Source organism: Zootoca vivipara, chromosome 12, assembly GCF_965207765.1.
Source record: "Zootoca vivipara chromosome 12, rZooViv2.hap1.1, whole genome shotgun sequence".
NCBI classification, from domain to species: Eukaryota; Metazoa; Chordata; class Lepidosauria; order Squamata; family Lacertidae; genus Zootoca; species Zootoca vivipara.
In genome coordinates, this window is record NC_142595.1 from 29,285,113 (window position 1) to 29,356,466 (window position 71,354).

General features: G+C 44.9%; 7 protein-coding genes and 1 pseudogene across 7 annotated transcripts; 5 read left to right on the forward strand and 3 right to left on the reverse strand.

The window, feature by feature from the left end:
* Positions 1 to 13,928: 13,928 nt before the first annotated feature.
* Positions 13,929 to 14,908, reverse strand: LOC148683881 (olfactory receptor 14A16-like). The gene has a single exon (XM_088656295.1). The coding sequence runs from the start codon at positions 14,906 to 14,908 to the stop codon at positions 13,973 to 13,975; it is 936 nt and encodes a 311-aa protein (XP_088512421.1). The 3' UTR covers positions 13,929 to 13,972.
* Positions 14,909 to 22,891: 7,983 nt separating this feature from the next.
* Positions 22,892 to 23,884, reverse strand: LOC118077883 (olfactory receptor 14I1-like). Its single transcript, XM_060281150.2, has one exon. The coding sequence runs from the start codon at positions 23,882 to 23,884 to the stop codon at positions 22,892 to 22,894; it is 993 nt and encodes a 330-aa protein (XP_060137133.2).
* Positions 23,885 to 26,594: 2,710 nt separating this feature from the next.
* On the reverse strand, positions 26,595 to 29,307 carry LOC118077886 (olfactory receptor 6X1-like). The gene is made up of 2 exons (XM_088656291.1): positions 29,044 to 29,307; positions 26,595 to 28,388 (listed from the first exon to the last, which is right to left on the reverse strand). The coding sequence occupies exon 2, from the start codon at positions 28,308 to 28,310 to the stop codon at positions 27,309 to 27,311; it is 1,002 nt and encodes a 333-aa protein (XP_088512417.1). The 5' UTR covers positions 28,311 to 28,388; positions 29,044 to 29,307; the 3' UTR covers positions 26,595 to 27,308.
* A 2,010-nt stretch (positions 29,308 to 31,317) lies between these two features.
* LOC132592917 (olfactory receptor 14I1-like) lies at positions 31,318 to 33,236 on the forward strand. Its single transcript, XM_088656292.1, has one exon. The coding sequence runs from the start codon at positions 31,871 to 31,873 to the stop codon at positions 32,861 to 32,863; it is 993 nt and encodes a 330-aa protein (XP_088512418.1). The 5' UTR covers positions 31,318 to 31,870; the 3' UTR covers positions 32,864 to 33,236.
* Positions 33,237 to 36,149: 2,913 nt separating this feature from the next.
* LOC118077882 (olfactory receptor 14A16-like) lies at positions 36,150 to 37,171 on the forward strand. The gene has a single exon (XM_035101607.3). It carries the CDS (start codon positions 36,236 to 36,238, stop codon positions 37,169 to 37,171), a length of 936 nt encoding a protein of 311 aa, XP_034957498.3. The 5' UTR covers positions 36,150 to 36,235.
* Positions 37,172 to 45,750: 8,579 nt separating this feature from the next.
* On the forward strand, positions 45,751 to 46,686 carry LOC118077888 (olfactory receptor 14A16-like). Its single transcript, XM_035101612.3, has one exon. The coding sequence runs from the start codon at positions 45,751 to 45,753 to the stop codon at positions 46,684 to 46,686; it is 936 nt and encodes a 311-aa protein (XP_034957503.3).
* An 11,529-nt stretch (positions 46,687 to 58,215) lies between these two features.
* On the forward strand, positions 58,216 to 59,166 carry LOC118077889 (olfactory receptor 14A16-like). Its single transcript, XM_060281153.1, has one exon. It carries the CDS (start codon positions 58,216 to 58,218, stop codon positions 59,164 to 59,166), a length of 951 nt encoding a protein of 316 aa, XP_060137136.1.
* Positions 59,167 to 59,986: 820 nt separating this feature from the next.
* LOC132592918 (olfactory receptor 6E1-like) lies at positions 59,987 to 60,809 on the forward strand (annotated as a pseudogene).
* Positions 60,810 to 71,354: the final 10,545 nt, after the last annotated feature.

Sequence of the window (71,354 nt, forward strand, 5' to 3'; positions counted from 1 at the left end):
ACATTGACAATATTTTTATTATCTGGACACATGGACAACAGACCCTGGATATCTTCCACCAGACATTCAATGACTTTCACCCCACCATCAACCTAACAATGAACCAATCTATACAAGAAATACATTTTTTGGACACTACTATAAAAATACAGGATGGACGTATAGACACCACCTTATACAGAAAACCAACTGACTGACAAACATATCTACATGCTTCTAGCTACCATCCCAAACATACCAAACAATCCATCATATACAGCCAGGCCCTACGTTACAACCGCATCTGTTCCAACTCTACAGACAGAGAAACTCACCTAAGAGATCTACAGCAAACCTTTTCAGAACTAAAATATCCACCTGGTGAAGTTAAAAAACAGATCAACAGAGCCAGACTGATACCTAGAGAGAACCTGCTGCAAGACAGTCCCAAAAAAGAAAATAACAGAACACCACTAGTCATCACATACAGCTCCCAAGTTAATACAGTACAACGCATCATCAGAGATCTACAGCCTCTCCTGGACAATGACAGCTCCCTTTCTCAAGCTCTGGGAGGAAGACATTTCATTGCCTACAGACAGCCACCCAATCTTAAACAACTCCTCACCCACAATAATACAACCACCAGACTTAACATGGACACTGGTACCAGAGCCTGCAATAAACCCAGATGCCAACTTTGCGGCCACATATACCCGGACAACATCATTACTGGCCCCAACAACATCCAACATACAATCTCAGGACTCTTTAATTGCTCATCTTCTAACATTGTGTATGCCATCAAATGCCAACAGTGCCCTTCAGCTCTCTATATTGGACAAACAGGCCAAACCCTACGCCAAAGGATAAATGGACATAAATCTGACATCAGGAACCACAAGACAGAGAAACCAGTAGGAGAACACTTCAATCTCCCAGGACATTCTATACAAGATCTCAAAGCAGCTGTTTTTTTGCAGAAAAATTTCAGGAACAGACTGGAAAGAGAAGTTCCTGAATTGGAACTCATTAGCAAGCTTAAAACCATGGAGCCACCTGGGATGAACAAAGACATTGGATTCTTATCTCATTATGCATGATCAAGCTTTCTTTAGCACCTCAGCCCTTGCTTTTCCCCCGCAGGACCAATTGCAGTCATCAGCAGTTGTTAACAGCCATCTACAGGTTTACCACTCTCATTAGCCCATCACCCATTCCCACCCACCACCCTCTGTATATACATAAGGGACTGACTTCTGTTTCAAGTGTATCTGAAGAAGTGTGCATGCACATGAAAGCTCATAACAAAATAAAAACTTAGTTGGTCTTTAAGGTGCTAACTTATTACAGTTCTAAGCACCATCTATACATTATTTTCATATAACATGAACTAAATTTCAGATATACTTTCCAAAGTCTCTCCCATGTGGTCATTGCTCACTAGGTTTTATTTTATACCACAGCAAGAAAACATGTCTATAAACTCCCCATTGAGGATGCGCTCACATATCTTTGTGTGCAAGCGGATCACAGGGGGCTGATGCGTATGTTTAAAATTAGACACTAATGTGCCTCCCTGGAGTCTAAGCCCTCCTCACCGCAAGGGGCTATGAAAACCATTGCCACGCCTGTGCCTCTTTTTTCTACTCTTCCAGACCCATTTTGGGAGACCAGGCAATTTAGTCATTGTGATCCAGGACCCTTGATCTGGTCCTCATACTCCATGTTCAAGTAGTCAGACCTACGTGAGGAATCCGATGAGTCCTGTCTGGACTTACGTCCTCTTCTCTTGGTTCTGTGGGGTCTTTCTCTCTTGCTCTGAGGCCTATGCAGTTCAGGGCTCAAAGAATTGTCATATAGGTTAGAGGTGGAAGGAGACCTACAACTGCGCCGAGCCATCCGTGAACGGCAGTAGAGAGACCATGATCTCACTGTGCGTGCCTTGACCCGCTCTTGACTCTTTCTCAGGTGGGCAATAGTTCTGTCCCTACTGTTCCTAGAGACTGAGTGGGTGGAATATTCACTTGAATCAGAGTTATGTTCGAAGCCATGTGGAGGCCTGCTGTGATGCCATGCACCACTCTGGGGAAGAAATGCAGCAGGAGTATATAGCCACCTGGAGAAGCCCAGAAAAGGCCCAATGGCTTGGCTTGGAATTAATAGTACACTAATTAAACATTCACCATCTAACTAATTAACGATGCTCTTTAAATAATTTATTAATGAGCCATATACCCATAGCCACATTGGTTCAACTCAGTACTAAACCAATAGGCACAAATGACTTTTTAAATACAGTACCATAATCAACTCATCCGATGTCAGCCCACCTTCCTCCTTGAGTGGGCCCTTTCCCTCCCCACCCATGCAGCGCTTTTTTGCTCGATTCTAAGGTACCCACATTCCGCGTGGAGGGTGCCTCTGACCATACACAGAGTGCCTTCTCCGCAGAGTGCCTTGTCTTTAACACACAAGGCATGTGTGTTAAAACCAAAACCACACCCTACATTCAAAATACCTACTCCAAAATTAGAAAATCCAGATAACCAAAAAACCCCACCACAAAACACACAGCAACACCCAAATCATACAATACCCACCAAAGTAAATGACAACCCAAAAAATGAAATTAAACAATAATAATTTCTGCTTATATAAAAAATGTTCAGGATGCGTGCGCAGGGGACAATGTATGGAGATACAGGAAGGAGGGAACAACACTCCCCAGGGACAACAGAGGGCTCAGACAAAAGTGCATGCTGGGAAATAGAACCCAGAAGCTGACAGTTCCTTCTCCAAGGGTGGGGGCCAAGATATGGAGATACAGGGGGAGGGGCCAACACTCCCCAGGGACAACAGAGGGAAGGGTATCCTACCAAAACACAGGGATGAGTTGGGGTAGAGGGAGGAGGGGAGGGATATGTCATGGATTGGGACAGGGTGGGGGGAATCAAAGGGATGACCCACAGCAACACGTGGCCGGGCCAGCTAGTGAAAAAAAAATCCTCCCTGGGGTTTGGTTACATAAAGGAACTTAACTATGTTGTGTTTTATGAACCATACTGCTTTTACTTTATTTTTTAAAATGCAGATCTTACGCCACCTAGCATTTATGAAATATCATGTGGCTTTTATGAGAGCTCATGGTTTACCGGTAAGTCTAATCACAAGAATTTTGAAACATCACATTAATATCTTCTGTTACCTATAAATGTTATCTATTTTTATAACATAATAATAATGTCTGCATTAATCTTACTGCTTTATAAAAATTTTGAGGTCTTTTCAGAACTGAAATATGAGTACATTCCAAGTCCTAGTCTCCTCTGAGGATGAACAAATGGGATTCCACTCACCTCTATTTTAGTCTGGAAGAAGAAGGACCAAAATTCTGGAGTGCAGTCTTTAGTTGAATATACAGTGGTACCTTGCTAGACGAATGCCCTGCTAGACGAATTTTTCGCTAGACGAATGGGTTTTGCGATCAGAGGTTTTCTCGCAAGACGAATTCGTTTTCTGAAAAATTCATGTAGCGAATTGCGGTTTCCCATAGGAATGCACTGAAATTCAATTAATGTGTTCCTTTGGGCAAAAAAAATATATCAATGCATTCCTATGGGATTCGCAAGACGAATTTTTCGCAAATCAAAATGACTCGAAGAACGAATTAAATTCGTCTTGCGAGGCACCACTGTATATACTTTATGACAAGAAGGAAAAAATTGAAAATCTGTAGTGTTTCAGAGAGTCACTCCTTGGAGAACCTCACCATAATGATTTGCAGGTCCTAATTTAAACTGCAAGTGATGCAATAGTCTATATAATAAACTATTGTATATATTGTAGTGGTTACAGTGTTGGACTTGGACTAGGGAATCCAGGTTCAAACCCCTACTCAGAGGTCAAGCACCAGTTTTATCAGCCTAAGCTACTTTACAGAGCTGTCATGAGGTTAAAATTGGGAAAGATGAACTGTGAATGCCACTCTCTGTTCCTTGGAGGAAAGATGGGATATAACTGAAATAACATACATACCCGTACATACGTATGGGGAGCAAATAATTTGGAACAGGTCTTTGATTTTAATCAGAAGCAACTGATTTGGTTAAAAAAACTTGGGAAGGATCCAAAGCAAAATGATATGCTATGCAATAGGATGTGGGTGTGTTAGGTGTTCACACCTTGGCTAGAGATGAATTAGGAATGGCTGAAGGACTCTAGCTGGAGTTCAGGTGGTTTGAGAAACAATACTGTTATGGGTTTGGAGAGGGGACTGTATACCTGGGCCCCCTTCTAAACCCTGGATCCAGGAAGTGTTAAAATCTAAGCAAGGATTCACATTGCATGGACAGGCGGAGTCCCCCAAACCCCCAGGCGACTCCCTGAGCGGAATAAAGACGCAGGGCAACATGCTATAGGATTCAAATTGGCCACAACTTTATTAAGATTCAGATGTAAGGAGACCTTGGCTCAGGCATTGGACGTTATCCTTCCCAGTCCCCAGCCGGGGTTCTGGGAGGCATTGGGGTCCTCCACATGTATGGGGGTTGAGGCTGGCTCTGGAGAACATATGTTCAAGCAGAGAGAGCCCATCCCCTGTTCACCGCCGCTGGATGGGGGAAGTGATGACGCCTATTGGAATGGTCAAGGCTTCCTCCAATACCCCGATCATTTTGCTGCAAAGGGAGTGAGGTCTCTGCCTCACACCCCTCCCTCTGGGAAAATCGCCAAAGAATTCCGCCCAAGGCCTGACACTGCCAAAGTTGTGACGTATTGCTACAGGAAAGGCGAAACCTGCCAATGCAGGAAAATTCCTTTCCAACTCTTCAACAGCGGCCTTGACATAGCAGCACCTGTGAACCTGTAGAGAAAAGGTTAACCTGCAAAAGAACTTGAATGAGGGTGTGGAGGGTGGGCTAAGCTCTGGAACCAGCTGGTGCTTGGAGGTAAGATTCAAATTCTATTGTGTGAGCCAGACAGTCCCTCCCCTTACCTGGCCACCCCCTGGCAACACCTCCCCAGGCAGGATTGGATGCTAGGCTTGAGTAGGCCGAGACCCGAGACCTGGGAGTCACCCTCTGGGATCAGGGGGCTGTGTGCGACCATGCAAAAGTCCCCCCCCCATTGATGTGTGGAGCAGTCATTCCTAAAATAGCCCGGCTAGCTTCCTGGTACGGGAATTGGCCATTAAGGTAACAAAAAAGGAGAGGCTCTCTGCCAGGCAGCAAATGGGTGGGGCCCCTCCTTCAACTTCCTGATAATTAGAAATACAATGGCAAGAGTTGAGGGTGGGATAATGGGAGCTAGAAACTGGAAGAAGCAGGCTGGGAAGCTGGAAATACAGAAAGATGCTTGATTTCTGTTTATATTCAAAGCTGCAGCTATGAGAGAAGCAAGACCCTCTTGGGGTGATAATGCTGTGAACCCTGCAATGTAGACTCAGGTTGTATATATGTTTAAATAAACCATATAGCCTATAGACCACACAGTCTCTACTACACCTCATTCCAAGGGAAACACAAACCCTGGAACCTTTGAGATCTTGCACGGCTCAGAGATTTGGGGTGGCATGAAGCAATACATTAAACAGCCATATGTTATTTCAAAGGTACAGATATGCGTTTTGGATAGCATTATAAGAACCTGAATTAAAAAAACCAACAAAGGAAACACAGTCAGTGCACAGTAAATGGGAGTCTCAACACATTTAAAGGCATAGTGGCCAATCATCTGAATTTCACCAAGTTTTGAACTATTTTGCTTCTGAAAAGGAATTCAAGATGCAAACTAAAATTGAATATCTACTTTCCCACTCTTCAAAAACAGCTTAGCTGATTTTCCTAAATTGTATTAGCTCTTGTTTTTGTATTTGTGGAGAGCCATCGTGTTTTCTGCTGCCTGTAACTTAAATGTTTTCCACCTAATTGACAAATTCAGGAGTATTCTCTCTCAGGGCAGCATAGTTGCTAAATTCTAGATAGATTGCATATAAATGGAGGTGAAAATGAAAGCAAATATGAAACTTGTGAAAAATCTCTACATTTGGTTGAGTATTATTACTTTACCTTTAAATGAGTGAGGGTGCAGTCCTTTCATTTTTCTTTATTTGAAATAAATGCACATAATCAGTAATAGGTCAATTCCATCCTCTTTTTGTGCTGATCTTTTTTTCCTATTTTAAATGAACAAAATCTCTGCATTTAAATTGCATCCATTTTGTACACTTTCTGTACACACCGCTCTGGTAAAATGCACATTTTTCAGTTCTTTGTCATGACTCCCCCCCCCCCCATTACTGTCCCTGCCTCTCACCACCTGGCCTAGGGCGGGGCCTGGCAGGCCTCAAATAGGTCTGCTGCTTCCACTGCTGCTGCTGCCCAGGAGGACTCCCCTGTCGTGAGTGCATGCAGGTCCTGTCCCTGCCTCTCACCACCTGGCCTAAGGCGGGGCCTGGCAGGCCTGCTGGGGACTGTTGCCCCCAGCGCTGTTGCTGTCCAGGAGGACTCTGAACTGTGCAGAGTTCTTTTAAAAATGTTTTAAATTCTTTTTTTATCATTTTAAACACATTATGTTGGGGGGTTGGTTATTTACTTGGGTTTGGGAATTTTTTAAATTTTGTTACTTCTGTGATTTTTGTTTCTTGGTTTTAGTATTGTCTTATTGTGTTTTTTGTGTGGTGGGTGCTGCCCAGGACTCTTTCCTGCTGTGAGTGCCCACAGGCCCTGTCCCTGCCTCCTTCCACCTGGTCTAGGGCGGGGCCTGGAGGGCCTCATAAGGACTGCCGCCGCTGCTCTGTTGCTGGTGCTGCCCAGGGGAACTTAAAACAGCACAGAGTTCTTTTTAAAATGCTTTTAAAGAATTTTTATGTTTTTATTTTCTTGGGGTGGTAGGTGGGAGGGTATTTTCTTTGGGGTGGTAGGTGGGAGGGATTTTTAATGGGGTGTGGGAATCTGTTAAATTTTGGTGTATTGTAATTTTTATTGTTTTTGGTTTTATTGTTTTATTGTGTTTTTTTTGTGTTTTTCTTTTGTTCCGTTCTTGCTGTTTTTTACAGAGGTTTTATTTTGTTTTTAAGGGGAAGGGTCAGGGCTGCCTGGGAGGGGGTCCCAGCAAGCAAAATGGCTGGGGCAGATTCCACAGGGGGTGATGCACTGGGACAACCGATCTCAGTGGTCACGGGTAGGAGGAGGAGTTACGCTAAGACCAGACCATGTCATTTCCGAGGAGGCAGACTTAGTCGTTGTCTGAGGACTATCCCTGCCTCCGGGTCTGGTCCTGACCGGACGGATATTGGAATCAGCAAGGGATACCCACATGACCTGAAGGTGCTGCTGTGCAATGCCAGGTCGATGATGAATAAGACCACTGCCATTCACGACCTGATTGTGGATGGAGGATTTGACCTGGCATGTGTGACAGAGACCTGGTTGGATGAAGCCGATGGGCCCGTTCTTGGCGCTGCTTGCCCAACAGGTTTCTCTTATGCACAGCAACCCAGGCCATCTGGGCGGGGAGGGGGGTTGCAGTGATTTTTAGGAAGTCATTAGTTTGCACCAGGCGTCCTATTGGTAAGACTGAGTTTTCTGAGTGCATGTTCTGGAAGTTGGGCAATAGGGGCAGTACAGGATTCGTTTTGGTGTACCGACCTCCCCGCTGCACCAAGGATTCCCTGCCCGAGCTGCTTCAGGTCGTGTCAGATGTGCTCCTGGAGACACCTAGCTTGGTTGTCTTAGGGGATTTTAACATCCATGCCGACACGACCTTACAAGGAGCCGCTCGGGACTTCGTGGAAAGCATGGCCACCATGGGGCTGTCCCTGAATAAGTCTGGCCCAACTCATAGCCGCAGACATGCCTTGGACTTGGTGTTTACCTCTATGGATGTTGGTGATCTGACATTAAGTAAAAGCAAAACAAAAGAAGTGCCATGGTCAGATCACTTTCTGGTGCAACTGGACTTCTCCGCAACCCTTCCCCTCTGCAGGGAGGTGGGACCGATTCGGATGGTCCGCCCCCGCTACTTAATGGATCCAATTGGCTTCCAGAGAGTGGTAGGGGATGTTTTATCCCATGTCGATGGCCTTTCAGTTGATTCCCTGGTGGCCCACTGGAATGCGGAGTTAACCAGCGCTATTGACTGTCTGGCTCCGAAGCGCCCTCTCAGATTGCATGGAGCCCGGACAGCCCCGTGGTTTTCCCCGGCGCTGAGGGTGATGAAACAGTCATTGAGACGGCTAGAGCGCCGGTGGCGGAAAACTCATTTTGAATCAGACCGGACACGGGCTAGAGCTCAACTTCGAGCCTACCAAGTGGCAATGGCGACGGCGAAGAGGACCTTCTTCACCGTCTCCATCGCATCTGCAGAAAACAGCAGCAGGAGACTCTTCCAGGTGGTTCGCAATTTAGCGGAACCACCTGCTCCATCCGGGCCCAGTACGGGCCACATGATCTCCTGCAATGATTTTGCAAAGTTTTTTGCAGATAAAGTCGCTCAGATTCGGGAAGAGGTAGACTCCACTGTGGGAGCAGGGCCGGGGCGGGGGAGTGCTAGAGTCCTGTCTAGTCAAGTTTTGTGGGATCAATTTCAATCTGTTACCTCCGAGGATGTGGACAGGCTGCTTGGACGAGTGAAACCAACCACCTGTCTCCTTGATCCTTGCCCATCCTGGCTTATAAAAGCTAGCCGGGAAGGGCTGGGCGATGGGCTTCGCGGGCTGGTAAATGCTTCTCTCCATGAGGGAGCCTTCCCAGACCCGCTGAAAGAGGCGGTTATTAAACCGCTTCTTAAAAAACCATCTTTAGATCCGGCCAATATGGCCAACTATCGCCCAGTCTCAAATCTTCCATTCTTGGGCAAGGTGATTGAGCGAGTGGTTGCTGAACAACTCCAGGCACGCCTGGAAGAAGCGGACCATTTGGATCCCTTCCAGTCAGGATTCAGGCCTCATCATGGGACTGAAACTGCCTTGGTCGCACTGGTCGATGATCTCCGGCGGGCTAGGGACAAAGGTAAAAGCTGTTTCCTTGTTCTGCTGGATCTCTCAGCGGCTTTTGACACCATCGACCATAACATCCTTCTGGACCATCTAGAGGGCTTGGGAGCTGGGGGCACTGTCATGCAGTGGTTCCGCGCCTTCCTCCTGGGCCGTGTTCAGAAAGTGGTGGTGGGGGATGAGTGTTCAGACCCCTGGGCTCTCACTTGTGGGGTGCCTCAGGGTTCTGTCCTCTCCCCCATGCTTTTTAACATCTATATGCAGCCACTGGGAGAGATCATCAGGGGGTTTGGGCTGGGTGTCCATCAGTATGCTGATGATACCCAGCTCTACCTCTCTTTTAAATCAGAACCAGTGAAGGCGGTGAAGGTCCTGTGTGAGTGCTTGGAGGCGGTTGGAGGATGGATGGCGGCTAACAGATTGAGATTGAATCCTGACAATACAGAAGTACTGTTTGTGGGGGACAGGAGGCGGGCGGGTGTGGAGGACTCCCTGGTCCTGAATGGGGTAACTGTGCCCCTGAAAGACCAGGTGCACAGCCTGGGAGTCATTTTAGTCTCACAGCTGTCCATGGAGGCACAGGTCAATTCTGTGTCCAAGGCAGCTGTTTATCAGCTCCATCTGGTACGCAGGCTGAGTCCCTATCTGCCCGCTGACTGTCTCTCCAGAGTGGTGCATGCTCTAGTTATCTCCCGCTTGGACTACTGCAATGCGCTCTACGTGGGGCTACCTTTGAAGGTGACCCGGAAACTACAACTAATCCAGAATGCGGCAGCTAGACTGGTGACTGGGAGCGGCCGCCGAGACCACATAACACCGGTCCTGAAAGACCTACATTGGCTCCCAGTACGTTTCCGAGCACAATTCAAAGTGTTGGTGTTGACCTTTAAAGCCCTAAACGGCCTCGGTCCGGTATACCTGAAGGAGCGTCTCCACCCCCATCGTTCTGCCCGGACACTGAGGTCCAGCTCCGAGGGCCTTCTGGCGGTTCCCTCACTACGAGAAGCCAAGTTACAGGGAACCAGGCAGAGGGCCTTCTCGGTAGTGGCACCCACCCTGTGGAATGCCCTCCCACTAGAGGTCAAAGAGAACAACAACTACCAGACCTTTAGAAGGCATCTCAAGGCAGCCCTATTTAGGGAAGCTTTTAATGTTTGATGGATCTCTGTATTTTAATGTTTGATGGATTTCTGTATTTTAGAATTTCTGTTTTGTTGGAAGCCGCCCAGAGTGGCTGGGGGAACCCGGCCAGATGGGCGGGGTATAAATAATAAATTATTATTATTATTATTATTATTATTATTATTATTATTATTATTACTTTTGTACATAAAAATGTTTTGTGAGCACTTCTTGCATTTGGGAACTTCATTTCTGAAGCCACGGGAGGTACATAATATGAGCAAGAGCTTCATTCTAATCTATCTATCTATATATTTTAAGATGAATTTTTAGTCCACACTCAACATGTTCCGGGACGCAGGTGGCTCTGTGAGTTAAACTACTGTGCCTAGGGCTTGCCCATCAGAAGGTCGGTGGTTCGAATCCCTGTGACAGGGTGAGCTCCTGTTGCTTGGTCCCAGCTCCTGCCAACCTAGCAGTTTGAAAGCACATCAAAGTGCAAGTAAGGTAAACAGTGTTTCTGTGTGCTGCTCTGGTTCGCCAGAAACGGCTTAGTCATGCTGGCCATATGACCTGGAAGCTGCATGCCGGCTCCCTCGGCCAATAACACGAGATGAGTGCCGAAACCCCAGAGTCAGTCATGACTGGACCTAATGGTCAGGGGTACCTTTACCTATGCACATTTTAACAATGTGTAAGCTATAAAACAGGACAAAGGCCAGAATTAAGGGACATCACACAAAGGTTGGCGCTAGAAACCTTTGTAATAACCTGGAATAAGTGTGAGACACAGCTTACACAAACATAATTGAAGACCTTTTTCGGTATTTACAGCACTGCCTCTTGGATGTTCTTGTTTCTGAAGCTATAGATAATCATGGGATTCAGTAATGGTGGCAAAACAGTACACAATACAGAAGGGAGCAAATCTGTAGAGGAAAGCACTTTAGTTTTTGTGTATGAAAACACAGCTCTGCCAATAAATAAAGAAAATAGTCAGGTGGGGGTACAGGTAGAGAATGCTTTATACAGTCGTACCTTGGGGTACGAACCGCTCGGGTTGCGAACAGTTCGGGTTACGAACTCCGCACCCCCGGAAGTGTTTTCATTGTGCGGGTGTTCCGCGCATGCGCAGAAGCGGCGTGTGTGCTTTGCACATGCGCAAAGCGCGAAAATCACAAAAAAACACGCTTTGCGCATGCACAAAATGGCGCTCGGTTTGCGACCTTTTCGGGTTACGAACTGCGACCCGGAACTGATCGAGTTCGTAACCCGAGGTACGACTGTATCTACCTTGAACAGATGGGATTCCCAGCACAGCAGAGAACATGTAGCCATAGGAAACAAAGATGGACCCTCCACAAAATGAATCTATTCAGGAATACTGCACCAAGAATCTTAGGTAAAAAACCCATCAAAATTTGCACCTAATCCTCAAGCCAACATAAAGCAACCAAAGTGAACATGTATGTGTGTGTTTGTGTATTATACGGACTCCAAACAGCTAGTACTAATAAACACATTAAGTATTCCGAAACTCATTGAACTGAACTGATATTGTTCTTGTTGTTTAGTCGTGTCCGACTCTTCATGACCCCATGGACCATAGAATGACAGGCACTCCTGTCTTGCACTGCCTCCTGCAGTTTGGTCAAACTCATGTTCGTTGCTTCGAGAACACTGTCCGACCATCTCATCCTCTGTCGTCCCCTTCTCCTAGTGCCCTCAATCTTTCCCAACATCAGGGTCTTTTCCAAGGATTCTTCTCTTCTCATGAGGTGGCCAAAGTATTGGAGCCTCAGCTTCACGATCTGTCCTTCCAGGGAGCACTCAGGGCTGATTTCCTTAAGAATGGATAGGTTTGATCTTCCTGCAGACCATGGGACTCTCAAGAGTCTCCTCCAGCACCATAATTCAAAAGCATCAATTCTTCGGCGATCAGCCTTCTTTATGGTCCAGCTCTCACTTCCATACATCACTACTGGGAAAACCATAGCTTTAACTATACGGACCTTTGTCGGCAAGGTGATGTCTCTGCTTTTTAAGATGCTGTCTAGGTTTGTCATTGCTTTTCTCCCAAGAATCAGGCGTCTTTTAATTTCATGACTGCTGTCACCATCTGCAGTGATCAAGGAGCCCAAGAAAGTAAAATATCTCACTGCCTCCATTTCTTCCCCTTCTATTTGCCAGGAGGTGATGGGACCAGTGGCCATGATCTTGGTTTTTTTTTATGATGAGCTTATACTGGAAATAAATTCCTAAATATTTCAATTTATGTACTTGTTCGATTTTCGTACCCTCCAGTTTCCATGAATAAAGTTTTTGACTCCTTGAAAATATCAGTACTTTGGACTTGGTGTGGTTGATAGACAGATGATTAAGAGAGCAATAAGTTGCAAAAATCTTTAGTGCCCTCCTTAAACCCACTCTGGAGTAAGAGACTAGCACCGCATAATCTGCGTAGAGAAGTAATGGACAACAATAATCTGCTATTTGAGGGTCATGGATAAATTTTTGTGAGTCGGCTAATGGGTTCCTCATATCACTGATAAATAAGTTAAAAAGAAGTGGTGCTAAGATACAACCCTGGCGTACTCCCTTATTTACTGGCACTGAGTTAATTAGGTCGCCAGCAGGGGTTAATCTCACCCTGGCCACCGACCTGGCATGAAGTTGGGAGATAAGCCACAGAAGTCTTCTATCTATACCCCAATGGGCAAGTTTATCCCATAGTAATTTCCTCGGGATACTATCAAACGCAGCTTTCAAATCTATGAAAGCTGTGCAAAGCTGGCCCCGTCAAGGTGTCGAGTATTTACGGGCTAAGTGATAAAGAATAATTGCCTGATCTGTTGTGGATCGGTTTAATCTAAATCCAGCTTGCTTGTGCTTAATCAGGTCAGCCTCGACCGACCACTTCATCAACCTTGCGAGCAAAAAAAGGGCATATATTTTCCCAATGGATGATAGCAGACTAATATTCCAGTAGTTCCCTGGGTCACCGGGGCGGCCTTTTTTGTAGATAGGAATTATAATGGCCTCCTTCCATGTTCCTGGTATTGAGCCCATGGCATTTATTGCGTCGAAGGTTTTAGCTAAAATCCCTGCCCACCATGCAGAGTGTAGCTTTATAGCCTCAACAGGGACCAAATCCGACCTGGGAGCCTTACCAGTCTTCAGCTCAGCTATCAATTCTAGGATTTCAGCAGGGTCGGTGTTGGGCCAGACAGGAAGGGGATTAGAAGAAGGTCTTCAGTGAGTGGCCGGAGCTTCTGCTACTGAGAAAAATTTTCTCAGGAACTGCTCCCACATAGGTGCCAAAATTCATCATGCACCCTGACATGCATTACCTAGTAAGTATGGTGCTAGAATAACACACCTCTAAAACAGTGAAGGAGGAGGGGCCACAGTTATGTGAGAAACTCAGGACAGAGTATTGGATTCAAATGTGGTCCAGAGACCTCATCACTTGTGCAAAGACTTATTCTACCCTTCCACCCACCTAACACCCCCACTCAAAAAGAAACCCAATTTAGCAGGCTGGGAGTAGAAAGTTTGAATGTGTCAATTTCATTTTCTTTTAGTTTCTTAGCATTCGATCCAGTTCCTCACATTTCCACATTGTCATACTGTGTGTGTGTGTGTGTGTGTGTGTGTGTGTGTGTGTGTGTGTGTGTAATGTCCTAATGAAAACTCATCAGGCTTTTTGTGTGAAATGTTCCTAATATAAACATTTTAAATGCAAATCTGCCCAATACACTTCTATTTGCAACACACAATTACATTAAAAAATGCATTTTAAGGTATTTTCACTGACATTTGCATTTTTATGCAATGCACAGGACTTGTGATGTGTATGAGACAACGTGCAAGAAATCATGCTAGGAGATTTCTAATTCTTTTCGGTATTTTCAACACTGCCTCTTGGATGTCTTTGTTCCGAAAGCTATAAATAATGGGATTCAGTAGTGGTGGCAAAACATTATACAATACAGCAGAGAGCAAATCCATCATTGTAGAAGAAAGCTCTTTAGGTCTCATGTATGAAAACACAGCTGTGCTCATAAATAAAGAAAAGACAGTCAGGTGAGGAATGCAGGTAGAGAAAGCTTTATATCTGCCTTGAACAGATGGGATTCTCAGCACAGCAGAGAAGATGTAGCCATAGGAAACAAAGATGAACCCTCCACAAAATAAATGTAGTGTAATCCCAAAGGCAAAAATCAAAATTTGGTTAAGCTTTGTGTCAGTACAAGAAATCTTTAGCAACTGAGGGATATCACAGAAATACTGCCCAATAATATTGGACCCACAGAAATGTAGCCTGAAAGTGATAATGGTATGTAATGATGAATGAATTAGGTTGCTTATCCAGGAAGCAGCTGCCATTTGAATGCAGGCATTCCAGGTCATGATTAGCTCATACTGCAGAGGATGGCAGATTGCAACATAGCGATCATAAGCCATGATTGTGAGCAAGGCAAGCTCAGAACCTCCAAAAGTGAAAACTAAGAAAACCTGTGCAACACAGCCAGCAAAGGAAATCCTTTTGTCATCTGACAAAGAAGCAGCTATGGATTTGGGGATTGTGGTTGAGATGTAGCAAATGTCTGATAATGATAGGTTGACCAGAAAGAAGTACATAGGAGTGTGCAGTTTGTGGTTCAGAGCAACAGCAATGATGAGGAGGAAATTTCCCACTAAGGCTATTAAATAAATGGAAAGAAATATCACAAGGTACAACAGTTCTTCTTCTCGGTCACTAGAAAACCCCATCAGAAGAAATTCTGTCACTGTAGACTGGTTGACCATCTTAATTCTTTAATATTTCATCGAACAATTTCTTGAAGAGTAGCTCTGTTATTGTGTTTTAGCAGCACCAGCAGAGGTGTTTGTAACACCTAAAATTAGAAAGGAGTTAATGAAAGTCTATTGGTTGAGGGAATATGCAGGCAATTGTATGTGGGGTTTGCCCCTTTCTCAATATGAGGTAATGAGTGATGCCAGCAGTAGACATTCAACTGACATCATTCATTCTCCCCAGTACAGTACAAATAGAATTTTAGAGTTGGCAGGGAGCATGGGGATCATATCAGCAAAGACACATCTTGGTTTCATGTTGAATCAAGAATGAGAAAGTAGAATCAAATCCTAACTATAGCTCATAGCCTTGCTATTAGATGTAAATAAGCAAATTCTCATTGGTGTGGTTGCATAAAGGACCTTATCTATGATGTTTTGTTTTTGCGAACCATAATGCTTCTACTTTATTTTTAAAAAGCAAATCACACACCACCTAGCATCAATGAAAAATCATTTGGCTTTGGTAAGAGCTCAGAACTTTTGATGAGATTCCCAGAATTTTGAAACACCACTTTATTATCTCTTACCTATAAATACTACCTATTTTCATAGAATAACCATGTTTTCATTAATCCCAACGCTGTATTAAACCTTTTTTCAGTCTTTTCAGAACTGAAATATGTGCCCTAGTCTGCACTCAGGATGAGCTAATAGGATTCTACTCACCTCTGTCTTTGTCTGGAAGACGAAAGTGTCAAAATATTGAAGTGTGGTCTTTAGTAGATGATTTATAGTTTGTGACAAAGAGGGATCAATTGAGCCTCCCTGCTTTCTGTAGTGTTTCAGAGAGTCCCTCCTTGGAGAACATCACCATGAGGATTTGCAAATCCTGATTTACAAAACAAGTGATGCAATTGGCTATATTTCCTACCATTATTTCCCCTCTGTCTTTAAACCCCTGACCCTTAACTTCAGTCTTATGTAATTGATGCTTAAGAGTCAAGTGTTGATGAATGGGAAACTGATTTCAAAACCTACATGGTTGTTATATCTTTTTTATTGTCCAAGATGTCAAGCTGCAACTCCAATTAAGTACTGAATCTGATTAACATAAATAAATTATTCTGACTATTCTGAGCCAGTACAGTGTAGCGCTTAGAGTGTTGGACTAAGACTAGGGAACCCAGGTTCAAATCTCTGCTCAGCCATTAAGATAACTGGGTGACTTTTCACCAATTTTCTCAGGCTAAACTATCTTACAGAGCTATCTGGAGGTTAGACTTGGGAAGGATGCCCTTCAGTTCCGTGGAGGAAAGGTGGAATATAACGACAATAAGTAAATATTGGGAGCACACCATCTGAAACAGGTCCATGATTATAAACTGGAGCAACAGATTTGGTAAAAGAAACTTGGGAAGGATCAAAGCAAAATTGTATGCTATGAAATAGGATATGGGTGTGTTAGGTGTTAACACCTTGGCTGGAGATGAATTAGGAAAGGCTGAAGGACTCTAGCTGAAGTGTAGCTGGTTTGAGAAACAAAACTGCTATGGGTTTCATCTTTATTCCTAGATCCATTTCTAATCCCTGGATCTGGCAAGTGTTAAAATCTAAGCAATGATTTTCATACCTGGAATAGCCTCTGCTGTACCTCATTCCAAAGGAAACACAAGCCCTGTTCATTTTGAAACAATGAGCAATCTCTGCATTTAAACTGCACCCACTTTTTACAGTTTCTGAACACACTTCTGTAAAATACACATTTTTCAATTCTTTTCAATTCTTTACATTTTCAATTCTTTACAATTAATTTCCCTATTAAATGTCCATTTTGTACATAAATACGTTTTGTGAGCACTTCTTGCCTTTGGAAACCTTATTGCAAATGCCAGTGTTGGACACAACAATGGATTGGTGTTAAATATTGAGTCACATTGTTGAAGTTATCAATGGGCTTGTCACTACTTTTTCCAGTCCTCACTACTTTGCCAATTGCTTCCATGATCTTTTGATGTGAACTACCAATACAGCAATTTTATTTTATTTTATTTCATTCACCAACAGCTAAGGAGTCTCTTTTCTGTTTGAAGCATTAATGGATTCTGTTTGAATCTGGCATGGAAAACTATACTTTGACTTTCGTTGCTGGAATGGGAAGTGCAACCCATTCATATTTTTAAAGCAAAACTTGCTGTTACTAACCCAACATAGTAATGGTCAATGAATTCAAGTAACAATGACTCTGATGAATGAATCAGAATAGTTATAAAAAATTAGTTGCCAAAGGCTTTTATTTGCACTATAGTTTTTTTTAATAAAATAAGAATAATTCTGACTTTCTATCCACAGTCATAACCTTCAAGATAACTGAATTTATAGCAAATATAATGAAATAAAGGTTAAAAAAAACTGTACTAGGAAGAAGTCAATAGAAATTGTATCTCTTTATCTCTTTTCATACACCGCACAGCCTCAGCAGCAATAACCAGGGAAAAACATAAAAAAGAGCCCAGAGCATCCCTGTGGTATCCATTTCTGTTATGTACTGAGCTGAATCCTAGAACAATAGGATTCAGAATCAGCGGGAGCTACCCAATCCAACTCCAGGTGGAAGTGAATCCGCAACCTGATTGGCCTGTAGGAGCAGCCAATCAGGCTGCAGGCAGAAGTCAATCCACAATATAATTGGCCCACAGGTGTAGCCCTGAAGTAGCCAATCACGCAAGGCCCATTGTGTAAATAATGTATATAAGCAGATGGTTTTGGGAAAAGAGCCATTCGTCTTCTCTTCTTCTCCTTGATGAATATGAGCTGAATAAAGAGCATGAAATCCACTCTCGACTCCGAGTATATTTCACTGGCGACGAAGGTGGGATCCTGCTGAGCTGACCGCCACCACGCACTGCACCGCAGCACCGCCACCTGCTGCACCGCTGCATCGCACCGTGCATCCAGGCTTCAGCTCCAGGACCCAAGGAACCCAGAATGGCAACCGACAGCAGCTTCTTGCCATTCAAACCAGCATCAGGAGACTGGGAAGGGTACGCCGCCCGTTTCAACTTCCTCCTGCAAGCGAAAGAAGTCACCAACGATGCCATGAAGAGGGCGACATTCTTCAGCGTCTGTGGAGAGGAGACGTTTGAAATCGCCCGGGCTCTCCTTGCACCTAGAGATGTCGCTACCGTCTCTTACAAAACAATAATGGAACGGCTGAAGGAGCACTTTTCACCACAGCCCTCGGTGGTAGCTTGCCGAAATGCCTTCTACGCAAAGCGGCAAGCCCCGGGGGAAACCATAACTGGGTTTGTGACCTCCCTCCGCCAAGCCGCCCGGTTATGCAACTTCTCAGAGTTGGAGAACATGCTTCGTGACCGCCTCGTCGGTGGCCTGAGGGACGAGATGTTGCAACGACGCCTCTACGCCAAAAAAGACCTCACGTTCCAGATTGCTCTGGAGGAAGCCCTGGCAACCGAAGCCGCCGAGAGATCAACGCAAGAGGCACGACCGGCCCCGCCATCCCAACCGAGGGTCTACCACGAAGACCTCACCGACGAATCCGAATCTGACAGGGAGGAAGTACACCGAGTACAGCGGCGCACTCAAGCAGCACACACACCACAGCAGCCTCGACGAGAAGGAGGGAACTGTGCAAGCTGCGGGGAGAACCACGAGAGGAGGACCTGTCGTTTCCGCAACGCAGAGTGCAGGCAGTGCAGAAAATTGGGACACATCGCCCGGGTGTGTCGGGCTCGACTCACCCGTCGACAAGCATCAGATGACCGACCCAGGAGCCCCAGGTCACACGGCACCATGCACCAAGGCAACTCGACGGAGATCACGGACTACCAGGTATTCCAGTTGCCCCATCCCAGCACAGAGAAAATTTATATAGAGGTACAGATAGAGGGAGCCCCATGCCGCATGGAGCTGGACACGGGTTCAACTCTATCCATAATCTCGGCCCGAACATTAAGGGAACTGTGCCCTAATGGGGGTCCCAAACTAAGGCCGGCCCCATTCACCCTCCGGGACTTCCAGAAACGTAAGGTCCCTACAATGGGGGTGGGGACCTTCAGGGTGCAATATCGAGGGCGAAAGCAACAATTGGACTTGCTGGTAGTTAAGGGCCCCTACGTTAGCTTACTGGGACTGGCATGGTTTGGACCTCTGGGGCTAGCCGTTACCGGGGTGAACCGCACTAGCTTACAAGTGGACGTGGACGCCATATGCAAAGAGTTTCCAGGGGTTTTCGATGGGGCATTGGGACGATATACAGGACCCCCCATTGCCCTACAGCTAGACCCCGCTGTACGACCCATCAGGCACAAGGCCCGCCGGGTCCCGTTCGCCCTGAAACCCCGCATAGACGAGGAATTGGACCGGCTCGTGGAGCAAGGAGTGCTGGAGCCGGTGCCCAACGCCCCCTGGGAAACTCCAATTGTCACACCTGTCAAGCCTAACGGTTCGGTCCGCATCTGTGCAGACTACAAATGCACCATAAACAAGGCTCTCACGGCCCATGCATACCCAGTGCCAGTGGTCAGCCATGTCCTCGCCACCCTGGCTGGGTCAAAAAATCTTTGGCAAACTGGACTTGGCCCAAGCGTATCAACAGTTGCCTGTGGACGAAGCCACAGCAGAGGCTCAGACGATTGTGACGCACAGAGGGGCATTCAGAGTAAAGCGGCTGCAATTTGGCGTTAGCGTGGCACCAGGCATATTCCAGAATCTAATGGACTCTCTCCTTAAAGGGATTCCTGGCGTCACCCCCTTCTTCGATGATGTACTGATCGCCGGGCCCACACCAGAGGAATTTGAGGACCGCCTCCGCTCCGTCCTGCACCGTTTCCAGACGGCGGGCCTCAAGGTGAAGCGGGAAAAGTGTTTACTGGGAGTGCCGCAGGTGGACTTTCTGGGATTTAAGGTGGACGCAGAAGGGGTCCATCCAACCGGTGACAAGGTACGGGCCATTTGTGAGGCCCCAGCGCCCAAGAGCAAGCCCGAACTTCAGTCATTCTTGGGACTATTGAACTTTTACCATGCCTTCCTTCCCCATAAGGCAGCGGTAGCGGAGCCCCTACACAGACTCCTAGATAAAAGGGCCCCTTGGGTGTGGGGCCAGCGACAAAGGGCCGCATTCCAGGCAGTCAAGGACTTGCTCGTCTCGAACTCGGTCTTGGCACACTTCGACGAGAGGCTGCCAGTGGTGCTGGCATGCGACGCCTCTCCCTATGGCATCGGCGCTGTCCTGGGACACCAACTCCCGGATGGAAGAGAGGTGCCGGTGGCATACTTCTCCCAGACGCTTGCTGCAGCCGAACGAAACTACTCACAGATTGACAAGGAGGGTCTGGCAATCGTGAAGGGCGTAAAAAAATTCCATGATTTCTTGTACGGGCGGCCCTTTACCATAGTGACTGACCACAAGCCGTTGCTTGGCCTGTTTGCCCCCGAGAAGCAGACCCCCCAAGTGTTGTCTCCACGTGTCCTCAGGTGGTCAATTTTCCTTGCCGGCTACCAGTATGCACTAATCCACCGCCCTGGGAAGGCGATGGGCCACGCAGACGCACTCAGCAGGCTACCACTACCAGAAACAGGCCCCGACCCAGCGCCTGCGCAAGAGGTTATGACCCTGGAGCTGCTTCCCGACCGACCCATTCAGGCACAAGAAGTTGCGCACCATTCCACAAAAGATAGGGTCATCTCCCGGGTCCTGGACTGGGTGTGGCGAGGATGGCCCAGCAGCAGCCCCGGGCCAGAATTCGCTGGCTACACAAACCGCAAACATGAACTGTCGGCCCACAAGGGGTGCCTGTTATGGGGAAGCAGGGTTGTTGTTCCCCAGCCCCTCCGCAAAAGGGTCCTCACAGCCCTACACGAGACACACCCAGGGGTAGTGAGGATGAAGGCCCTTGCCAGGAGTTATGTGTGGTGGCCGGGGATTGACAGAGAGATAGAGGCCTGGGTCCAACACTGCCAGACCTGCCAAGAATCCCGCCCGGATCCCCCAAGGGCCCCAGTCCAGCCCTGGGAGTCCGCCCGACATCCATGGTCACGCTTGCACGTGGACTTCGCTGGCCCCTTCCAGGGAAAAACATTCTTCATAGTGGTGGATTCCTACACCAAATGGCTGGAGGTCGCACTGGTACCGTCCACTTCTACGGCGGCAGCCATCCGGGTACTACGTAAGCTGTTTGCAACCCACGGGCTCCCTGACACCCTCGTCTCGGACAATGGAACCGCATTCACGTCAGAGGAGTTCCAGACCTTCACAGCGCAGAACGCCATCCGCCACATCCGCTCAGCACCATTCCACCCTGCCACCAATGGCCAAGCGGAGCGCATGGTGCGGACCACCAAGGACAGCCTCCGCCGCATAACACAAGGGGACTGGGAATACCGCCTTGCCGCATTTCTTCTAGCACAGCACAGCACCCCAAGCACAACGACGGGCCGGAGCCCAGCTGAACTACTCATGGGCCGGCGCCTTGCAACTAGACTGGACCGACTTCACCCCGACAGAGCTCAGGATGAGGTAGTGGTGGGGAAAGGCAGGAACCCCCGGACATTTGTGGCCCAGGACCCAGTGTATGCAAAGAATTTCGGGGCAGGCCCAGCATGGGTACCCGCCACAGTGACCAAGGTGACCGGTCCCGTGTCGTACGAGGTACTAACGGAAGGGGGGCAATGTTGGCGCCGCCACTGCGACCAGCTACGGCGACGATTCCCAGGAGGAACCCGGGAGGAGAGCGGGACAGAGGGGTCCCAAGGGGACAGCAGGGCAGTGGGGCCTGTAGAGCGAGAGGGGTGGGCAGGGGAAGCAGAAGCAGTAGGCACAGAGGGGCGCCCCGAGGCTGGAAGGACACCGGAACCAGAGTCACAACCTAGTGGTTCAGTGGCGCCAGACCAGACAGCCCCGGCACAGCCAGCAGCCTCGGAACACGAGCCAGAACCAGAACCCCTGACCAAGGAACACCCCAGGCCACAACGCACACGGAGGCGGCCAGCAGACCTTGGGGACTACGAATGCAACTTCCCGGGCAGGACTGGAACTTAGAGGGGAGGGGTGTTATGTACTGAGCTGAATCCTAGAACAATAGGATTCAGAATCAGCGGGAGCTACCCAATCCAACTCCAGGTGGAAGTGAATCCGCAACCTGATTGGCCTGCTGGAGCAGCCAATCAGGCGGCTGGCAGAAGTGAATCTGCTACCTGATTGGCCTGTAGGAGCAGCCAATCAGGCTGCAGGCAGAAGTCAATCCACAATATAATTGGCCCACAGGTGTAGCCCTGAAGTAGCCAATCACGCAAGGCCCATTGTGTAAATAATGTATATAAGCAGATGGTTTTGGGAAAAGAGCCATTCGTCTTCTCTTCTTCTCCTTGATGAATATGAGCTGAATAAAGAGCATGAAATTCACTCTCGACTCCGAGTATATTTCAATTTCATATGCATGCTGAAATGGCATTACGGTATCTTAGCCTTACATCTAAAGTCAAGCAGAGATGAAGCCAAAAGAACCTACCAGTAACACCATTATCTAGTCTAGTTTAGTCACCAGTACACAATCTTATGTGTCTGAACACTATATATATATATATATATATATATATATATATATATATATATAGCAATGGGACACAGAACAGGGGTAGGTAGGCTTCAAATCAGGGGCGCCGACTTGCCCCCCCCCCACATGGAGGGAGCCCGCTCACATGATTCATCACATGATGGTGCTAGGTGGAGGCAGGATGCATGGAGGGTGATCTCTGCCCTTTGTTCATCCCAGCACCCACCTGTCTCCCAGGTGATGGTGGGAGCACACAGAGGGCACCCATGGTGGAGGATGGTCATCCCCTCAATATTGCGGGGCTCAGCCCCCTGCCTACCAATATTGAGGGGGGCAAAGCCCCCTCTGGTCCCTATAGTTAGCACCCCTGTTTCAAATCATATTGTATATTATGTGCCAGACAAAGATATCCATATCTGACTCAGGGAGTAGAGGTTTCTGTTTGCATGTTATCCCACAGATCTACACAGCCACATTTTCTTTTGGTATGCTTTTTCCAGGATCTGCCATAGATTTTCCACAACACTGCTTTGATCTCCTTGTTTCTCATGCTATAAATTATTGGATTCATCAGTGGGGGAAGAACACAGTAAGCCATGGCAACTGAACTGTCCAGACCCACCAGGGAGTTGGAAGTTGGTTTTAGGTTGGCAAAGATGCCAGTGAAAAGAAATAAGGAGACAACGCTGAGATGCGGAATGCAAGTAGAGAAGGCTTCGTCTCTACTCTGTGCAGAGGGAATTCTGAAGACTGTTTTGAAGATCTCCACATAAGACACAACTATGAAACTGAAGCAGCCGAGTCCTAGACATGCACTGAAGCCCAGAGCCACAGCTTCAATAAGGTACAAGTCAGAACAGGAGAGCTTGAGCAGTTGAGGTATCTCACAGAAGAACTGATTGATGATGTTGGAACAGAAAGGAACAGCAAAGGTGGCTCCAGTGTGTAATGTTGCGTAAAGGAGACCACTGATCCATGTACTAGTCACCATTTGGATGCAGGCTTCCTTATTCACTACTGTCTCGTAATGCAATGGGTCACAAATGGCAACATACCGGTCATATGCCATGACTTTGAGGAGGAAAAAGTCTGATGCCATGAAGAAAAAGAGAAAGAAGACTTGAGCGACGCACTCAGAATAAGATATCAACCTGGTGTTCATGAGACAGTTAGCCATGGCTTTTAGTATTGTGACTGAGATGTACCCAAGGTCCATAACAGACAAATTTGCCAGGAAGAAGTACATGGGATTGTGAAGATGGGGATCTGTGACCACAGCCACAAGGATGAGGATGTTCCCCAGCAATGCTGCCATATAAATCAGTAGAAAGATCACAAAATATACAAGCTGTATCTCCCGAATTTCAGAGAAACCCAAGAGGAGGAATTCCGTAATTATGCTTTCATTGGACATTTTGTCCTTAATACATTTCGCCCAACAAAAAACACAGGCAGCATAACCAAAGTTAGTAAGGCAGAATTCTCATTTTCTTACTCATATGCCCCCCCCCCCTTAAAAAGGCTACTTTTGGTCTGGGGAAAAGAAAATGTCATAATTTTGGCATGGGTGATGCCCCACATTCCCTATTTCCTCCCCATTAACATTAATTGAATGCATTTAAAGTTTTAAGGGGTGGGGGAGAGAAAAGTTTCATCATCTCTTAACACCAGAGAACAGCATAGAGCTGCCCCTCTCTCCCCAAAACCAAGCTTATCCAATATGCCCTTCTTTCAAATCATTAGAACTAGAATAGAATTTAAATTCTTTGAATCTCATGGCACATACATAGTGCTCAGTGAAGAGCAGTTTATCATGCTGTGGTAGTATGGATTGGGGATGGACGCATTAGATGAGAAAGTCCTAATTATCCTTCCCCAGACACAGATAATTGCTATTAATTCTGATCACATATTTGGAGTAGGAGTCTAGGAACTGTGTGAATCAAATGGTAACATTCATCCTGTACTAAATTTTCAGTGCCCCACCCCCACCCCTCTATTTTAATAGAAATGGAAAGAAATGTCAAGAAAAATACATGAACTATTTTGACTGTGAGAGCGAAAGGCACTGATTGGTTAAGTGCAGACAGGAACAAGGAAGGCAAGAATTATGAACTGCTTAATTTTTACCTTTCAGTTGGATGACATGAGGTTGCAATATAGGAATAGGTACTGAACAGGTTGAGGGAACATTCAGGTTAACCCTAATGAAATGTCACGTGATCAATTTGCCCTGCTGCAATCCTCAGAAGCTCACTTCTCCCTCAACACAGCCTTTTAATAAATGCATTGCAGTCTAGAGATGACATCATACATTGTATCTGTGGTCCCAAGAGTGCACAAGATATTGGGAAAGAGACTACCAAACTTATTCTCAGTAGAACTGGAGGCTCTTGGGTAGTCTTTAAAGCTCATCAGGAGGGAATACATGAACTATTGTGTGTGTTTCAAAAGGATCAGAAACTTGAAAGTAATAGTTAATGCAGATTCAGGTTGTGAAGTCAAAATTTCAGAAATTAATTCGTCTCATTTACTTGGCTGTATATTTATTTCTATTAAAACATGTGCATACTGCACAAAATACTAGAACATCACCACCCCCTGCATCAGGATGTCAGCATGCCCTCTCTATATGACCCCAGTTCAACTTTAAGAAAATGTGTGATGAAACAGCCATATCATAATGGTACAGTGGTACCTCGGGTTAAGAACTTAATTCATTCTGGAAGTCTGTTCTTAAACTGAAACTGTTCTTAACCTGAGGTACCACTTTAGCTAATGGGGCCTCCTGCTGCCGCCGTGGCGCTGGAGCACAATTTCTGTTCTCACCCTGAAGCGTCTGTAACCCAAAGTACTACTGTACGTGACATTCTCTAGTTGTGTGAAAACTTACATATCCCAAATAGTACCAACCAGGCACAGTAGGAAGATATAGTACTTTATATTATAAAATATAGAGCGTGTTGTGGAAGGGCTGGGAAGAAATCCTTTGTGGTTTGGGCTGGGGCCTAGGCCTTGTCAGGAGCTGAGTAATGGGGGGGGGCATGGTTATTTAGATGGGCTTAATTTGATTGGCAGAAGGGACACTTCTTAAGCTAAGTTTCTTTCGCCTTTGGGCCACTCTTGCCCTGGTGTTTGAATCTCCCCACCCCCACCCGCCGCTTTTTCTTACAGGTTTTAGCCTGACCTTGCTTTACCTGTCATAGGGTTGCCTGTTGAAGGGGCCCAGTAGGAATTTTGCCATTTGGCTGATTGGCTTTGCCACTTGGTTTTTGCCTACTGCTTAGCAAATCGTCACAACATGTTAGGTTGGTGGTTAAGCTTTTGGTTATGGAATTTGGTTGAAGGAGGGGTGTGGCATCCAGATGCCTCCCCCCCTTCTTAATGTTGCTCCACATAGAAGTATTTTGTTAAAGGAATCCTGGGGCTTTCACTCTAGTCCTTGCATCCCCGCCATAGGCGGGGATGGGGGGGGGCAATTACAGAGTACAAGCCTTGGGGAACATTCTTGGTCGAGAGGGGTGAATATTTGGGCACAGCTACCTCCTCTCGCCATGTGTGTTTACTTGACTTCCCTATACCCTTGGGGAAGTCGGAGCTGGTACTGTCCCAAGTGGACAGATTGTGAGCCCTGTCACAAAATGGACAGATGATCTGAGTCCTGTCCCAAGCGGACAGATGATTTGAGTCCTGTCCCAAGGGGACAGATACTGTGAGTCCTGTCCCATGCGGGGCAGATGAATATGGTCCTTCCTAGAGAAGGACAAATGGTTAATCAAAAGCCTAAGCCAACACTCAAACTTTAATGTATTTAAATAAAGTTGTGGCCAAAATAATGCCAAAAACCCAAACCTAAAATACTGTGTCTGTTCTGAGTTATTAGGGGGGATTTCTATCAGCATCATCACACAACTGCATCCTTGGGTTTGTAGTGTGTGTGAGAGAGTGTGAGTTTTGCAAAAGATACAGGGAGGGAGAGAAATTGATACCAAATGCTGCCTGACTGTTGGAGGAAGAGTGGAAAACCAGAACACTGGAAGGGATGGAATGGATATTCTGGAACAGGGCAAAGGCATGACTTGCTGGAACCCTAAATAGAAGCATTACACACAGACACACACAGAGAGAGACACACAGGCACACACACACTGTGTGTGTGTGTATCCCATTTATTTGTTACTGATGGTAATCTCTCTACAACAGAGAATTGTGTAACCACCAAAAACTGAATTGTTGCTTAAGTTTTCAAACGTAACAATTAAAGTTGATCACAAATAGCTTCAGGAAATTCACAGCTGGATACAGTGTGTTAAAAATGTTTGTTCGGAAATTATAGTTGACGAACAAATTTAAATCTTGAAATTGATGTCTCTCAGAAATGCAACTGCATAATTGTCATTAACCAAGTAAAACATTTTATCTTGAGGTTTCATTTTCTTCATCTGAGACTCACGCAGTAGAGTTTTCAGATCATTCTCAGCCTCATCATTATCACAATTAGTAAGAACAGCTATACGCCCCTTTTCACAGGAACTCAAAAAGTCAAAAAAGTGGATTATAGTGTTACTGTTTTCAAACCAACTCTCTGAGGTAGCTGAGGCTGTAAGACAGTAGCTGTTCAAAGACTGTCCTGTGAGATTCATCACTGAGTAAATTTTTAAATGAATATCTCCTCACTGAAAGCCAGAAGCTCCACCATGCCACATGTGTTAGAGATTTCAAACAGTAACAAAGATTACATGTTCCCCAGGAAAATGATCTCACATCTAGTATATTCAGCTGAACCATTGTTCCAGTCTTGATGTGTGTACACCTTCCCATCAACCTCCCCACCTTTATCAACTTCCATTATTCAATACTACACAGTGCATAGACCCCTTTTCCTGATTCAGAAATCTGAGCTTAATTAAAGGGGAAGTCTTTCTCCTGGCAAGATGTTTCAGGGCCTCCTTGACTTTCTTGTTTCTCAGACTATAAATGAAAGGGTTCAGCAATGGAGTTATGACTGTGTTCAGTATGCTGACTACCTTGTTCAGGTCCAAAGAGTGATTTTTTTGTGGCTGTACATACATGAAAATGCAACTCCCATAGTAGAGTGTCACCACAATTAGGTGAGAGGCACACGTAGAGAATGCTTTCTGTCGTCCTTTGGCTGCAGGGATCCTCAGCACTGTTCCAATGATGAAGATGTAAGACACACTTGTCACCAGTAATGAACCCAGAAGGAGCAAGGCTGCACTTACAAAATTAATCATTTCAATTTTCCTTACATCAAAGCAGGCCAGCTTGAGTAAGGGGTCAACATCACAAAAGAAATGTTTAATGGCATTGGGTCCACAAAATGGCAGCTGGCCTACCAGGATTGTCGGTGGTAGGACTGCAAAGAAGCCCCACATCCAGGAGGCAGCAATAAGCTGGAGACAAAGGCGCATGGTCATGATGGCTGCATATCTCAGTGGGTTACAAATGGCAAGATAGCGGTCAAACGACATGACAGCCAAAAGGAAGAACTCACTGGAACCTGCTGAGAAAAAAATGTAGGCTTGCAAGATACAGCTATGGAAGGAGATGGATTTTCTCTGACTCATGAAGTTGACTAGCATTTTGGGGATAACTGTGGTGGTGTAGAGAGCCTCCAAAATAGACAAGTTGGCAATAAACATGTACATCGGGCTGTGAAGGCTGTTTTCACAGCACACCAAGGTAATAATGATAAAGTTGCCTACCATAGCAACAGTGTAGGTGATGAAGAATAAAGTGAAGAGCACTGGTTCATCCCCCTTAGTCTCAGAGAAACCTAAGAGAATGAATTCTGTTACAATCCTTGTCTGGTTCCTCATTGTGGTGTGCTACTGAAACAGTCACTTGCAGAAATGGAGAGATGGGTAGCAGCTGGGCAGACAAATTCTTTTTCCACTCTGAAATTTTTAGATAAGATAAGACAGGAATGAAAAATGTTAGAGAAGTTAGAGAAGCATGGAAGATTCCATATGGCATTCCCTGTCAGACCATGCATGGAGAAACATCAGTTATGCTTGCTTAAACCAAGGGAAAGAAGGGAAGAGGGAAGTATTGAAAGAACCAAGACTGGAATACTACAGTATTTTTCATGAATACAAAACATTTGCCCTTTATTAAATTCCACAAGAGAATTGTGCAATAAGGCCAACATTTCATTTTTAAACATAAATAAATAAATAAAATAAAACACTTTAGAGAGTGTTAAGCATGTTTATCACCCATTCATTTCAAATGCAAGACATGTGAGTGATTTCCTAAATGTTCCAGTTTAAAATCAATGGTACTGAAAAGCACTCATTGATAACCTGAGTCTTACTATTTAATTCATCCAACATGTCCCAGCTACTGTTTTAAACTCTTACTGTTTGAATATTTTAATAAAATAAATATACATATTGTTATCTCCGTTCGTTTTATTTCTTCTACCAGGAGTGACACTGCTGGCATGAATTTTAGGACAGAACAAAGAGAATGAGCAAGCAGAGAAAAATGTGGATGCCACATGAGCAGTGATGGCAAGAGAAGCAGAAGAGAAAATAGAACCATTCTCACCTCTCTCAGGTCTTCAGCAATAAGCCTTCATCTCTTTTTCTCTACAGATGTAACTTGCACCCATAGGGTGCCAATGAAACCCCAATCTTCATTATCGGTTTTCCCTTCTTATTTTCATTGATCTGTTTGTCAAAATAAAAGGTAATTCATCAAGGATAGTCTAATCAAGCTACATTTTTTTTCTGCCTTGCCTCTTTCAGTGAGCTGCAGGGATAAAACCCCAAACAAACATATATTTCAAAATTGTCAGAAGTAAGCAATGGGTCCATCTTTGGCCATATTAATGCTTTTTCAAGCTTCTTTCATGTTTTCATTGTCTTAGATTCTTCCCATCTTCACAGAGAGAACTGGTTGAATATAGGTGAGAGAGAGTGAGGGAGAGGGCGAGGGAGAGAGAGGGGGGAGGGAGAGGGAGAGGGAGAGAGAGAGAGCACTTAATACTGTTTAAAAAGTTTCAGTGTTAATATTAGGTGAATGAAGAAGGCAACAGTCTAGAACAATAATGGTCCATTATCCTTTTTTCATGATAGAAACTAAATGAACAGTGTTGTTTACTACAAGTTATGTGGAAAAAGTTATTCATCAAAGGATAGGTATGTATCCCCAAGGAACAAATTATATCAGGCCTACCAATATATCCCTGAACCAGTTCCAAAGCACTTATTTGCAGAAATTTAAAATACAGAATGTATAATGAAATATTTTGTTTCACTGATTTTTCCACTGCTACAATAGGTGTATTAACACACTGAATTCAATGAGTTTAGAATCTGTGTATATAACAGGTGAGCTATACACCTGTACAATTATTCACATGTAATGTTTAATGAGTGTTGAGTCTATATACATATTTACAAAAAACACTGTAGGGAGACAACTTGTGCCTTGGTTCAGTGTAATGTGCGAACAAGCTTATTGTCATATGGCATGTTTCATTGGATTAGCTTAACCACCAACCTAACATGTTGTGACGATTTGCTAAGCAGTAGGCAAAAACCAAGTGGCAAAGCCAATCAGCCAAATGGCAAAATTCCTACTGGGCCCCTTCAACAGGCAACCCTATGACAGGTAAAGCAAGGTCAGGCTAAAACCTGTAAGAAAAAGCAGCGGGTGGGAGGGAGATTCAAACGCCAAGGCAAGAGTGGCCCAAAGGCGAAAGAAACTTAGCTTAAGAAGTGTCCCTTCTGCCAATCAAATTAAGCCCATCTAAATAACCACGCCCCCCATTACTCAGCTCCTGACAAGGCCTAGGCCCCAGCCCAAACCACAAAGGATTTCTTCCCAGCCCTTCCACAACACGCTCTATATTTTATAATATAAAGTACTATATCTTCCTACTGTGCCTGGTTGGTACTATTTGGGATATGTAAGTTTTCACACAACTAGAGAATGTCACGTACAGTAGTACTTTGGGTTACAGACGCTTCAGGGTGAGAACAGAAATTGTGCTCCAGCGCCACGGCGGCAGCAGAAGGCCCCATTAGCTAAAGTGGTACCTCAGGTTAAGAACAGTTTCAGTTTAAGAACAGACTTCCAGAATGAATTAAGTTCTTAACCCGAGGTACCACTGTACCATTATGATATGGCTGTTTCATCACACCTTTTCTTGAAGTTGAACTGGGGTCATATAGAGAGGGCATGCTGACATCCTGATGCAGGGGGTGGTGATGTTCTAGTATTTTGTTCAGTATGCACATGTTTTAATAGAAATAAATATATAGCCAAGTATATGAGACGAATTAATTTCTGAAATTCTGACTTCACAACCTGATTCTGCATTAACTATTACTTTCAAGTTTCTGATCCTTTTGAAACACACACAATAGTTCATGTATTCCCTCCTGATGAGCTTTAAAGACTACCCAAGAGCCTCCAGTTCTACTGAGAATAAGTTTGGTAGTCTCTTTCCCAATATCTTGTGCACTCTTGGGACCACAGATACAATGTATGATGTCATCTCTAGACTGCAATGCATTTATTAAAAGGCTGTGTTGAGGGAGAAGTGAGCTTCTGAGGATTGCAGCAGGGCAAATTGAACACGTGACATTTCATTAGGGTTAACCTGAATGTTCCCTCAACCTGTTCAGTTGCAACCTCATGTCATCCAACTGAAAGGTAAAAATTAAGCAGTTCATAATTCTTGCCTTCCTTGTTCCTGTCTGCACTTAACCAATCAGTGCCTTTCGCTCTCACAGTCAAAATAGTTCATGTATTTTTCTTGACATTTCTTTCCATTTCTATTAAAATAGAGGGGGGGTGGGGCACTGAAAATTTAGTACAGGATGAATGTTGCCATTTGATTCACATAGTTCCTAAACTCCTACTCCAAATATGTGATCAGAATTGATAGCAATTATCTGTGTCTGGGGAAGAAAAAGTAGGACCTTCTAATCTAATGTGTCCATCCCCCAATCCATACTACCACAGCATGATAAACTGCTCTTCACTGAGCACTATGTATGTGCCATGAGATTCAAAGAATTTAAATTCTATTCTAGTTCTAATGATTTGAGAGAAGGGCATATTGGATAAGCTTGGTATGGGGAGAGAGGGGCAGCTCTATGCTGTTCTCTGGTGTTAAGAGATGATGAAACTTTTCTCTCCCCCACCCCTTAAAACTTTAAATCCATTCAGTTAATGTTAATGGGAAGGAAATAGGGAATGGGGGGGGGCATTACCCATGCCAAAATTATGACATTTTCTTTTCCCCAGACCAAAAGTAGCCTTTTTAAGGGGGGGCATATGAGTAAGAAAAAGAGAATTCTGCCTTACTAACTTTGGTTATGCTGCCTGTGTTTTTTGTAGGGCGAAATGTATTAAGGACAAAATGTCCAATGAAAGCACCATTACGGAATTCCTCCTCTTGGGTTTCTCTGAAATTCGGGAGATACAGCTTGTATATTTTGTGATCTTTCTAATGATCTATATGGCAGCATTGCTGGGGAACATCCTCATCCTTGTGGCTGTGGTCACAGATCCCCATCTTCACAATCCCATGTACTTCTTCCTGGCAAATTTGTCTGTTATGGACCTTGGGTACATCTCAGTCACAATACTAAAAGCCATGGCTAACTGTCTCATGAACACCAGGTTGATATCTTATTCTGAGTGCGTCGCTCAAGTCTTCTTTCTCTTTTTCTTCATGGCATCAGACTTTTTCCTCCTCACAGTCATGGCATATGACCGGTATGTTGCCATTTGTGACCCATTGCATTACGAGACAGTAGTGAATAAGGAAGCCTGCATCCAAATGGTGACTAGTACATGGATCAGTGGTCTCCTTTACGCAACATTACACACTGGAGCCACCTTTGCTGTTCCTTTCTGTTCCAACATCATCAATCAGTTCTTCTGTGAGATACCTCAACTGCTCAAGCTCTCCTGTTCTGACTTGTACCTTATTGAAGCTGTGGCTCTGGGCTTCAGTGCATGTCTAGGACTCGGCTGCTTCAGTTTCATAGTTGTGTCTTATGTGGAGATCTTCAAAACAGTCTTCAGAATTCCCTCTGCACAGAGTAGAGACAAAGCCTTCTCTACTTGCATTCCGCATCTCAGCGTTGTCTCCTTATTTCTTTTCACTGGCATCTTTGCCAACCTAAAACCAACTTCCAACTCCCTGGCGGGTCTGGACAGTTCAGTTGCCATGGCTTACTGTGTTCTTCCCCCACTGATGAATCCAATAATTTATAGCATGAGAAACAAGGAGATCAAAGCAGTGTTGTGGAAAATCTATGGCAGATCCTGGAAAAAGCATACCAAAAGAAAATGTGGCTGTGTAGGTCTGTGGGATAACATGCAAACAGAAAGGTCTACTCCCTGAGTCAGATATGGATGTCTTTGTCTGGCACGTAATATACAATATGATTTGAAGCAGGGGCGCCAACTATAGGGACCAGAGGGGGCTTTGCCCCCCTCAATATTGGTAGGCAGGGGGCTGAGCCCCACAATATTGAGGGGGTGACCATCCTCCACCATGGGTGCCCTCTGTGTGCTCCCACCATCACCTGGGAGACAGGTGGGTGCTGGGATGAACAAAGGGCAGAGATCACCCTCCATGCATCCTGCCTCCACCTAGCACCATCATGTGATGAATCATGTGAGCGGGCTCCCTCCATGTGGGGGGGGGCAAGTTGGCGCCCCTGATTTGAAGCCTACCTACCCCTGTTCTGTGTCCCATTGCTACTTATATATATATATATATATATATAAAGTGTTCAGACATATGATTGTGTACTGGTGACTAAACTAGACTAGATAATGGTGTTACTGGTAGGTTCTTTTGGCTTCATCTCTGCTTGACTTTAGATGTAAGGCTAAGATACCGTAATGCCATTTCAGCATGCATATGAAATGGATACCACAGGGATGCTCTGGGCTCTTTTTATGTTTTTTCCTGGTTATTGCTGCTGAGGCTGTGTGTGGTGTTTGAAAAGAGATAAAGAGATACAATTTCTATTGACTTTTTCCTAGTACAGGTTTTTTAAACTTTATTTACTATTATTTACTATAAATTCAGTTGTCTTGAATGTTATGACTGTGCATAGAAAGTCAGAATTATTCTTATTTTATTAAAAAAAACCCTATAGTGCAAATAAAAGCCTTTGGCAACTAATTTTTGATAACTATTCTGATTCATTCATCAGAGTCATTGTTACTTGAATTCATTGACCATTACTATGTTGGGTTAGTAACAGCAAGTTTTGCTTTAAAAATATGAATGGGTTGCACTTCCCAGTCCAGCAACGAAAGTCAAAGTATAGTTTTCCATGCCAGATTCAAACAGAATCCATTAATGCTTCAAACAGAAAAGAAACTCCTTAGCTGTTGGTGAATGAAATAAAAGCTGATGTGAAATGCTCTTTCAAAACCTCCTATGCTGTTTGTGGGTGCTTATTGGTATCATAAATAACCTGTGATGGGAGGGAAAGAAGGGGCTGAAATTATCCAACACACTTCTCAGAAAACTATCATATGTGAAATTTCTGCTCACTTAATGTTGAATATAATTGCTGTATTGGTAGTTCACATCAAAAGATCATGGAAGCAATTGGCAAAGTAGTGAGGACTGGAAAAAGTAGCGACAAGCCCATTGATAACTTCAACAACGTGACTCAATATTTAACGCCAATCCACGGTTGTGTCCAACACTGGCATTTGCAATAAGGTTTCCAAAGGCAAGAGGTGCTCACAAAATGTATTTATGTATAAAATGGACATTTAATAGGGAAATTAATTGTAAAGAATAGAAAATGTAAAGAATTGAAAAGAACTGAAAAATGTGTATTTTACAGAAGTGTGTTCAGAAAGTGTAAAAAGTGGGTGCAGTTTAAATGCAGAGATTGCCCATTGTTTCAAAATGAACAGGGCTTGTGTTTCCTTTGGAATGAGGTACAGCAGAGGCTATTCCAGGTATGGAAATCATTGCTTAGATTTTAACACTTGCCAGATCCAGGGATTAGAAATGGATCTAGGAATAAAGATGAAACCCATAGCAGTATTGTTTCTCAAACCAGCTACACTTCAACTAGAGTCCTTCAGCCTTTCCTAATTCATCCCCAGCCAAGGTGTGAACACCTAACACACCCATATCCTATTTCATAGCATAAAATTTTGCTTTGGATCCTTCCCAAGTTTCTTTTACCAAATCTATTGCTAGAGTTTATAATCCTGGACCTGTTTCAGATGGTGTGCTCCCAATATTTACTTATTGTCGTTATATTCCACCTTTCCTCCACAGAGCTGAAGGGCATCCTTCCCAAGTCTAACCTCCAGATAGCTCTGTAAGATAGTTTAGTCTGAGAAAATTGGTGAAAAGTCACCCAGTTATCTTAATGGCTGAGCAGAGATTTGAACCTGGGTTCCCTAGTCCTAGTCCAACACTCTAAGCGCTACACTGTAGTGGCTCAGAATAGTCAGAATAATTTATTCAGTTAATCAGATTCAATGCTTAATTTGAGTTGCAGCTTGACATCTTGGACAATAAAAAAGATATAACAACCATGTAGGTTTTGAAATCAGTTTCCCATTCATCAACACTTCACTCTTGAGCATCCCTTACATACGACTGAAGTTAAGGGTCAGGGGTTTAAAGATAGAGGGAAAATAATGGTAGGAAATATAGACAATTGCATCACTTGTTTTGTAAATCAGGATTTGCAAATCCTCATGGTCATGTTCTCCAAGGAGGGACTCTCTGAAACACTACAGAAAGCACTGAGGTGCAATTGATCCTTCTTTGTCACAAACTATAAATCATCTACTAAAGACCGCACTTCAACATTTTGACACTTTCGTCTTCCAGACAAAGACAGAGGTGAGTAGAATCCTATTAGCTCATCCTCAGTGCAGACTAGGGCACATATTTCAGTTCTGAAAGACTGAAAAAAGGTTTAATACAGCGGTGGGATTAATGAAGACATGGTTATTCTATGAAAAAATAGGTAGCATTCATAGGTAAGAGATAGTAAAGTTGTGTTTCAAAATTCTGGGAATCTCATAAAAAATCTGAGCTCTCACCAAAGCCAAATGATTTTTCATTGATGCTAGATGGTGTGTATTTTGCTTTTCATAAATAAAGTAGAAGCATTATGGATCACAAAAAGAAAACATCATAGATAAGGTCCTTTATGCAACCACACCAATGAGAATTTGCTTGTTGTTGTTGTTTGTTTAGTCGTTTAGTCGTGTCCGACTCTTCGTGACCCCATGGACCATATCACGCCAGTAATTTGCTTATCTATATCTAATATTTGCTTATTTATATCTAATATTTGCTTATTTATACCTAATATTCATATCTAAGAATTTGCTTATTTATATCTAATAGCAAGGTTGCCCTTATGAGCTATAGTTAGGATTTGATTCTGCTTTCTCATTCTTGATTCAACAAGAAACCAAGATGTGTCTTTGCTGAGATGCTCCCCATGCTCCCTGCCAACTCTAAAATTCTATGAGTACTGTACTGGGGAGAATGAATGATGTCAGTTGAATGTCTACTGCTGGCATCACTCATTTCCTCATATTGAGAAAGGGGGCAAACCCCACATACAGTTGCCTGCATATTCCCTCAACCAACAGATTTCATTCTCATTTCTAATTTTAGGTGTTACAAACACCTCTTCTGGTGCTGCTAAAACACAATAAAAAAAGCTACTCTTCAAGAAACTGTTTGTGGAAATATTAAAGAATTAATATGGCCAACCAGTCTACAGTGACAGAATTTCTTCTGATGGGGTTTTCCAGTGACCGAGAAGAAGAACTGTTTTACCTTGTGATATTTCTCTCCATTTACTTAATAGCCTTAGTGGGAAATTTCCTCATCATCATTGCTGTTGCTCTGAACCACAAACTGCACAATCCTATGTACTTCTTTCTGGTCAACCTATCATTATCAGACATTTGCTGCATCTCAACCACAATCCCCAAATCCATAGCTGCTTCTTTGTCAGATGACAAAAGGATTTCCTTTGCTGGCTGTGTTGCACAGGTTTTCTTAGTTTTGACTTTTACAGGTTCTGAGCTTGCCTTGCTCACGATCATGGCTTATGATCGCTATGTTGCAATCTGCCATCCTCTGCAGTATGAGCTAATCATGAACTGGGATGCCTGCATCCAAATGGCAGCTGCTTCCTGGATAAGCACCCCAATACATTCATCGTTACATACCATTATCACTTTCAGGCTTCATTTCTGTGGGTCCAATATTATTGGGCAGTATTTCTGTGATATTCCTCAGCTGCTAAAGATTTCTTGTACTGACACAAAGCTTAACCAAATTTTGATTTTTGCCATTGGGATTATAGTAGATTCATTTTGTGGAGGGTTCATCTTTGTTTCCTATGGCTACATCTTCTCTGCTGTGCTGAGAATCCCATCTGTTCAAGGCAGATATAAAGCTTTCTCTACCTGCATTCCTCACCTGACTGTCTTTTCTATATTCGTCATCACAGCTGTGTTTTCATACATGAGACCTGAAGAACTTTCTTCTACAATGATGGATTTGCTCTCTGCTGTATTGTATAATGTTTTGCCACCACTACTGAATCCCATTATTTATAGCTTGCGGAACAAAGACATCCAAGAGGCCGTGTTGAAAATACCAAAAAGAATTAGATCTCTCCTAGCATGATTTCTTGCAGGGTGTCTCATACACATCATAAGTCCTGTGCATTGCATAAAAATGCAAATGTCAGTGAAAATACCATAAAAATGCATTTTTTATGTAATTGTGTGTTGCAAATAGAAGTGTATTGGGCAGATTTGCATTTAAATGTTTATATTAGGAACGTTTCAATACACAAAAAGCCTGATGAGTTTTCATTAGGACATTACACACACACACACACACACACACACACACACACACACACAGTATGACAATGTGGAAATGTGAGGAACTGGATCGAATGCTAAGAAACTAAAAGAAAATGAAATTGACACATTCAACCTTGCTACTCCCAGCCTGCTAAATTGGGTTTCTTTTTGAGTGGGGGTGTTAGGTGGGAGGAAGGGTAGAATAAGTCTTTGCACAAGTGATGAGGTCTCTGGACCACATTTGAATCCAATACTCTGTCCTGAGTTTCTCACATAACTGTGGCCCTCCTCCTTCACTGTTTTAGAGGTGTGTTATTCTAGCACCATACTTCCTAGGTCATGCATGTCGGTGTGCATGGTTAATTTTATTGGCATTTCTTTCTTAAAAGAGCTATATCAGTTCAGTTCAATGAGTATCGGAATACTTAATGTGTTTATTAGTAGTAGCTGTTTTGAGTCCGTATCATACACAAACACACACATACAAGTTCACTTTGGTTGCTTTATGTTGGCTTGAGGATTAGGTGCAAATTTTGATGGGTTTTTTACCTAAGATTCTTGGTGCAGTATTCCTGAATAGATTCATTTTGTGGAGGGTCCATCTTTGTTTCCTATGGCTACATGTTCTCTGCTGTGCTGGGAATCCCATCTGTTCAAGGTAGATATAAAGCATTCTCTTCCTGTACCCCCACCTGACTATTTTCTTTATTTATTAGCAGAGCTGTGTTTTCATACACAAAAACTAAAGTGATTTCCTCTGCAGATTTGCTCCCTTCTGTACTGTATACTCTTTTGCCACCATTACTGAATCCCATAATTATCTATAGCTTCAGAAACAAGAACATCCAAGAGGCAGTGCTGTAAATACCAGAAAAGGTAAAAGGTCTTCAATTATGTTTGTGTAAGCTGTGTCTCACACTCATTCCAGGTTATTACACAGGTTTCTAGCGCCCACTTTTGTGTGATGTCCCTTAATTCTGGCTTTTGTCCTGTTTTACAGCTTACACTTTGTTAAAATGTGCATAGGTAAAGGGACCCCTGACCATTAGGTCCAGTCATGACCGACTCTGGGGTTGCGGCACTTATCTCGCGTTATTGGCCGAGGGAGCCGGCATACAGCTTCCAGGTCATGTGGCCAGCATGACAAGCCGTTTCTGGCAAACCAGAGCAGCGCACAGAAACGCCGTTTACCTTCCCGCCGGAGGTATTTATCTGCTTGCACTTTGATGTGCTTTCAAACTGCTAGGTTGGCAGGAGCTGGGACCAAGCAACAGAAGCTCACCCCATCGCAGGGATTCGAACCACCGACCTACTGATGGGCAAGCCCTAGGCACAGTGGTTTAACTCACGGAGCCACCTGCGTCCCGGAACATGCTATAGTGTGGGCTAAAAATTCATCTTAAAATATATAGATAGATAGATAGATTAGAATGAAGCTCTTGCTCATATTATGTACCTCCCTTGGCTTCAGAAATGAAGTTCCCAAATGCAAGAAGTGCTCACAAAACATTTTTATGTACAAAACTAATATGGGGGGGGGGGTGAGTCATGACAAAGAACTGAAAAATGTGTATTTTACCAGAGAAGTGTGTACAGAAAGTGTACAAAATGGATGCAATTTAAATGCAGAGATTTTGTTCATTTAAAAAAGGGGGGAAGATCAGCACAAAAAGAGGATGGACTTGACCTATCACTGATTATGTGCCTTTATTTCAAATAAAGAAAAATGAAAGGACTGCACCCTCACTCATTTAAAGGTAGAGTAATAATACTCAACCAAATGTAGAGATTTTTCACAAGTTTCACATTTGCTTTCATTTTTCACCTCCATTTTTACGCAATCTATCTAGAATTTGGCAACTATGCTGCCCTGAGAGAGAATACTCCTGAATTTGCCAATTGGGTGGAAAACACTTAAGTTACAGGCAGCAGAAAATACGATGGCTCTCCACAAATACAAAAACAAGAACTAATACAATTTAGAAAATCAGCTAAGCTGTTTTTGAAGAGTGGGAAAGTAGATATTCAATTTTAGTTTGCATCTTGAATTCCTTTTCAGAAGCAAAATAGTGCAAAAACTGGTGAAAATCAGATGATTGGCCGCTATGCCTTTAAATCCTTTAAATGTGTTGAGACTCCCATTTACTGTGCACTGACTGTGTTTCCTTTGTTGGTTTTTTTTATTCAGGTTCTTATAATGCTATCCAAAACACATATCTCTGTACCTTTGAAATAACATATGGCTGTTTAATGTATTGCTTCATGCCACCCCAAATATCTGAGCCGTGCAAGATCTCAAAGGTTCCAGGGTTTGTGTTTCCCTTGGAATGAGGTGTAGTAGAGACTGTGTTTTCTATAGGTTAAATGGTTTATTTAAACATATATACAACCTGAGTCTACATTGCAGGGTTCCCACGGCCGCATTCTTCAATGGCGGGTGCTCCGCGAAGCCCAGCTGGTCAGCGGGCGTCCAGGAGAAGACAGCGACGCGGCCTGCGGCAGCGGTGACCTGTGGGGGGGGCGGCAGGCCCTCCCCCGGCCGCAGTGTCATATTTTTTTAAAAAACAGGCTTTGATAGGGCCCATTTCGGCGGCGGCCGCTCCAACAAGAGAAGGCCTAACAAATAAGGCTTTAAAAATAAATAAATAAATAAATAAATAAATATCCATCCTCTTTTGCAATAAATAAATAAATAATTTAAAAATAAAATAAAAATAAAAATTGTCAAGCCGCTTTTGCACCAGCTCTTTGTTATTGCTGCTGTCAATGGACAGCCCCAGCTTACAGTTGCCCAGCTGGGCTGCGGGTGTCGTGCTTTGCATTGCATTGCGAGGGTTGGACTAGATGACCTCCCTGGTCCCTTCCGACTCCAGGCCCGATGGGCTAATGTGCTGTGTTCCTTGATTTCAGTCGGCATGTATTAATCTTCATTTTCTTTACACAGTTTAGCGTGTGTGTGCGCAGTGAGGTTGGTTGGTTCTGTCCTGAGTTTATGTTCTTTAGCAGGCAAAACAAACAAACAAATAAACCAACAAACAGCTAATTCAATAGGGGTAATAAATTTAATCAGCCTGAAATTCAAGAGTGACTGTAGCAGTGGTAGTCGTCCTTGGTCGCTTTAGATCACAAGTCATGGCCACCGGTCAAAAAGAAAGCTCCCCTCCCCGTGTGGTTGGGGGTGCACCCAAAGCCACAGCAAGGGGCACCCTGAGTAATGCGGTTAAGGCAGCCAAGCGAATCAAAAAAGGGGCTTTATCTTCAGGGAGGAAGGTTCCTCCCATGAAACTGGTACTCAGCAAGAAAAAGGTGAGGGAGGATCAATTGGAGGGCCCCTCCACTTCTGAGGCTAGGCTCTACAGGGCCTCCCCTAAGGGAAAATGACCCGTTTCCCCAGTTGAGTCGCTTTCAGACAGCAACTCCTCATTGGCTCACCTGGCACGCCTGACAGCCGGGGGGTAGCCCCCCATCATCACATAAGGGTGACAAAGCAGATAAAGGAGGATATAAAGATTTGGCTCACATTCCTGCAGGAGTATAATGGGGTCTCATTTTGGCAAGAAGTTGTCGACCCAGGGGTGGAACTCCAGGTCCATTCGGATGCCTCTGGCTGCCATGGCTTCGGTGTGTTCTTCAGGGGCCGCTGGTGTGCACACCCGTGGCCGCCCGCCTGGCATACAGCGGGCATCACTCGCGATCTAACATTTCTTGAGTTCTTCCCTATTCTAGTTGCCATACGCCTCTGGGGAACCCGTTTCGCAAATTCCAGGGTATGTTTCTGGTCTTACAATCAAGCGGTGGTAAGAATCATATCCCGGCAGTCCCCTAAGTCTGCCCGGGCTATAAGGCTGCTGCGCCTATTTGTGCTTGAGTGCCTGAGGCACAATATTTCCTTCACAGCCCGCTTCATACCTGGTCTCAATAACAACATTGCTGACGCATTATCTCGTTTCAAGATGGAGCATTTCCACGAGCTGGCACCAGATGCAGCCCAGACCCCGGACGCCTTTCCAGACGAGCTGTGGGAGACTGGAAGCGAGAAGGGAACCAGGGAGTATTGTCAGCCTTAGCCCCCTCCATTAGACGTTCCTATTCCAGGGCCTGGGACGCCTTTGGGCGTTTTCGTGGCTCCAAAACACGGCGCGCAACCGAGGGGGAAGTACTTCAATTCCTAGTTCTCCTGAAGCACAGGGGCCTGGCCATAAAAACTCTAATGCTTTAAAGGGCAGCTATATCCTTCTTTTGCAAATTCCTTCATTGGCCGGATCCATGTGACACATTTAACGTCAAGAAGTTGCTGGCGGGCTGGCGTCACATCATCACTCCGCGCCAGGATGGCAGAAAGCCCATTACCATCGACATCCTGAATTTAATTTGGGGAAAAAATTACCAGAGATTTGCTGGTCAAATTTTAAGACACATCTCTTTCAAGCAGCATTCTCCCTGGCCTTCTTTGGGGCTATGCGTATCGGAGAGTGTTTGGCAACCGGGGCACGTCAAGCAGGGTTGAGTGATTCAGATGTCAAGTTCTCCAGGGACACTGTTAATATCAAAATTCGGTCCTCCAAAACAGATCAGCTGCGAAAAGGTTGATGCTCGCTCCAACAGGACAAGAGGGTGCCTGCCCCTATAGGGACTCTCACAGTTTTTACAGGGTCCGGCCAAAATGCAGGGGGCCTTTCTTCATTCATGCTAATATGTGGCCTTTATCGCGGTTTCAATTTACAGCAGTCTTGCGCAAAGTCCTAGCAGCCTGTGGAGCAGATCCCCAAGGATACTCTGGACATTCCTTCCAGATCGGGGCCACCACTTCAGCAGCAGTCCAGGGTTGGTACCCAGCCCGCATCAAGACATTGGGGCGTTGGCGCTCAGCTGCATACAAGAGCTACATTCGCCCTGGCTCCTCTTCCTTAACGCTTACAATTTAACTTTTTTGCAGGTTTGCCCTTCACGAAGATCTGGGTGGTTGGGCACAGCTTCGTTCATTGGGCGGCGGAACATGCCCCGCCACAAAAAGGGGGTCTTCACCTCAACATTCACCCCAAAATACGCATTTATCGGATGGGCCACCGGGGCATGCGGTGGTCAGGCATGATGCCCTCGTTTAGTAAGGCCGCAGCGATGCCTGGCCCCCCGGGAGTACTGGTGGTACACCTGGGGAAAAATGATTTGGTTGAGCAAAAAGGCATTGCCCTTACCCCTGCGGCTAGGGCAGATATAGAGAAGCTGCACACCTTATACCCAACAATGGCAATAGGCTGGTCCAATCTAATCCCCCGCCTGTGTTGAAGGGGGGTTTCCAATCCTTCTCGCATTAACTACGCGATGCAAAAAATCAACAGGGCTATGCACAACACCATGAGGAAAATTGGGGGATTCTTTATCCCACACCCCACCATTAGGGCGGATGCGGCGGGCATGTTCAGAGCTGATGGGGTGCATCTGACACCACTTGGGAATGACCTCTGGCTAAATGATGTGTGGCAGGCCCATCATGTTCTGATGTCAGAGTACGGATCATGGTCACTTGGTCGTGGGGCTTGGCGGCGAGGCCCTTAAGGGCCTCGGGTGGCGGTTTTAGACCTTGGCAAGGTTTCCTTTGGTCTATCTTCAAGTTGGGTGGGATGCAATCAGGCTCCCTTCCTATGCGGCAGCGTTGCAGGGGCCCATTTAAAAGGGCAAAATCGGGAGTCCCTGGCCCTGGAGCGGCGGCTTGTAGGTCAAACTCACGGATGGGGTTAGTGGAAGGGCATGGTGTGTAAGTTTGCGCTTTACAGTCCCCTCTCACTGGCCTCATCAACCTGCATATCCTCAGACAGAGGGACTGAGAGGGTTACCTGCCAAGGCCTGGGCCAGGTTTCCCACTTCCTGAATTCCTGACTCTTGACTCTTTATTGGGGAAGGGGGTAGGCACCACAGACAGGACTTAGTGTGTGTGTACGCAATATCCGCCCTCCCCTCAGGTGGGTGGGGTTTGTGACACCGTGCGGGGCTTACCTGGCTGGGGCCACCCACCTGAGCGCCTTGGCCTATGACCCACCACCTGGCCAGGTAGGACAAAGGACGCCTGGCCGGAGGGGGCGGAGTAGGGAAATAATGGTAATATATAGACAATTGCATCACTTGTTTTGTAAATCAGGATTTGCAAATCCTCATGGTGATGTTCTCCAAGGAGGGACTCTCTGAAACACTACAGAAAGCAGGGAGGCTCAATTGATCCCTCTTTGTCACAAACTATAAATCATCTACTAAAGACTGCACTTCAACATTTTGACACTTTCGTCTTCCAGACAAAGACAGAGGTGAGTAGAATCCTATTAGCTCATCCTCAGTGCAGACTAGGGCATATATTTCAGTCCTTAAAAGACTGAAAAAAGGTTTAATACAGCGGTGGGATTAATAAAGACATGGTTATTCTATGAAACAAATAGGTAGTATTTATAGGTAAGAGATAATAAAGTGGTGTTTCATAATTCTGGGAATCTAATCAATAATTCTGAGCTCTCACCAAAGCCAAATGATTTTTCATTGATGCTAGGTGGTGTGTGATTTGCTTTTTAAAAATAAAGTAGAAGCATTATGGTTCGCAAAAACAAAACATCATAGATAAGGTCCTTTATGCAACCACACCAACGAGAATTTGCTTATTTACATCTAATAGCAAGGTTGCCCTTATGAGCTATATTTAGGATTTGATTCTGCTTTCTCATTCTTGATTCAACATGAAACCAAGATAGGTCTTTGCTGAGATGCTCCCCATGCTCCCTGCCAACTCTAAAATTCTATTAGTACTGTACTGGGGAGAATCAATGATGTCAGTTGAATGTCTACTGCTGGCATCACTCATTACCTCATATACAATCACTCATTGTATAATACACAAACTCCCACATACAAGTTCACTTTGGATGCTTTATGTTGGCTTGAGGATTAGGTGCAAATTTTGATGGATTTTTTTACCTAGGATTCTTGGTGCAGTATTCCTAAATAGATTCATTTTGTGGAGGGTCCATCTTTGTTTCCTATGGCTACATGTTCTCTGCTGTACTGGGAATCCTTGCCATTGTATTTCTAACTATCAGGAAGTTGAACAAGGGCCCCCCTCCATTTGCTGCCTGGCAGAGAGCCACTCATTTTTTCTTACCTTAATGGCCAATTACCTTACCAGGAAGCTATCCAGGCTATTCTAGGAATGTGCATCCTTGCTTAGATTTTAACACATTTCCTCCAAGGAACAGAGGGTGGCATTCACAGTTCATCTTTCCCAATTTTAACCTCATGACAGTCCTGTAAAGTAGCTTAGCCTGATAGAACTGGTGCTTGACCATTGAGTAGGGATTTGAACCTGGATTGCCTAGTCCTAGTCCAACACTCTAACCACTACAATAAATACAATAGTTTATTATTATATAGACAATTGCATCACTTGTGGTTTAAATTAGGACTTGCAAATCATTAAAGTGAGGTTCTCCTAAGGAGTGACTCTCTGAAACACTACAGAAATTTAATGATATTCTCCAAGGGGTGACTCTCTGAAACACTACAGACAGCAGAGAAGCTCATTTTTTTCCCTTCTTGTCATAAAGTATATATATTCAAATAAAGACTGCACTCCAGAATTCTGGCCCTTCTTCTTCCAGACTAAAATAGAGGTGAGTGGAAACCCATTTGTTCATCCTCAGAGCATACTAGAACTTGGAAGGTACTTATATTTCAGTTCTGGAAAGACCTCAAAATGTTTAATACAGCAGTAAGATTAATGTAGACATTATTATTCTGTGATAAAAATAGATAACATTTATAGGTAACAGAGGATAATAACGTGATGTTTCAAAATTCTTGTATTTGGACTTACCGGTAAACCATGAGCTCTCATAAAAGCCACATTTCAAAAATGCTAGGTGGTGTGAGATCTGCATTTTAAAAAATAAAGTAAAAGCATTATGGTTCACAAAACAACAACCTAGTTAAGTTCCTTTACGTAACCATACCCCAGGGAGGATTTTATTTTATTGTACATCTAATAACAAGGTTGCTCTTAAGAGCTATAGTTAGGAGTTGATTCTGCTTTCTCATTCTTGATTCAACATGAAAGCAAGATGGGTCTTTGCTGAGTTGCACCTCATGCTCCCTTTCCAAGTATAAAATTGTATGAGTACTGTACTGGGGAGAATGAATGATGTCAGTTGAATGTCTACTGCTGGCATCACTCATTGCCTCATATTGAGAAAGGGGGCAAACCCCACATACAATTGCCTGCATATTCCCTCAGCCACCAGACTTTCATTAACTCCTTTCTAATTTTAGGTGTTACAAACACCTCTGCTGGAGCGGCTAAAACACAATAACAGAACTACTCTTCAAGAAATTGTTTGATGGAAATATTAAAGAATTAAGATGGCCAACCAGTCTACAGTGACAGAATTTCTTCTGATGGGGTTTTCCAGTGACCGAGAAGAAGAACTGTTTTACCTTGTGATATTTCTCTCTATTTATTTAATAGCCTTAGTGGGAAATTTCCTCATCATCATTGCTGTTGCCCTGAACCACAAACTGCACACTCCTATGTACTTCTTTCTGGTCAACCTATCATTATCAGACATTTGCTACATCTCAACCACAATCCCCAATTCCATAGCTGCTTCTTTGTCAGATGACAAAAGGATTTCTTTTGCTGGCTGTGTTGCACAGGTTTTCTTAGTTTTCACTTTTGCAGGTTCTGAGCTTGCCTTGCTCACAATCATGGCTTATGATCGCTATGTTGCAATCTGCCATCCTCTGCAGTATAAGTTAATCATAACCTGGGATGCCTGCATCCAAATGGCAGCTGCTTCCTGGATAAGCAACCTAATTCATTCGTCATTACAGGCCATTATCACTTTCAGGCTACATTTCTGTGGGTCCAATATTATTGGGCAGTATTTCTGTGATGTCCCTCAGCTGCTAAAGATTTCTTGTACTGACACAAAGCTTAACCAAATTTTGATTTTTGCCATTGGGATTATAGTAGATTCATTTTGTGTAGGGTTCATCTTTGTTTCCTATGGCTACATCTTCTCTGCTGTGCTGAGAATCCCATCTGTTCAAGGCAGATATAAAGCTTTCTCTACCTGTATTCCTCACCTGACTGTCTTTTCTTTATTTATGAGCACAGCTGTGTTTTCATACATCAGACCTAAAGAGCTTTCTTCTACAATGATGGATTTGCTCTCTGCTGTATTGTATAATGTTTTGCCACCACTACTGAATCCCATTATTTATAGCTTTCGGAACAAAGACATCCAAGAGGCTGTGTTGAAAATACCGAAAAGAATTAGAAATCTCCTAGCATGATTTCTTGCAGGGTGTCTCATACACATCACAAGTCCTGTGCATTGCATAAAAATGCAAATGTCAGTGAAAATACCTTAAAATGCATTTTTTAATGTAATTGTGTGTTGCAAATAGAAGTGTAATGGTCAGATTTACATTTAAAATTTTTATATTAGGAACGTTTCACACAAAAAGCCTGATGAGTTTTCATTAGGACATCACACACACACACACACACACACACACAGTATGACAATGTGAAAACGTGAGGAACTGGATCGAATGCTAAGAAACTGAAAGAAAATGAAATTGACACATTCAACCTTGCTACTCCCAGCCTGCTAAATTGGGTTTCTTTTTGAGTGGGGGTGTTAGGTGGGAGGAAGGGTAGAATAAGTCTTTGCACAAGTGATGAGGTCTCTGGACCACATTTGAATCCAATACTCTGTCCTGAGTTTCTCACATAACTGTGGCCCTCCTCCTTCACTGTTTTAGAGGTGCGTTATTCTAGCACCATACTTACTAGGTCATGCATGTCGGTGTGCATGGTTAATTTTATTGGCATTTCTTTTTTAAAAGAGCTATATCACTTCAGTTCAATGAGTATCGGAATACTTAATGTGTTTATTAGTAGTAGCTGTTTTGAGTCTGTATAATACACAAACACACACATAGATGTTTACTTTCGTTGCTTTATGTTGGCTTGAGGATTAGGTGCAAATTTTGGTGGGTTATTTTACCTAGGATTCTTGGTGCAGTATTCCTAAATAGATTCATTTTGTGGGGGGTCCATCTTTGTTTCCTATGGCTACATGTTCTCTGCTGTGCTGGGAATCCCATCTGTTCAAGGTAGATATAAAGCATTCTCTACCTGTACCCCCACCTGACTATATTCTTTATTTATTAGCAGAGCTGTGTTTTCATACACAAAAACTAAAGTGATTTTCTCTACAAATTTGCTCCCTTCTGTATTGTATACTGTTTTGCCACCATTACTGAATCCCATAATTATCTATAGCTTCAGAAACAAGAAAATCCAATAGCCAGTGCTGTAAATTCCGAAAAAGGTAAAAGGTCTTCAATTATGTTTGCGTAAGCTGTGTCTCACACTTATTCCAGGTTATTACACAGGTTTCTAGCGCCCACCTTTGTGTGATGTCCCTTAATTCTGGCCTTTGTCCTGTTTTACAGCTTACACTTTGTTAAAATGTGCATAGGTAAAGGGACCCCTGACCATTAGGTCCAGTCATGACCGACTCTGGGGTTGCGGCACTTATCTCGCGTTATTGGCCGAGGGAGCCGGCATACAGCTTCCAGGTCATGTGGCCAGCATGACAAGCTGTTTCTGGCGAACCAGGGCAGCGCACGGAAACGCTGTTTACCTTCCCGCCGGAGGTATTTATCTACTTGCACTTCGATGTGCTTTCAAACTGCTAGGTTGGCAGGAGCTGGGACCAAGCAACAGGAGCTCACCCCGTCGCAGGAATTCGAACCACCGACCTTCTGATGGGCAAGCCCTAGGCACAGAGGTTTAACTCACAGCGCCACCTGCGTCCCGGAACATGCTATAGTGTGGGCTAAAAATTCATCTTAAAATATATAGATAGATTAGAATGAAGCTCTTGCTCATATTATGTACCTCCTGTGGCTTCGGAAATGAAAGAAGTGCTCACAAAACATTTTTATGTACAAAACTAATAAGGGGTGAGTCATGACAAAGAACTGAAAAATGTGTATTTTACCAGAGCAGTGTGTACAGAAAGTATACAAAATGGATGCAATTTAAATGCAGAGATTTTGTTCATTTAAAATAGGAAAAAAAGAGGATGGACTTGACCTATCACTGATTATGTGCATTTATTTCAAATAAAGAAAAATGAAAGGACTGCACCCTCACTCATTTAAAGGTAAAGTAATAATACTCAACCAAATGTAGAGATTTTTCACAAGTTTCATATTTGCTTTCATTTTTCACCTTCATTTTTACGCAATCTATCTAGAATTTGGCAACTATGCTGCCCTGTGAGAGAATACTCCTGAATTTGCCAATTGGGTGGAAAACACTTAAGTTACAGGCAGCAGAAAACACGATGGCTCTCCACAAATACAAAAACAAGAGCTAATACAATTTAGAAAATCAGCTAAGCTGTTTTTGAAGAGTGGGAAAGTAGATATTCAATTTTCGTTTGCATCTTGAATTCCTTTTCACAAGCAAAATAGTGCAAAAACTGGTGAAAATCAGATGATTGGCCGCTATGCCTTTAAATCCTATAAATGTGTTGAGACTCCCATTTACTGTGCACTCACTGTGTTTCCTTTGTTTGTTTATTTAATTCAGGTTCTTATAATGCTATCCAAAACACATATCTGTACCTTTGAAATAACATATGGCTGTTTTATGTATTGCTTCATGCCACCCCAAAGCTCTGAGCCGTGCAAGATCTCAAAGGTTCCAGGGTTTGTGTTTCCCTTGGAATGAGGTGTAGTAGAGACTGTGTGGTCTATAGGCTATATGGTTTATTTAAACATATATACAACCTGAGTCTACATTGCAGGGTTCACAGCATTATCACCCCAAGAGGGTCTTGCTTCTCTCATAGCTGCAGCTTTGAATATAAACAGAAATCAAGCATCTTTCTGTATTTCCAGCTTCCCAGCCTGCTTCATCCAGTTTCCAGCTCCCATTATCCCACCCTCAACTCTTGCCATTGTATTTCTAACTATCAGGAAGTTGAAGGAGGGGCCCCACCCATTTGCTACCTGGCAGAGAGCCTCTCCTTTTTTGTTACCTTAATGGCCAATTCCCATACCAGGGAGCTAGCCGGGCTATTCTAGGAATGCTCCACACATCAATGGGGGGGGGGAATTTTGCATGGTCACACACAGCCCCCTGACCCCAGAGGGCGACTCCGTGGTAGTTCGGGGCTGGCACCGCCTTCCCAGGTAGGATGCCAGGGGTCTCGGCCTGCCCAAGCCTAGCATCCAATCTGTTGTCCCTGGGGAGTGTTGTCCCTTCCCCCATGTATCTCCATTCCTTGGCCCCCATCCTTGGAGAAGGAACTGTCAGCTTCTGGGTTCTATTTCCCAGCATGCTCTTTTGTCTGAGCCCTCTGTTGTCCCTGGGGAGTGTTGTCCCCTCCTTCCTGTATCTCCATACATTGGACCCTGCACGTGCATCATGAACATTTTTTATATAAGCAGAAGTTATTATTGTTTAATTTCATTTTTTGGGTTGTCATTTATTTTGGTGGGTATTGTATGACTTGGGCGTTGCTGTGTGTTTTGTGGTGGTTTTTTGGTTATCTGGATTTTCTAATTTTGGAGTAGGTGTTTTGAATGTAGGGTGTGGTTTTGGTTTTAACACACATGCCTTTCTCAGACGGGCAATAGTGTGTTAAAGAGAAGGCACTCTGCGGAGAAGGCACTTTGCGTATGGTCAGAGGCACCCTCCACGCGGAATGTGGGTACCTTAGAATCGAGCAAAAAAGAAAAAGTGCTGCAAGGGTGGGGAGGGAAAGGTCCCAATCGAGGAGGAAGGTGGGCTGACATCGGATGAGTTGATTATGGTACTGTATTTAAAAAGTCATTTGTGCCTATTGGTTTAGTACTGAGTTGAACCAATGTGGCTATGGGTATATGGCTCATTAATAAATTATTTAAAGAGCATCGTTAATTAGTTAGATGGTGAATGTTTAATTAGTGTACTATTAATTCCAAGCCAAGCCAATGGGCCTTTTCTGGGCTTTGCCAGGTGGCTATATACTCCTGTTGCATTTCTTCCCCAGAGTGGTGCATGGCATCACAGCAGGCCTCCACATGGCTTCAAACATAACTCTGATTCAAGTGAATATTCTACCTGCTCAGTCTCTAGGAACAGTAGGGAAAGAACTATTGCCTGCCTGAGAAAGAGTCAAGAGCGGGTCGAGAAACGCACAGTGAGATCATGGTCTCCCTACTGCTGTTCACGGATGGCTCGGCGCAGTTGTAGGTCTCCTTCCACCTCTAACCTATCTGACAATTCTTTGAGCCCTGAACTGCATAGGCCTCAGAGCAAGAGAGAAAGACCCCACAGAACCAAGAGAAGAGGACGTAAGTCTAGACAGGACTCATCGGATTCCTCACGTAGGTCTGACTACTTGAACATGGAGTGTGAGGACCAGATCAAGGGTACTGGATCACAATGGCTAAATTGTCTGGTCTCCCAAAATGGGACTGGAAAAGTAGAAAAAAGAGGCACAGGCGTGACAATGGTTTTCATAGCCCCTTGCGGTGAGGAGGGCTTAGACTCCAGGGAGGCACATTAGTGTCTAATTTTAAACATATGTGTCAGCCCCCTGGGATCCGCTTGCACACAAAGATATGTGAGCGCATCCTCAATGGGGAGTTTATAGACATGTTTTCTTGCTGTGGTATAAAATCAAAACCTGGTAAGCAATGACCACATGGGAGAGACTTTGGAAAGTATATCTGAAATTTATTTCATGTTATATGAAAATAATGTATAGATGGTGCTTAAAACTGTAATAAGTTAGCAAAAATGTATTAAAAGGCTCCAAATATGTGCCGGAAATACCAACAGGAGGAAGGGTCATCTTATCACATGTTGGTGGTCCTGGGAAAAAGCCAAAGGGTTTTTGGGAAATGATATATAATGAATTGAAAAGGATGTTTAAACTGTTAATGCCTTAAAAAAAAAAAAACCACAACAACAACCGAAGCATTTTTGCTACGATAACAGGAATGGAAGTCCCCCCAAAAACTGACAAATTTATTTCCATATGCAACAACAGCAGCTACAACTTTATATGCACAGAAGTGGAAAAAAGAAGGATTACCAAGGAAGGAGAATTGGCTTATGAAACTAATAGACTATGATGAAATGGCAAAAATTTACCACCAGACTAAGAGGACATAATGAGGAAGTGCATAAGGAGGAATTGAGGCAAATCATAGATTATCTTTCAAAGTATCACCCATACATGAAGTTGCAGACAGGATTGGATTACTGAAAGATCTAATGATAGTGAAGTTCAGACAATAAAGACATATGTACTGTAAAAAAAAGTTAATTAAAAAATCATGAAAAGGAGGGGTGGGAAGTCAAGAAGAAGGGGTTGTGTCTTTTTTGTGTTTTTGTTGTTTTTTGTTGTTGTTGTTTTGAAAATACATTTGTCAATGCCAATAAATGTTTTGGAATATTTTCGGATAAAATGATGTGTGGTAATCTGATGAGTTGATACAAATAAAATTAATCTGATCTGTTCGCTTTTTTCCTGCAATCCAAATAATGTTTGCGCAAAATAAGCTCAAGTGAATTCATTTACGCTTATTGCTAGATAAATGGGATAATGGGATCCTCCTAACTGAGGGTCCGCCTTGCATGTGGGCCCAAGGCACCCCCCCACACTATCCTTGAGGGGGTGGGAGACTGAGCCCAGCCCACGTGATGCTCCCATGATCACGCCATGGCCTATTGGCCAATCAGGGATCGGTGGTGTGATTGCGGGGGCATATAAAAGGTGGTGGTGCGTTTCTGGGGATTCACCTGGATTCTCTGTCTAGGGCCGGCGCGCTCACTTAGGCTCAATCCCTGTTTGCCCATGATCTGTGTGCAGCTTTTGTGCTCCGGAAGGCTCTGGAGGGCTGGCATAGACTTCAACCATCTTCTGGTGTTGGCCACAGGCCTGCTACCTTTGACCTTTTATGTAAAATTTACAAAAAACTAAGATCTGTTTGCTGGTCCCAGTATGAGGCACGGTTGTTCTCTGCCGCTTATTCTATGGCAATTTTTGGAGCTCAGAGTGGGTGAGGTTGTTTTTGAGGAGGTCCGTGGGGGAGTTCCAAGGGGTCTGCACTTAGAGGACATATATTTGGGAGAGGCAGAATTGGTGGTCCAGATTAGTTGGTAAAACTCAGACCAAAGGGGATAAGGGGCCCCTGCTTAATTTGTCTGCAACGGCGTATGGAGGTCCCTGCCCTGTAAAAGACAGCCGGAGGTATTTACAGATTAGGCCTCCTGGAGTTCACCCGTTCTTGATTCATGAAGACGGAAACCCTTTAGCAAGGCATCTATTCACCAGGGTTGTGTGGAAGGCTATCACGGCCTGTGGCTTGCCAGCACTGGAATTTACTGCCCATTCTTTCAGGATTGGCGCCGCTACGACAGCAGTTCATTGGGGCCTTTCAGTGGGCAGGAAAAAAAACTTGGGCCGGTGAGATCCAATGCCTATAAAGAAAACATCCGGAAAAGCAAGTGCCGGTAGCATGTAATCCACCTCCTAACATGTTTTGTCTTATCCTTTGTTTCAGTGCTGCCAGAGTTGCACATGTGGTTTGTGGGTCACAGCATCATGAATTGGCCCGGTGTGTGTTTTGGTCGCAGTTCCTGGTGCATCAGATGTGGCGCAATAGTTCATGCCCAGCTGCTGCCAACAGAACCAGGAAGCATGTTGACCCTGAAGTGTCAAACAAGGTGTTGGCACTGGGTGGCAGAGTAAAACACCACCCTGGTATTCCCTTCAGTGATGGAGCCCTGTTTCGGGCTGATGGTTTGCATCTTTCTGATGGCGGAAATGATGTGTGGATGGACAAGATCGTTAGAGGTTTGAAAGATTGGAAGATTGGAAGCATAGCTGCCAAGTTCGGATCGTAAAGATCCGGGATCGGCAGCGCGCGCATGACCGGAAGTTGCGTGACGCAACTTCCGGTGGCGCTTCGCCCTTCTATGGGCACCAGAAAATGGTGGCGCCAGCGCCGGAAGTCGCTTCCGCGCATGACCGGAAACACGTAAAAGCGACTTCCAACGCCGGCGCCGCCATTTTCTGATGCCCATAGAAGGGCAAACCGCAACCGGAAGTCGCGTCACGCAACTTCCGGTCATGCGCGGAAGCGACTTCCGGCGCCGGCGCCGCCATTTTCTGGTGCCCATAGAAGGGCAAAGCGGCACCAGAAAAATGGCCGCCGGGAAGAAGCAAATTAAAGGGACAATGCCGGGATTTTCTGCCAAATGGGAGACCGCCGGGAAAGGGTAAGAAAAAAGGGGTTTTCCCGGCGGATACGGGATACTTGGCAGCTATGATTGGAAGTGTGAGGGTATTGGCAGCGAGCATGGGGCTCGTGTGGTGGTTGGGCATGGGCTTATTGTGATGTCGTGGAAGAGACCTCAGCTTCCCCTCCAGGTACAAAGGTATTCCATTAGAGGAATCTGCAGGTCTGGATCTCATCCAAAGTCTGCTTGCTGCCATGACCCAGCAGGAACCCTGGGGTGAACTTCAGTTGGTTGTCATCGACGGAGCTCCTTCGTTTGGTTGTTTACCCTTCCAGACTTCCTGCAAGGTGGGCAGGAGTCCGATATAGTTATTGCCAATGACTAAGCCAATACCACTCACAGTGCTGTAATCAATAAAGTTTTGGCCTACATTTTTGCCCATTAACCTTAAACTAAAATTCTGTGTCCGTGTGTATTTATTTATCCTTGGGTGTGCGCCAGGGTCTTGACATACAATTGGGATTAAATGGAAGCCTGAAGATAACTTCCTTTTGAGTTCCGAGCAGAACTGGCCATAATTGGATTATCCTTCGTAAACAGCAGTGTGAGCGAGCAGAGCTCAGGTGTATGCCAGCACCCCATTATGCTGTCCGCTACTGGCTGGTGTCTAAGTTTGAGCAGGCCATGTTACCTGTCAATCACCTGATCTTTTAATTTAAATTATTATCAGTTTGTCTGTGAGAGTTTCCAGGACAAATACAACTAAAGAACGCTTTTCAAGTGCAGGCTTCTTAACTCCTGCTAAGCAGCAGTGATGCAAGTGAGTTTAGGTCAATTGAGAGCCACTACACTACCATAATGTCTGCTACTGCCATTGGGTGCACCCAGTTCCCCAACCTTTGTACGTAAGCTCTAATGCACATGATGGAAAAGCATACTTCATATGAAGGGGAACCTAAGCTCCTTCAGCTAAACACTTATGGAAGCTCAAAGTAGAAGTTCATGATCAGAAAGAATTTGCCAGTGTTGCAAACAGATGAGGTGGGGGGAGAGGACAATAAAAATAGTTGTGATGTTATATGAAATTTAGGTATGCTTTACAAGAAAACAAAATGAAAAAGTATCCTTGCATACTAGAAGTCAATTAATGTTTGGAACCTTTTTCATCTTCTTTGTACAATAGTGTGCCTCAATGGGCATTCTTCAGCAAATATGAATTAATTCCAATGGCAACAACATGGGGAGAGCACAAATTTCCCTGGAGCAAAGATTCTCAAGAGATTTTGCAATGGCATCTTTGTTTGCATATCTGAGAACAAGTAAATATGGGGAATGCAATTTGCTGATATTATATTGGTGTGTGTATTTTGGATTTTTGTTGTCCATGAAACATTGTTGCTTCTTTTCATTTACACATTGTGTACATTTCAGTGGCAGAAATGGATGAATGAGACAACCTTTGCATACCAGGATTGGGTGGAAATACTCTCATGTGATATTACTCTTCTCCTGGTCGTCTTGCTTTTCACATATATTGAGGAGCAACTGGGGCAGAACTGGGCTGGCTACCTTGAGTCTTTCTCCTCTTCAGCTCCCTTTGTGTCTTTCACTTTCTGGATTGATCAAGCAGGCTCTTATATTTTTATGCATATTAAAAGAACTAGTAGGGAAATGGACAACATTTGTTTTGCACAGCATCATGGGACTGGTATGTTCTCCCAAGAGAGACCCTGAAATAGCACCAGAAAGGAGAATGACATCACCTCCTTCACCTCCGCCTGGCAACCCATGTGCCTTCAAATAAATATCCCCGTCAAGCACATTGGCAGTCTAATCTTCTGAGAGAAAGAGGGGTGAGTATAATTATTCTTGATCATCTGAAATGATTTTAATGATTCAGTGTGCAGTCTTCATCTGCTTATTAGATATGAAATTTCAGATCGACTTTCTAGAATGGTGGTTCCATTACCCTATTTAGTTAATTCAGTGTGGTCTCTCCCTCTCATCCAAATGTTTTGTTGTTGTTTAGGCGTGTCCGACTCTTCGTGACCCCATGGACCATAGCACGCCAGGCACTCCCACTCCTGTCTTGCACTGCCTCCCGCAGTTTGGTCAAACTCATGTTCGTAGCTTCGAGAACACTGTCCAACCATCTCGTCCTCTGCCATCCCCTTCTCCTAGTGCCCTCCATCTTTCCCAACATCAGGGTCTTTTCCAAGGATTCTTCTCTTCTCATGAGGTGGCCAAAGTATTGGAGCCTCAGCTTCAGGATCTGTCCTTCCAGTGAGCACTCGGGGCTGATTTCCTTAAGAATGGATAGGTTTGATCTTCTTGCAGTCCATGCGACTCTGAAGAGTCTCCTCCAGCACCAAAATTCAAAAGCATTAATTCTTCGGCGATCAGCCTTCTTTATGGTCCAGCTCTCACTTCCATACATCACTGCTGGGAAAACCATAGCTTTAACTATACGGACCTTTGTTGGCAAGGTGATGTCTCTGCTTTTTAAGATATTGTCTAGGTTTGTCATTGCTTTTCTCCCAAGAAGCAGGCGTCTTTTAATTTCGTGACTGCTGTCACCATCTGCAGTGATCAAGGAGCCCAGGAAAGTAAAATCTCTCACTGCCTCCATTTCCTCCCCTTCTATTTGCCTGGAGGTGATGGGACCAGTGGCTATGATCTTGGTTTTTTTGATGTTGAGCTTCACACCATATTTTGTGCTCTCCCCTTTCACCCTCATTAGAAGGTTCTTTAATTCTTCCTCACTTTCTGCCATCAAGGTTGTGTCATCTGCATATCTGAGGTTGTTGATATTTCTTCCGGCAATCTTAATTCCGGTTTGGGATTCATCTAGTCCACCCTTTCGCATGATGAATTCTGCGTATAAGTTAAATAAGCAGGGAGACAATATACAACCTTGTCGTACTCCTTTCCCAATTTTGAACCAGTCAGTTGTTCCATATCCAGTTCTAACTGTAGCTTCTTGTCCCACATAGAGATTTCTCAGGAGATAGATGAGGTGATCAGGCACTCCCATTTCTTTAAGAACTTGCCATAGTTTGCTGTGGTCGACACAGTCAAAGGCTTTTGCATAGTCGATGAAGCAGAAGTATATGTCTTTCTGGAACTCTGTAGCTTTCTCCAGTGCATGTTTGCTATTTGGTCTCTAGTTCCTCTGCCCCTTCGAAATCCACCTTGCACTTCTGGAAGGTTTCAGTCCATATACTGCTGAAGCTTGCCTTGTAGAATTTTAAGCATAACCTTGCTAGCGTGTGAAATGAGTGCAATTGTGCGGTAGTTGGAGTATTCTTTGGCACTGCCCTTCTTTGGGATTGGGATGTAGACTGATCTTCCCCAATCCTCTGGCCATTGCTGAGTTTTCCAAACTTGCAGGCATATTGAGTGTAGCACCTTAACAGCATCATCTTTTAAAATTTTAAATAGTTCAGCTGGAATATCATCACTTCCACTGGCCTTGTTATTAGCAGTGCTTTCTAAGGCCCATTTGACTTCACTCTCCAAGATGTCTGGCTCAAGGTCAGCAACCACACTACCTGGGGTGTACGAGACCTCCATATATTTCTGGTATGATTCCTCTGTGTATTCTTGCCACCTCTTCTTGATGTCTTCTGCTTCTGTAGGTCCTTACCACTTCTGTCCTTTATTATGATAATCTTTGTACAAAATGTTCCTTTCATATCTCCAATTTTCTTGAACAGATCTCTGGTTTTCCCCATTCTATTGTTTTCCTCTATTTCTTTGCATTGCTCGTTTAAGAAGGCCCTCTTGTCTCTCCTTGCTATTTTTTGAAAATCTGCATTCAGTTTCCTGTATCTTTCCCTATCTCCCTCGCATTTTGCTTGACTCCTCTCCCCCGCTGTTTGTAAGGCTTCGTGGCGAAGGGGCTTAATTAACTTAGAGAAGTTATGTTTTGACCAAATGTGATCCACCTGGAGAAGGAACAGGCAAGCCACTCCAGTATCCCTGCCAAGAAAACTCCATGGACAAAGACGACAGGTATCCAAATGTTACATATTTCTTAAAATGCTTTATGTACGTGTTATGGCTCAATCGGAGATTTCTGTAAAAACTTTACCATTTACATAATGTGGCACATGGCTTAGAAAGTATGTGTATGCACCCAGTCTGTGTTGTCTTTGAGCCAGGATAAATAATATTAGCTGAAAATATGTGAGTGCAAATACAGACTTTATATCAGGCACCCCAGGAGGTTCCATTAGCCCAGGCATCCCCAAACTTCGGCCCTCCAGATGTTTTGGCCTACAACTCCCATGATCCCTAGCTAACAGGACCAGTGGTCAGCGATGATGGGAATTGTAGTCCAAAACATCTGGAGGGCTGAAGTTTGGGGGTGCCTGCTTTATATCATACCAGGATGAAAGCACACATCAAAAATTGATAGTGTGCATACTTGGTTCTTGATTCGGATAGATGTGTAGTTGTGAACTAGCGCAATATATAAGATGATCTTTTTTAAAAAACAGAATGTTCAAAATTTATAAGCTCCACTAACTCAAAACTATTTAACTTCTATCTGCAGAACAATGGAAATGAGAGAAATGGCTAACCAATCTACTCCAACAGGGTACCTTCTCATGGGGTTTTCTGAAGCCCGTGATTTGCAGATTTTGCATTCTGCAATGTTTCTCTTCATTTACTTAACAGCTTTAGTGGGAAATTCTCTCATCACCACAGCTGTGGCCCTAGACCACCACCTTCACAGCCCGATGTACTTCTTTTTGATTAACCTGTCATTGTTTGATGTCTGCTCCATCTCCACTACTGTGCCCAAATCCATTGCCATTTCATTGACAAACAACACCATGATTTCTTTTGCTGGATGTGTCACACAGGTCTTCTTAGTGGTGACATTTGTTGGTGGTGAGCTTGCTTTGCTCACTGTTATGGCTTATGACCGTTTTGTAGCCATCTGTCACCCACTACAATATGCCTTCATCATGAATTGGAATGCCTGCATGCAAATGGTAGCTGCTTCCTGGATAAGCAACCTGATCCATGCAGTATTGGAAACCAGTTTTACTTTCATGCTAAATTTCTGTGGGACCAATATCATTGGACAATATTTTTGTGACATTCCTCAATTGCAAAAGATTTCTTGCAGTGATACAAACATGAATCAAATTCTGATTTTTGTCCTTGGGTTTTTTATTGACTCTTTTTGTTTTGCATTTATCTTTGCGTCTTATGGCTACATATTTTCTGCTGTGCTGAGGATCCCATCAGTCCAAAGCAGATATAAAGCTTTCTCTACCTGCATTCCTCACCTGACTGTCTTTTCTTTATTCATCATCACAACTGTGTTTTCATACATGAGGCCAAAAGCACTTTCTTCCCCCACCGTGGACTTGGTTTCTGCTGTATTATATACAGTTTTACCACCGGTTCTTAATCCCATTATTTATAGTCTCAGGAACAAGGACATCCAACTGGCAGTCTGGAAAATACCCAGAAAACTGAAACAACTCATTAGATGATTCATCAGTTCCAGATTTTTGGAAAACATGGAAACACTTAATGTATATCTGAGGTTGAACTTAGGAAATTTCTTTTTTCACCTTTGAAATAGAGGATTTCATAATATTAACTATATCATATTAAAAGGCCCCTTGCCATTTTCACAGATTTAGTGACAGAGAATATGTTGATCCTGTTATTTCTTCAGTTATGGGCCATAATTGTTGCAGACACTGTTGCAGAGAACTATCTTGATTGTATCTTATGTAGACATTTCCGAAAGAATTGTTTTTGTGTTGTTACTTACAAATCTGACTCTTAAAATTGAAGGCCTTGTATTTGCTTTAAGATATGTTAGTCTAGTTTCTCGTTAAACATAGTGAATGTATGACAGAGGGTGCTGTATATTAACAATACAAATAATAAATAGTTGTTGGGTGAAACCTGTTCCCCTTACAAAGCTGCAACATCCAGATTTCTTGGGGAGGAGGTTGAATGTTATAGCACTTTGGGAATGCCAAGGTGGGAGTGGAAGGAACAGAAGGATCTGTGATTCTCCATCTGCTATATATGCATGTGGGGGTGTGGGGAATGACCACTCCCCACATCAAATGGGGGACGGCTTTTGCATGGTTGTGTGCAGCTCCCTGGATCCCTGTGCGGCTCCTGGTAGTTAAGGACTGGCTTCATCCTCCCTAGACAGGATACCTATGGTCTCCACATACCTGCGGTACCTTGGTTTATGAACTTAATCCATTCCAGAAGTCCGTTCTTAAACCCAGAAATAAACAGTAAATTGCAAGAACTCGGGCCAGGAGGAAGATGAATTTCAAGTAAGGTATGGTAGGCAACTTTATCATTATTACCTTGGTGTGCTGTGAAAACAGCCTTCACTCCCCAATGTACATGTTTATTGCCAACTTGTCTATTTTGGAGGCTCTCTACACCACCACCGTTATCCCCAAAATGCTAGTCAACTTCATGAGTCAGAGAAAACCCATCTCCTTCCATAGTTGTATCTTGCAAGCCTACATTTTCTTCTCAGCAGGTTCCAGTGAGTTCTTCCTTTTGGCTGTCATGTCGTTTGACCGCTATCTTGCCATTTGTAACCCACTGAGATATGCACCATCATGACCATTGCCTCCAGCTTATTGCTGCTTCCTGGATGTGGGGCTTCTTTGCAGTCCTACCACCTACAGTCCTGGTAGGCCAGCTGCCATTTTGTGGACCCAATGTCATTAAACATTTCTTTTGTGATGTTGACCCCTTACTCAAGCTGGCCTGCTTCGATGTAAGGAAAATTGAAATGATTAATTTTGTAAGTGCAGCCTTGCTCCTTCTGGGTTCATTACTGGTGACAAGTGTGTCCTATATCTTCATCATTGGAATAGTGCTGAGGATCCCTGCAGCCAAAGGACGACAGAAAGCATTCTCTACGTGTGCCTCTCACCTAATTGTGGTGACACTCTACTATGGGAGTTGCATTTTCATGTATGTACAGCCACAAAAAAATCACTCTTTGGACCTGAACAAGGTAGTCAGCATACTGAACACAGTCATAACTCCATTGCTGAACCCTTTCATTTATAGTCTGAGACAAAGCTACCCCCCCCCCGGAACCCCTTTAACGGGATTAAATCTCCAAATTCTGGGCAGACAATGACGTGATCTGCCCCCCTTTTTCTTTTATTCAAATTTGCTCCAAGAACTTCCTCGATGCACGCTACCAGGGCCTCGCAGATTTTATCCATTCAAGGCTAAAACCTTTCTGGCCACTGCCAGATCCAAAAACTTCATTGATTTATTGATAGCAGTGGGGGTGTTAAAGTAGCACCAAAATGCGTCTCTCTAGCCGAGAAGACCAAAGGATTTTGCAAGGCGGCCCTGGGCCTTTACAGCTGGGAGGAGCTCGCCCCAGCACATCCATCTCCTTGTAAACCGGGAAACTCTGATCCGTGGGGGTCGCCCCAAATTTGTTTTTGTTTATGTATTTATTTGTATTTGTTTATGTATTTATTTATTCATCTTATAATTGGAACAATCAGCACATGTGTGGTTTAGTAAAGCATATACAGTACTGTCACCATTTGCACAAGTTGCACAAGTTAAAGCAGACTTGCTTTCCCACATGGAAATTGAACCTGCAACCTTGGGGTTATCAGCACTAATATCCTATCAACCCAGAAATAATACCCCAAAGTTCCCGGGTTGGTCATCTATGGAACCCGCCACTTAGGCGTTATTAACACTAGGATGAGACCTTGGTGGTCGCCTATTCCCAACCCTTGTAATGAATAATATGCACCTATCCCATGTGGGGATAGGGCCTGCAAAAATAAAAATAAAAACTTGGCTCTGTCAGCACTACTATCCTGCCAATCCAGAAACGGTACCTCAGAGTATGTAATGCAAGAATATGCAGCTCTCCATATGGGGATTAAACCAGTAACCTTGGGGTTATCAGCACTGATTATCCCCTAAACCCAGGAATAGTATCACAGAGTGTTCCTTGGTGATCATCTAGTAATGCAACCACCTGTAATGCAAGGATATGCAGCCTTCCCATATGGGGATAGAATCTGGAATCTTGGTATTATTAAACTGTAGAGTTGGAAGGGATCCTGAAAGTCATCTAGTACAACCCCCTGCAGCACACTTGGTCTCTGCAACTGTGCTAGCCGCTTTAATTCTGCACCACTTCTGATCTTCCAAGTTTCATGAAGAAGATTCCCAATCCCACCTAGAAGTGTCAGGGACCCTCTGCATGCAAAGCAGATTATCGTGCACTGTGGTACAGCTCTAAGATTTGGTTAAGTAATTAGGCCAAAGGTCATTTAGCAATCTCGACGATTCACCGGAGATTGGAATAATATAATTATTAATTATTATTGATTGGTTTCCCTTTTATTTATTTATTTCTATATTAAGTATTTTATTATTTATTTATTTATTAAAATTCTTACTACTCCTGATTATTATCAAGTAAACTACTGTTTATGCAAGGTAAGCATAAAGCCACTTCCGCGCTTGCGTCGGAGGTGGGGTTGTGGGCTGCCCGACTGTACCATCGCGTAGGGGCTGCCAGTTCAGCCCCTGCGCGATGGTGCGCTCCCGCCTGCGTCACACCCCGACCGGCCAATGAGGCTGGGCGGGGCGGGGCCACACCGTTTAAAGGCCTCCGCAGGCGGGAAAGCCTCCTCTTTCTCCGCTGTTCGCCGAGCGAACAATTCCTTCCTTTTGTTTTGTTATTTCAGGTTTTTTAGTTGCTTTGCTTGCTGGAGCAAATTGGTTAGTTCCTTTTAGGTTCCGTTGCTTTCTTTTGTGGTGGATTCGGGACCTGTGGGCAAGTGAGCTTCGACGTGGGATCGCGGCGCTACCGCCCACCAGCTGTTCAGGCAAGCAGCTGTTTCCGGGATCGGAAGAGCAGTGGCTGGACGCGCGCTACTGCCTCCCAGGGCTTGAGCGCTCGCTGGGGATCGGCGCAGCAGGACTCCTGTGCCAGCATCCAGCTTCTCGAGTCCTCCGGGCGCAACACCGGGTTGCAGAGTCGAGGCGGCTGCCTCCTCTCCCCGCTCCTCGTGGTAGGATCCGCCTGAACGCAGGGAACCCGGGTGAGCGATTTCCAATTTCCCTGCTAAAGGAAAGATTAATTTATACCCTTCTTCCGCCTACAGCCCTTAAGGGCTCCGTGCCCCAGAGTTGCACGCTCCCCCCCCCCATTTTTATTGGCTTCCCTTCTCCGCCGATCAGCTGTTCACCTCCCATCAGCTGGGGATCGGCACAGCGCGCGTTCAGCGCTTCTGCGCATGCCTGCAGCCCCAGGGGAAATAGCAAGGTTTTTCTTCCCATTTAGCCGCAGCGCTGGTGCTCTGACCCCCTGTCTAGCTTCGTTTTCGCCATTATCAGTTTTGCACGGCGTGGGGAGGATTCGGTTTAGGGGGGGGGTTGTAAGACCACGTGGTGCCTGGCGGCCATCTTGAGGGGTCCTTTTGCCTCGGCGTTCACGAGGGGCCATTTTGTGTGTGGCCACGTGTGTCTCCTTGCGGCCGCCATTTTGAGTGGGGCGCCTGGCAGTGCATATCTCCCAGCCATTTTGAGTGTGGCTTTGGGTTACTGGAATTGGCAGCCTGAGTCACTTTAAGTACAAGGCCTGCATCTCCCTTGGCAGGGAGCAGTATCGGTTGGATTTTAACACATTCTAGGAAGGCCTAAATTAGAATATACTTAATAAATAAATAATAAATAACGTTAAATACAGAACTCTTGATAAGCCTCTGGGAGGCTCATTTACCTGGCAGTCGTTGGGAATAAGGCCTGTGTTTCCCCAACGGGATTAATCTGGGCTGAGAATTAATTAATTTACCCTGGCATATTGTCCTCTTTCAATTAATAGATTAATTCCTCGGTCTGTATTTCTTTGCTTGCTCAGGTAGTTTATGTGCTACAGTGGATCCATTGAATTAATAGTGGGGGTTGCTTAAGTGGGCAGAAATTCATTTGAATAATTAACTATTAGGTTGAACTACATAAGTACCGACCTTGAGTTTATCTGAGGGAATTCATTAATGTGCTTTAATTAATTGGCTGAGGATCTAGAATTTGTAGGGATTTTATCTGTACTGCCCCAATCTTCTGTGTCCCAGGGGCTGGTGTGCGCTCACATTATAATTACACTGTTTTTCTTAACTAATTAAAATTGTGGTTGAATCAGCAGCATTTGGAAGTGCGGATCTTAATAGTCTAATATTAAATAAATAACAGTATATATATATATATATACATATATATACACACGCTCATACACACGCACACACACACACACGTACACGCATATATATATAAATACACATACATATATATAAATACACACACACATACACACACACACAGCAGCATTTGGAAGTCCGGAACTTAATAGTCTAATATTAAATAAATAACAGTATATATATATATATATATATATATATATATATATATATATATATATACGCGCGCACATACACACACACACACACACACACACACGTACACGCATATATATATAAATACACATACATATATAGATACACACACACATACACACACATACACACACACACACACGGGCGCACGACCACATATAAGTAATAACAGGAAATTAGGTGAATTCTTTGTGAGCCTACACTTGGTTTAGCACCTTTCCGAGAATGGCTCCTAAGCGTGTGCAGGGTAAGGCCCCTTCCAAGACCCCTGCAGCTCGGGACAAGACTGAGGCCCTGGTCCGGGTGGTCTCCACACTTCAAAAAACCCAGCTGGATGTTTGCAAGCAGCTGGCGGCCATTGCAAAAACGCTAGCTCCCACGGCTGCCACCACACAGGAGGATCCGTGCGAGTTCCAAGAGGAGCTTGCCGAGTCACAGGAGTTCATCTTTGACACTGGTTTGATAGAAAGCGATTTGCCCTGTACCTCTGCTTCTCTATTTTCCAGCTCAAGTTCCGACCGGGGAAGCAACGCGAGCCAAGTCCCTCGGACACGCGGGCAGAAGGCGCGCGCTAATGCCGCCAGCTCCCAAGGGCAGGGGGTGGGGTCTCAACCGGTAGGTTCTTCCAATCAGTCCTCTGCAGGTCACCGGGCGGCCCAGCCTGGGCAAGCCCTGGTGCAACAGGGAACCGGGGAATCCGATACGTCGGGGGATGATGGTACCTCCAGACCTGGAGGAGGTACCGAGAATGAGCCAAGGATTGAAGAAGAGCGTCAAGGGGGGAAAGCCAAGAAGAAGACCGACAAGCGCAAGAGGAGCAAGGACGACTCGGACGATTCAGGTACGACCTCCGAATCGGATGGCGACATCCCGATGGAGGATTATTGGGGGATTGCGGAAGACCAGACGGGCCTTCCTCTTTGGATACATAGGCGGAGATCGAGCGCCCACCGTAAGGGTTTTAAAGGGACTCTAGAATGGAGGGATGGCGCCCTAGTGCCAGATTCAAAATATTCCACCAACTCTGACACCGACATTTTCTTGGGTTCGCATTTGTCCAATAAAAAGAGAGAAAAGATTTTGAACGGGGATTTTATTGACATTTTCACCCTTTTGCCTTTGTCGCACACATTGGGAAAGGGCGAAAAGAGGAAGGACTACGGTAGGCGCAGATATAAGACCCCCCGCGCTGACCGTACTTTCGAAAACTGGCTAGATGGTATCCACATCTGGGCGGCGGTCATCTCAGCCACATACCCCAAGAGGGCCTTGCACTTGTGGGCCTATGTAGCTGACGTTAGGTTGGCAAATAAGATGGCTGGGGAGGTGGCGGCTCTAAACTACGATGAAGATTTTCGTAGGAACGCGTCTCAGAATCCAAAGACCAGGTGGGATCAGCGCAATCAGCATTTTTGGAGTTACCACGTGGTCCCATACGTGGAAAGGAAGCAGACGGATCCCCCTAGGTCAGGCAGGTTTGAACCCAGGAGAGACCCACGCCGCAGGGTCTGCTGGGAATATAATAAGGGCATCTGTCAGCGGCCCAATTGCAAATATACGCATGAATGCGAGAAGTGTTTAGGACAGCACCCCGGTGTGTCATGTTTCAAAGGGAGGCATTCCTTTCGCGGCGGGCGAGGCAATTCACACCAGGGCCCCAGGCACACAGGAGGCACCCCCCAGGGAACAGGTAGTAATCGGTTCTAATACATCACTCACTCTGGCTTTCTCCCCCATAAAGCTCGGCCCCCTGAAACTCCTTTTAGATCTCTATCCCAATAAAAAGGCGGCTAACTACCTCTGGGAGGGGTTCTCCTCCGGTTTTCGAATCCCAATAAAAAGCCCACCCCTTTCGTGCAACCCCCCCAATCAGAAATCGGTTAGGGAAAGACCCGACATAGCGATTAAAAAAAATCAACAAGGAAATTACCGCTGGTCGGGTGGCGGGTCCTTTTGCGGTGCCACCCATATCTGATCTACACATTTCCCCTTTGGGTATAGTCCCTAAAAAAGCGCCAGGCGAATTCAGGCTCATTCATAATCTCTCTCATCCGAGGGGCAGATCCGTAAATGATGGCATACCTCAGGAGCTTTGCACGGTGAAATATGCCTCCTTTGACCAGGCAGTGAAGCTTGTAAGGCAATTTGGTAAGGGCGCCTTGTTGGCAAAGTGTGACATCGAATCAGCATTTCGCCTCCTGCCTGTCCACCCGCAGGACTTCAGATGGCTGGGCTTTCGGTTCGATGGGGCATATTTCATCGACAAAGCCATGCCTATGGGTTGTTCCGTGGCATGCTCTGCATTTGAGGCCTTTAGCACGTTCCTGGATTGGGCCCTGCGCTTTAAAACCGGCCTGTCTGGAGTCTCACATTATTTGGATGACTTTCTCTTCGTGGCTAGGGCAAATAGTCCGGAGTGTGCAGGCCTTATGCAAGCATTCTCGGCCCTTGCTCACGAGCTGGGGGTGCCATTAGCAGCAGATAAAACTGAAGGGCCCGTCTCACGTTTAACTTATTTAGGCATAGAATTAGACACAGTAGAGCAAACGTCCCGTTTGCCCGCGGACAAAATTAAAGGCCTTAGGGAGACCATAGAACAGCTCATCCCCTGTAAAAAACTTACCCTTAGACAAATCCAATCTCTCCTGGGTCACTTGAATTTCGCGTGCAAGGTAATATCACCAGGCCGCCCCTTCTGCCTGCGATTAGCCAGACTTACGGCAGGTTTAACAAAACCCTTCCACAGGAAGCGTCTCCCTCGAGGCGTTAAGGCGGACCTCGAGTCTTGGCTTACATTTTTGGGAGATTATAATGGGGTATCCCTGTGGCAGGACAGCTTGGCTCTGCATTCCGATTTTCAGATACAGTCAGACGCGGCCGGTTCCTTGGGTTTTGGAGTCTATTTCAAAGGTAAATGGTGTGCGCAGCGTTGGCCGGCCAGCTGGCAGGGTACGGATATTACACGCGACTTAACATTCTTAGAGTTCTTCCCTATAGTGGTAGCAGTGCACTTATGGTCCGAGGAATTCAGGGATCGACGAGTCTGCTTCAGAACCGACAACCAAGCGGTGGTCAGCGTCCTCGCTCGCCAATCATCAAGATCTCCGAGAGTGTCATCTCTCTTACGCCATTTCGTCCTACTAAGCTTGAAATTCAACATGCATTTCTCAGCCAAATTTGTGCCTGGGCTTAATAATAATATCGCAGATGCTTTGTCTCGCTTCCAGATGGACCGCTTCCGCTCGTTGGCTCCAGAGGCACGCCTGTGGCCAGAGCCGTTCCCGGAACACCTATGGAACCTTGGGAGCGCGAAATTCTGAAGGGAGTATTTGCATCGGTTGCCCCCTCTACCCTTAACTCTTATAAACGGGCTTGGTCAGATTTCACTAAGTTTAGGCAGAAAGGAGCCGCGGGTCCTACTCCGGGTCCGCCTTCCCAGGAAGAGGTTATGCAATATATAGTGCATTTGAGGAATCTGGGGCGAGCCGCTAAGACCCTTCAAATTCACACAGCAGCCATAACATTCTTCTCAAAATCACTTTATTTCATAGACCCGTGCGATAACTTCCACTTACGCAGGGCTATGGAGGGCTGGCGTCGGCTCCAGCCTCCAGCCAGTGACAACCGGCGGCCTATCACGTTTGACATGTTGGTTCAGATACACAAGCAGTTGAGAACCCTTTGCTGGTCGAAATTCGAGGCGCGCTTATTTTCAGCTGCGTTTTCAATGGCCTACTTTGGGGCACTCAGAGTAGGGGAGGTGGTCTGCGAGGACCAACCGGATGGTGTCACACGGGGTATTTTAATAGGGGATGTGTCACTGTCCGACACCCAGGTTCTGGTTCACATCCGACGTTCAAAGACCGACCAGAAAGGGAAGGGGGCCGTTTTACGCCTCCCTGCGACAGGGGCCGCGGGTCCGTGTCCAGTAAAGGATACCAGGAGGTTCCTTTACCTGCGCCCGGCAGGCCCAGGTCCCTTCCTTATTCACCCGGACAAGGCCAGGCTTACCCGCCAGCAATTCACCAGGGTCCTCCGCAAGGCCATCGCCTCTTGCGGGTATAACCCCACCGAATTCTCGCCCCACTCCTTCCGGATTGGTGCAGCTACTTCAGCCATGCACCTGGGCCTTTCTTCCGAGAGGATTCAGGACCTGGGAAGGTGGAAATCAAACGCATACAAAAGGTACATTCGTACGTAGCATACAGCTGATCCCGGGTTGTCACTCTTTGTTTTCCAGGTGGCCGGATAGTGCGCGTTTGGATAGCCGGGCACAGCGTGGTTTACTGGGCCCGCGAAAGGTCGATTGAGGTGGGCCTGGGGCACGGGCTGGGCCTTCCAGCCTCCGTGAGAGTGTCCTGGATTGCAAAGAGGGGCATGAAGTGGAACGAGCTATTGCCGACCCTCGAAAGCCGGGCTGCTTCACTCGGTTACCCTGACCTGCTTGTGCTGCAGCTAGGGGAGAACGACCTTGCCTACCGTAACGCAGTGGACTTGAAATTGAAAATATTCAGTGATTTTGATACCCTATTGGATTCCTGCCCTGGGATGACGCTGCTTTGGTCATCCCTGCTGGAGAGGCGCATTTGGCGCGATGGACGTTGCCCGATCGCTATGAACCGGACTAGGCGGCGCTTGAATTCTTTTGTGATCCGCAGAGTGTTATCCCTGAATGGCCGAGTTGTCTCGCACCCAAGCCTAAAGCAGAGTGAAGCAGCCCTGTTTCGTCATGATGGTGTACATCTGTCGCCTATGGGGAATGATATCTGGCTCGGAAACATAATTGCAGGAATCCACGATTGGCTACGTGTTAGTGTACATAACTAGGCGAATAAGAGATCAGGACCACAGCCCCCCTTAATAGCGTTAAAATATTAAATAATTAAATAATATTTAAGTTATACCCACGATTTGGCAAGAGGGTACTACGTGTGAGCGGATTGGCGGCGAGCCAGGGTGGGCTCGAGTGGCGGTTAGGCGTTGGAAATTTGCATAACAATCAGTTGGAGGAGGGGCAAGTACGTCATCAGCTGCCCTATCTTGGAGAGGTAATTCCGTTAAAGGATTCCGGGGGCGAGGCTTGGTCCTGAGCCTGGAGTTGCCTGGGCCGTAAGGCACGCCCCATCGGTGGCCACAGGAGGAGCTCTAGTAGATCTACGTCGCAGGGCTCCTTTCTGGTGGTTAACTTCTCACAGACTTCAACACACGGGTTGGAGTCGGATATAGTCTGTTAGGTTCCAACGCCTAAGCCAATTCCGCTCTACACGCATATTTAATAAAGTTGTGGCCTTAACCACCCAATTAATTAAATCTTAAACCTTGTGTCATGAGTCTTTATTCTGGGGAAGGAGGGCATATAGCCACACAAAGCCACTTCCGCGCTTGCGTCGGAGGTGGGGTTGTGGGCTGCCCGACTGTACCATCGCGTAGGGGCTGCCAGTTCAGCCCCTGCGCGATGGTGCGCTCCCGCCTGCGTCACACCCCGACCGGCCAATGAGGCTGGGCGGGGCGGGGCCACACCGTTTAAAGGCCTCCGCAGGCGGGAAAGCCTCCTCTTTCTCCGCTGTTCGCCGAGCGAACAATTCACCCGCCCGCCCACCCCTTAATAAGAGGCAAGGGGACGCTGCTATGGACGTCAGTTGGTTGCCCTGGCTGGCCAGGGGGCTGGGTAGGACTTTTCCCATACTGGGTTAGCCATGATGGGTTTTTCGCCTACCTCGTAGCATGTCGTCACAACTTAGGTTAGGCGGTTAGGCGTTGGAAATTTGCATAACAATCAGTTGGAGGAGGGGCAAGTACGTCATCAGCTGCCCTATCTTGGAGAGGTAATTCCGTTAAAGGATTCCGGGGGCGAGGCTTGGTCCTGAGCCTGGAGTTGCCTGGGCCGTAAGGCACGCCCCATCGGTGGCCACAGGAGGAGCTCTAGTAGATCTACGTCGCAGGGCTCCTTTCTGGTGGTTAACTTCTCACAGACTTCAACACACGGGTTGGAGTCGGATATAGTCTGTTAGGTTCCAACGCCTAAGCCAATTCCGCTCTACACGCATATTTAATAAAGTTGTGGCCTTAACCACCCAATTAATTAAATCTTAAACCTTGTGTCATGAGTCTTTATTCTGGGGAAGGAGGGCATATAGCCACACAAACCAGGGGTTCCTAAACTAAGGCCCGGGGGCCAGATGCGGCCCAATCGCCTTCTAAATCCGGCCCGTGGACGGTCCGAGAATCAGCATGTTTTTATATGAGTAGAATGTGTCCTTTAATTTAAATGCAACTCTGGATTCTTTGTGGGGCATAGGAATTCTTCATATATATAGTCCGGCCCCCCACCAGGTCTGAGGGACAGTGGACCGGCCTCCTGCTGAAAAAGTTTGCTGACCCCTAGGCTAAACCAACAGCAATGAAATTAAAATGTTAGATGCAGTAATATAACATATGGAAAATACAGAGGACGCCAATGCAGCTATGATTTTTATCGAGTAAAATTTACCATTAATGCAAGGCAAGCATAAATTAACAGCTACAAAATTAAAATGTTAATTGCTGTAATATAAAATTTAAAAATACGAAGGATGCCAATGCAGCTATTAGGGTAAAATAATCAAGCAACAGTAACACCAGTAAAACAATGTAGCAACATACTGCTCAAGGCAACAACAATATAACCCTCGTAGAGGTTCAACTAAATGAGACCATAAATTAATTAAGGGGAATATAGGCTGTGCTTTGTTGACCCTATAAGCTTCTGTGTCAGGTGAGCACGTATTCCCGCCCGTTACACACTTACTTAATTCCAACAATAAATCCAATTGCTGTGGGGATCTGAGCGGGCTGAGAGCCGGGGCGAAGGAGACTGAGCTCCCGTCTCTGGCTCGTTTAGAAGAGGGGTAGCCCCACCTCCCAGCCAACCCTACTGGTTGGCCCGGGTATGACGGAGGCGGGAACTCCCATCTCGCGAGGGGGCTGAGCGCTCAGCCCCCATCGCGAGAGTTCGCTCAGGCCACGCCCACAACCCCACCTCCGTGAGATGCGGAAGTGGCTTAATGATGAGGCTGAGAATGACATGAAAACTCTATTGTGTGAGTCTCAGATGAAGAAAATGAAACCTCAAGATAAAATGTTTTACTTGCTTAATGACAATTATGCAGCTGCATTTCTGAGAGACATCAATTTCAAGATTTAAATTTGATTTTATTAGATTTTATATTATTTATATTTATTTATTTATTTATTTGATTTGATTAGAT

Coding starts and splice junctions, on each gene's coding strand:
- LOC148683881 (XM_088656295.1), bottom strand. CDS start 14,908: ATGGTCAACCAGTCTACAGTGACAGAATTTCTTCTGATGGGGTTTTCT.
- LOC118077883 (XM_060281150.2), bottom strand. CDS start 23,884: ATGTCCAATGAAAGCATAATTACGGAATTCCTCCTCTTGGGTTTCTCT.
- LOC118077886 (XM_088656291.1), bottom strand. CDS start 28,310: ATGAGGAACCAGACAAGGATTGTAACAGAATTCATTCTCTTAGGTTTC.
- LOC132592917 (XM_088656292.1), top strand. CDS start 31,871: ATGTCCAATGAAAGCACCATTACGGAATTCCTCCTCTTGGGTTTCTCT.
- LOC118077882 (XM_035101607.3), top strand. CDS start 36,236: ATGGCCAACCAGTCTACAGTGACAGAATTTCTTCTGATGGGGTTTTCC.
- LOC118077888 (XM_035101612.3), top strand. CDS start 45,751: ATGGCCAACCAGTCTACAGTGACAGAATTTCTTCTGATGGGGTTTTCC.
- LOC118077889 (XM_060281153.1), top strand. CDS start 58,216: ATGGAAATGAGAGAAATGGCTAACCAATCTACTCCAACAGGGTACCTT.